At 49.7% G+C, this 57191-nt stretch overlaps 4 protein-coding genes across 6 annotated transcripts; 2 read left to right on the top strand and 2 right to left on the bottom strand.

Moving 5' to 3' along the window:
* Positions 1-5161: 5161 nt before the first annotated feature.
* LOC133230973 (myeloid cell surface antigen CD33-like) lies at positions 5162-11065 on the bottom strand. 3 transcript variants are annotated; one of them, XM_061389113.1, is made up of 7 exons: positions 10912-10997; positions 10467-10847; positions 9983-10261; positions 9704-9757; positions 7238-7304; positions 6811-6891; positions 5162-6556 (listed from the first exon to the last, which is right to left on the bottom strand). In XM_061389113.1, the coding sequence occupies exons 1-6, from the start codon at positions 10943-10945 to the stop codon at positions 6819-6821; spliced, it is 888 nt and encodes a 295-aa protein (XP_061245097.1). In that variant the 5' UTR covers positions 10946-10997; the 3' UTR covers positions 5162-6556; positions 6811-6818. The 3 variants fall into 3 exon arrangements, with proteins under 3 accessions (XP_061245097.1, XP_061245099.1, XP_061245098.1); XM_061389115.1 differs by having other exon boundaries at positions 5162-6891; positions 10912-11065; XM_061389114.1 differs by lacking the exon at positions 9704-9757 and having other exon boundaries at positions 5162-6891.
* A 17606-nt stretch (positions 11066-28671) lies between these two features.
* Positions 28672-37496, top strand: CEACAM18 (CEA cell adhesion molecule 18). Its single transcript, XM_061389111.1, has 6 exons — positions 28672-28853; positions 30059-30415; positions 31594-31863; positions 33506-33781; positions 35232-35367; positions 36488-37496. The coding sequence occupies exons 1-6, from the start codon at positions 28802-28804 to the stop codon at positions 36504-36506; spliced, it is 1110 nt and encodes a 369-aa protein (XP_061245095.1). The 5' UTR covers positions 28672-28801; the 3' UTR covers positions 36507-37496.
* Positions 37497-43394: 5898 nt separating this feature from the next.
* On the bottom strand, positions 43395-45062 carry LOC133229632 (small nuclear ribonucleoprotein Sm D1-like). Its single transcript, XM_061386218.1, has one exon. The coding sequence runs from the start codon at positions 44296-44298 to the stop codon at positions 43858-43860; it is 441 nt and encodes a 146-aa protein (XP_061242202.1). The 5' UTR covers positions 44299-45062; the 3' UTR covers positions 43395-43857.
* Positions 45063-46318: 1256 nt separating this feature from the next.
* Positions 46319-54948, top strand: CTU1 (cytosolic thiouridylase subunit 1). The gene is made up of 3 exons (XM_061386167.1): positions 46319-46663; positions 49894-50438; positions 52709-54948. Exons 2-3 carry the CDS (start codon positions 49931-49933, stop codon positions 53242-53244), a joined length of 1044 nt encoding a protein of 347 aa, XP_061242151.1. The 5' UTR covers positions 46319-46663; positions 49894-49930; the 3' UTR covers positions 53245-54948.
* The last annotated feature ends 2243 nt before the right edge of the window (positions 54949-57191 follow it).

The following is a 57191-nucleotide window of genomic DNA, read 5'->3' as shown; positions in this document are numbered from 1 at the left end:
GCAGATGACACCACCCTTATGGCAGAAAGTGAAGAGGAACTAAAATGCCTCTTGATGAAAGTGAAAGAGGAGAGTGAAAAAGTTGACTTAAAGCTCAACATTCAGAAAACGAAGATCATGGCATCTGGTCCCATCACTTCATGGCAAATAGATGGGGAAACAGTGGAAACAGTGTCAGACTTTATTTTGGGGGACTCCAAAATCACTGCAGATGGTGATTGCAGCCATGAAATTAAAAGACGCTTACTCCTTAGAAGGAAAGTTATGACCAACCTAGATAGCATATCCAAAAGCAGAGACATTACTTTGCCAACAAAAGTCCGTCTAGTCAAGGCTATGGTTTTTCCAGTGGTCATGTATGGATGTGAAAGTTGGACTGTGAAGAAGGCTGAGCGCAGAAGAATTGATGCTTTTGAACTGTGGTGTTGGAGAAGACTCTTGAGAGTCCCTTGGACTGCAAGGAGATCCAATCAGTCCATCCTAAAGGAGATCAGTCCTGGGTGTTATTTGGAAGGACTGATGTTGAAGCTGAAACTCCAATACTTTGGCCACCTCATGCAAAGAGTTGACTCATTGGAAAAGACTCTGATGCTGGGAGGGATTGGGGGCAAGAGGAGAAGGGGACGACAGGGGATGAGATGGCTGGATGGCATCACCGACTCAATGGACATGAGTTTGAGTGAACTCTGGGAGTTGGTGATGGACAGGGAGGCCTGGCGTGCTGCAATTCATGGGATCGCAAAGAGTTGGACACAACTGAGCGATTGAACTGAACTGAACTGAACTGATCTATTGATAGATGCTTAGGTTGCTTCCACATCTTGGCTATTGTGAATAGTGTTGCTATGAACATGGAGCTGTGTGAATCTTTTTGAATTAGAGCTTTCTCCAGATAAATGCCCAGGAGTGGGATTGCTAGATCATATGGTGACTCTATTTTTCTTTTTTTAAGGAACCTCCATTGTGTTCTCCACAGTGGCTGCACTGATTTACATTCCCATCAACATTGTAGAAAGGGTCCCTTTTCTCCACACCCTCTCCAGCATTTACCACTTGTAGACTTTTTGGTGAGTTTGACTGGTGGCCATTGATACCTCATTGTGGTTTTCATTTGCTTTTTCATGAAGATCCTTGTCAAATGAAAGTTCGATCATATGACTGCTCCCCTCAAAGACTTCTGGATACTGCCTTGGCCTGAAGCCCTCCCAAAGTCTGTACCACCTTGGGGTCTGTAGCATCCCCCCAGCTTCTCCCCACATCCCTTTGCTTCCCTGTGCTGTCACACACCAGCCTCTGGTTGCTTCCGCAGCACAACACAGAGGCATCAGAGCTTCAGTGCTCCGGGCCTCCCCTCCGCCACGCCCACCACTTGGGATAACTTTTAGGTGAACACAGAACCTGCTTTCTTACCATCATCAAGTCTTGGCTCAATCCTCACCTCTCGAATATACAAAATTGTCCCCCTAAATGTCACGTGGTCTTTCCCCGAGTAATGCTTCTCTAAACACATATTACCATCAAACACTCTCAATTTTTTTCCTTATTTCCTTTTGTTTGTATCTTTGTTTCCAGAAGATACATAAATATCGTTATACAGCTGTAAAAAATAAACTTTTTTATTGATGTGTACAACCCCTGAGTCGGGCAGATCCTCTGGAGGAGGCCATGGCAACCCACTCCAGTATTCTTGCTTGGGAAATCCCATGGACAGAGGAGCCTGGCGGGCTACAGTCCATGGGGTCACAAAAGAGTTGGAAACGATGGAGCATGCATGCCACGCCACACCATAGTTGATTTGCAATTTACAAAATGTTGTGTTAATTTCTGCTGTCCAGCAAAGTGATTCAGTTATGTCAGGGGAGTGTGTATTTTCCTCGGTTCTGTCTCGTCACCACAAAAATTTGAAGCGAAGGACGTTAAAGCCCTCAGACAGACCGTGTCTTAGCTCTCGGACAGATCAGTGTTACAGCTCCATGTTACAGCTCAGCTTTATTTAGAAAATAAAGGAAAATACATCCTCCAGGCATGAGGGCATTCCGACCCAAAAGACCCAAACAGAAGAGAGAGTGAGAGAGAGCGCGGGCACACATGCGCGTGTGCAGAAGAGAACCCTGCCCCCCAGGCCCTTTGGCTCCTCTTTTTATATGTTTTTTCCTCCCCCTGGACCTGCCTTATGTAAATTGGGCTAGCCAAGAGTGCTGTTTGTTCTACCCGAGATCCTCACTCCGGGCCTCAGACCTTCCTTTGTTCTATTTTCACGGGCTTTTCCCTTCCTTGTGTTTTAGTCACCACCATTCTGGTCTCCTTTTTCCTATTCTAACTACCAGCAGGGGCCCCCTGTCCTGATCCCATCTGGGGCCCATCCATCCAGCAGTGCAGTGGGTATGAGGAATGTGGCTTATGAACCTTCAGGCCTCTGGACCTTGGTGGAGGCACGTCCTGACCTGTCATGGGTGCACCAGGGGGGTCTGCAGTCCTCAGAGGCATGTGAGGTGGGGGATGTGGTAGATGTCTGATGGCTGGGTCCTGCTGCCCTGGCCAGGGAGGGTCACCTTGTTGTCCAGACTGGTGGTTCTTACCCCTGCTCCAACACGCCAAGGGATATTTGGATATTGGGTGAAACTGGCATCTGATGGGTGTGGGCTGAGGCCAGGGAAGCTTCTTAACATGCTATACTCCACCCCCAGCCCCTACTCCTGCAACAGAAATCATCCAGCCCCAAAGTCAACAGTGCTGGGACTGAGAACCCAGTGACTGGGACCTAGTCCAGACCCTAGAGATCCTCAGTTCTTCCAGGTGTGGAGCTGACATTGACCAAGACCTTAAGGGCCTTTCCCAGAGACAGACTGCCCCACGTCCCCTGTCTCTCATTTGTAAAAGAAAGCTTTAGCCTCCTAAAGTGAACATGAAACTCTTAGTCACTCAGTCGTGTCCGATTTTGCACCCCATGGACTGTAGCACACCAGGCTTCCCTGTCGTTCACCATCTCTTTGAGGTTGTTCAAACTCATGGCCATCAAGTCGGTGATGCCATCCAACCATCTCATCCTCTGTCGTCCCCTTCTCCTCCTGCCCTCAGTCTTTCCCAGCATCAGGGTCTTTTCCAAGGAGTCAATTCTTTTCATCAGGTGGGCACAGTAGAGGCAATGGGAAGGGCCAAGCTCTTTTCTGGGATTGTCTGATATCTAGGTTCCCTCTTTCAAGGAACTAATAGCCCTGTGAAGCAAGAGGAAGTCCTTACAGAAGTGTGTGTGTGTGTGTGTGTGTGTGTGTGTGTGTGTTCGCGTGCGTGAGTGCAGAAGAGGAACCTCAGACCTTCTCTTATGGCAGCTTGGCAGTCTTGGGAGATGGTGCTCATTTACCCATCTTTCAGAGAGATGCTGCAGTCCAGAGAGGGCAACGAACAACCCAAGGCACTTGGGAAGCCGGGACCTGCTGCCGCCTCTCCTGGCTCTGCATCCTGTCCTTTGGAACCTGCTCTGGTACCAGGGGCTTCCCTCATAGCTCAGTAGGTAAAGAATCTGCCTGCAATGCAGGAGATCTGGGTTTGACTCCTGGGTCAGGAAGATCCCCTGGAGAAGGAAATGGCAACCCACTCCAGTATCTTGCCTGGAGAATCCCATGGACAGGGAAGCCTGGAGGGCTATCATCCATAGGGTCACACAGAATCAGACACCAAACTCCTAAGTTAAACCCAAACCCCTAATTTATCCCTCTCCCCACCCCCTTTCCCCTTTGGTAACCATAAATTTGTTGTCTATGTCTGTGAGTCTGTGTCTGTCTTGTAAATACATTCATGTGTATTATTTTTTAGATTCCACATATAAGTGATTTATGTAATGTTTGTCTTTGACTTACTTTAATGTGATAATCTCTGGGCTCATCCATGTTGCTGCAAATGGCATTATTTCTTTACATTTTAGTAATATTTCTGAGTGATATTCCATTATATACATAGACTATTATCTTTTTTATCCCTTTACCTATTGATAGATGCTTCGGTTGCTTCCACATCTTGGTTATTGTGAATAGTGTTGCTATGAACATGGAGCTGCGTGTATCTTTTTGAATTAGAGCTTTCTCTGGATAAATGCCCAGGAGTGGGATTGCTGGATCATATGGTGACTCTATTTTTCTTTTTTTAAGGAACCTCCATTGTGTTCTCCATAGTGGCTGCACTGGTTTACATTCCCATCAACAGTGTAGGAAGGGTCCCTTTTCTCCACACCCTCTCCAGCATTTACCACTTGTAGACTTTTTGGTGAGTTTGACTGGTGGCCATTGATACCTCATTGTGGTTTTCATTTGCTTTTTCATGAAGATCCTTGTTGAATGAAAGTTCAATCATATGACTGCTCCCCTCAAAGACTTCTGGATACTGCCTTGGCCTGAAGCCCTCCCAAAGTCTGTACCGCCTCGGGGTGTGTAGCATCCCCCCAGCTTCTCCCCATGTCCCTTCTTCCCTGTGCTGTCACACACCAGCCTCTGGCTGCTTCCGCAGCACAACACAGCTGCATCAGAGCTTTAACGCTCTTTCTCCCCTCCCTCACACCCACCGTCTTGGAATAACTCTCTCAGGTGGACACAGAACCTGCTTTCTTACCATCATCAAGTCTTGGCTCAGTCTTCACCTCTCGAATGTACAAAACTGTCCCCCTAAATGTCATGTGGTCTTTCCCTGGGTCATGCTTCTCTAAACACATATTACCATCAAACACTCTCAATTTTTTTCCTTATTTCCTTTTGTTTGTATCTTTGTTTCCAGAAGGACAGCTTCTTCATGATAGAGCTGTAAAAAATAAACTTTTTTATTGACGTGTTTGACCCCTGTGTCAGGAAGATCGGCTGGAGGAGGCCCTGGCAACCCACTCCAGTATTCTTGCTTGGGAAATCCCATGGACAGAGGAGTCTGGCGGGCTACAGTCCATGGGGTCACAAAAGAGTTGGAAACGATGGAGCATGCATGCCAATCCACACCATAGTTGATTTGCAATTTACAAAATGTTGTGTTAATTTCTGCTGTCCAGCAAAGTGATTCAGTTATGTCAGGGGAGTGTGTAATTTCCTCGGTTCTGTCTCATCACCACAAAAATTTGAAGCGACGGACGTTAAAGCCCTCAGACAGACCGTGTCTTAGCTCTCGGACAGATCAGTGTTACAGCTCCGTGTTACAGCTCAGCTTTATTTAGAAAATAAAGGAAAATACATCCTTGAGGCGTGAGCACATGCCAACCCAAAAGATGCGAAGAGAAGAGGGAGTGAGAGAGAGAGAGAGAGAGAGAGAACGAACACATGCGCGTGTGCAGAAGAGAACCCCGCCCCCCAGGCCCTTTGGCTCCTTTTTTTATATGTTTTTTCCTCCCTCTGGGCCTGCCTTATGTAAATTGGGCTAGCCAAGAGTGCTGTTTGTTCTACCAGAGGTCCTCACCCCGGGCCTCAGACCTTCCTTTGTTCTATTTTCACGGGCTTTTCCCTTCCTTGTCTTTTAGTCACCGCCATTCTGGACTCCTTTTTCCTATTCTAACTACCTATCAGTTATATATACATATATATTCCTTTTCATATTCTTTTCCATAATAGTTTATCACAGTATGTTGAATACAATTCCCTGTGCTACGCAGTAGAATGAGGGTCTTGCTGTTTATCCATTCTATATATCACAGTTTGCATCTGCTAACCACAAAATCCCAGTCCATCCCTCCCACACCAGCCTTCCCCTAGGCAACCACAAATCTGTGCCCTATGCTTGATGACAGATTTAAAAATATATATATATATATTTATTTACTTTTTTTTATCTAGCTGTCTTAGTTGCCCCATGCAGGATCTCTGGTTGCAGCATGTGGACTCTTAGTTTCAGCATGTGGGATCTAGCTCCCTGACCCATGATCGAACCCAGCTGACCTGCATTGGGAGGGCAGTCTTAGCCACTGAACCACCAGGGAAGTCCCAATGACTCGGAATTTTGATGTTGTATTCACTGATGCCCGCTGGGCACCTACAACTAGATGGCTTAGAGTAGATATGCAGTAATACTTTATGAATAATCTATAATTAAATGTATGTCACTCTTCCAACCAAAACCAGACAATGAAGTGCACACATACACACACACACACACAGTGATGTTGAAGACTGAGCCTGAAGGTTGCTGAGGACTCAGAGAGGCAGGGATGGAGAGGAAAGGGTGTTTCAGGAGAAGGAACTGCACATACAGTCTCAGAGTCCCTGATTCTGACCAGGCTGGGTGTGGAGATGTTGGGAGATGCAGACAGAGGGGTAATCTGGGTGGAGAGTCAGCAGGGGAGAGCCCACCAGGGCTTTGAATCCAGCCTGCAGTGTGGGCCCCACCATCCCCTGCGTGGGGAGGAAACAAAGCTAAGCTGCTCTGACTGTGCGGGAAGTGGACGAGAACTCTCTGGTGAGTCCTCTGACCGGAGGGCTGTGTCTCCCAGGGAGAGGAAGCAGGAGATGCATCGGTTCAGTGACTCAATGAAGAGATGAGGCTGCTGGAAGGACCAGGGTCAGGACAGGGAGGAGACGGACTTCAAGATGAGCTGTGCTTAGGAGGAAGAATGGACAGCATTTAGTGAATTGTTGGATCCCAGAGGAGGGAAGGCTTGCCCCCTCCCCAACATCTGGCCTTAGAGGCTGCCTTGTCATCAGTGCGACAGGGAGCCAAGCAGAGAAGTGAGTTTGGAGAGGAAGATGGCAGCTCTTCTTTGGCCACGCTGAGCCGGGCAATCCTGAGGGCCATCCTGGGGGAGGTGTGCAGTGTGATCTTGGGCAGTGAGATGCCTGCATCGCTCACCTGAAGGGTTAACCTGGGATGGCGGTTGCATCTGAGGTGCCCCCTGCCGGCCTGGCTGTCTTCCTCCTGCAGGACTTCACGCTGAGAGAAGAAGAGACCAGGCTGTTTCACTCTGGCCAGAACAGGGTGCAACTGGGCGGCAGACTCACCCATCCCCCATTCCTTGTTCAGGGGCAGGAGGGGTGACAGGTGGAAGACGTCATTTGACCCCACAGACCTTCCACAGCACAGCAGGTATCTCCAACCTTGACGCCAGACAGAGGACAGCCCATACCCCAGGGGAACCCTAAGCACTGCCAACTCCACACCCCCCCCCTTCCCATCAGCCCCCTGCTGGCCCTGCCCCACCCCCGGTGGTGCTGGTTCAAGGTGCAGCCCCCTGTGCCCTGCCCTGCCCACCCCTCCTCTCTCCCGGGGCAGTGCTCACAGGAGGGCCAGAAGGCAGAGGAAGAGAAGTGGGATCTTGACAGCTGCTTCCCAGATGGCCACCAGGACTGGCAGGGACAGAGTAAATGAACAAAGTAGGTGATTAAATCGTTAAGCCCACTAGGGGATCGTAGGTAAAGAAAAAAGTATGAGAGACCCTGCAAGTTAATGGTCACTCAAGAGAGCAGTCTTGCTTAGCAACAAAACCATGCAGGTGAAGCATGAGACGTGGCCCCAAACGATACAATGACTGTGGCATGAGACCCCACACCCTGCCCGGTGAGCTCGGTGAGTTAATGAGCCCTAGGACGTGCTGTCTGCACACATAAAAAAATAATAATTTACGGAGAGAGGACCCTTAAAAGTGAAAGACCCTCAGTGTACTGAGACGTGAATTTTCCATGATGCCACGGCAGCCCCAGCTGGACCATGTGGGGACAAGCAGACTCCCCAGCATGATGTGGAAGGGGAGCTAGTGAGGAAATGTGACGTCTACTCAAGAATGAAGAAGGAGGTGATCTTTTCCCTGTTTCCACCTTTCCTTTCTTTATGAGACTGTAAACCACTGAGATCTTGGGCCATGGCACCCTCTGGAAAATTGGCCTGTAAGCCTCCTCAGCGTCCTATTCTAATAAATCACTTCTTATCTGTGACTTTGCCTCTTGATGAATCCTTTCTGTGCTGAGTCATAAAGAACCAGAGCTCACTGGAGCCCCCCCAAGAGGCCACTTAGTGATTTCAGCACCACCTTGCCACGTGCCCTGACTGCCCTGCAGGAAGGTGGGATGAGGACAAATTCACCAGCTGGACCTCATCTTGGGTCCTTCCTCTCCCACGAGGACTCCAGGCCTTCTTGACTCACTGGATGCCAGACCCCATGTGCCTGCGCCTCACCCCATCCCCATGCCCTTACCTTCCAGCAGTTGAATGGGGGGGGGTGTGGGGGGCGCAAAGCGTGGAAAATGCATGAGTTGGACTTCATGAAAACGAAAAATTCTGCTTATCAATTGACACTACTGAGAAAGTGAAAAGCCAACCCATTTAATGGGAGAAAATATTTGCACATCATAGATCCGATATGTATGTAGTATCCAGCCTATATTTTTAAAAACTTACAATTCAACCACAAAAAGACAAACATTGCAATTTAAAAAAATGGAACAATGGATAAAAAGATTTCTCCAAATGACCAATAATTTCCTTTTAAAAAAGGAATGACATCATTACTCACTCCATAAACATAATTGAAATCATGATGAGATATTTCTTCACACCCAAATTTCTGTTGCAGTTTTAAAGGAAAATAACAACATCAACAAGGATCTGGAGAAATTGGAAGCCACATATATTGACGGTGGGAACGTAAAATGGTCCTGTCAGTGTGGAAAACAGCTGACATTTCCTCAGAAATTCAAATGTAGAATCTACCATTTGACCCAGAAATCTCACTCCGAGGTAAATGGCTGAGAAAACTGCAGTCAGTGATCAAAACCCAAAAAACTATAGCAACATTCATAGCAGCGTTGTAATAGCCCCACAGTAGAAACACCGCAGAGGTCCAACCACTGCTAAACAGATAAACAGAAGCTGGTCCCTCCATGCAATGAAATATTATTCAGACAAAAAGAAATTGATACTGATACACAATGAATGAATGATCCTGGAAAGTGGTTTTTTATGCGAAAGGAGCCACATGGAAAAGGCCACAGTCTTGTAACACTCCACTTGTATGAAATGTCCCCCATAGGCAGATCCATAGACACGGACAGCAGGTCAGTGGTTGCCCAGGGCTGGGGAGGACAGTGTGGTGAGTGACTACTTCACGGGCACCAGGCTTCTCTCTGGGATGATGAAGATCTGAGATGGGTGGGTTTAGGGAGTAGTGAGACTTGTACAACATCGTGAATGTTCTCGAAGCCAACTATTGTCTATTTTAAACTGGCTAAAACGGTCGATTTTATTTTCTCTGATTTTTCCTCAATAAAAATAATGCGTTTAAATAAGCAATGTCATGTAGAGATGCCAGTTTTCATTTGGTACGGGCAAAGATCAAAAGGTTTCACCATATAGGGCCTTGGTGAAAACAAAACGCTTTCAAAATATATGATCCATCAAAACATGCATAAGTCACAAGCTATTGGGAGGAAAAAAAAACTGCAGAGCTGAAGGAGTCAGGTCGTGGGTGGTGAGGGGCTTGAGGGGTGGGCTCTGCCCTGTGGATGTCGCCCTGCTTTTGGGGAGCAGAGGAGGAAGTGGACAAGTCCCAGGGGAGTGAGGGGCTAGTGTGGACACCTGGGCACAGTGGCCATGGAGACAGAGGAGGGGCAGGGACCACTGGGTTCACCCACTAGGGGGCTCTGGTCACTGGGGTGGGTCCAGAGTGAGGCAGGGACCAGCAGAGACCAGCCCAGCCCTGAGCCAGAAGCAGCCTCGCTCCTGACAGCCCAGGAGGGGACCTTCTTCCTACCTGTGCTGTTTCCTTGGAAGTCTCTGGTCACTGGGCTCTGTGGAGCACCCGGGACTGGAAGAGAGGATCTCCTTCCTCAGTGGGAGGACCGGGATGACGGAAGTGTAGTCATCCCCTCCCCGCCCCACCCAGATCTGCAGAACCCAGGCGGGACAGGCCTTATGTCCCTCTAGCCCCCTCCCCAGCCGGGCCTCCAGGACAAGAGTACCACAAATCCGCAGCCTCGCCCCCCTGCCCGACACACCCTCAGGCCCCCCGGCATCCTCACCCCTCACTCACAGGTGACATTGAGCAGGATGGTCTGCTCCACGATCGCCCCGCTTGTGGGGAGCTTCACCTGACAGGTGAGCCTGGTGCCGTGGTCCTGGGGCCGTGGGGTGAGAGTGAGCACCGACGAGAAGGGGGTCCTGGGGCCCAGGGAGCTGGGGGCAGCTGACGTCCAGGAGAAGATGGGCGGCGTGGCCCGCTCACAGGCCCAGGGCACAGAGCAGGTCAGGTTTCCGGGGCGGCCGGGCTCAAGGGCCCCCGGGCTGCGGACGTGGGGCTGGTGGGTGAGGGCTGGTGAGAGGAGGGGGGAGACGGGGGATCCGGAGGAGGCTTTGAGGTGTGGCCCCCCAGGAGAAGCTTCAGGCTTCAGTGCAGCCCCTACCTCTGAGCTCCCACCTGCTTTACCCTCAGCGCCTCCCAGGAGGGGCCCCCACCCCAGCCCTGCCCTGGGGCCCCCATGACCCCCACTGTGGCCTCTCCTAGATCCACTGCTTACCTGTCACATTCAAGAAGAACAGTTCAGACAGGTAACTCCATTTCATACTTCCTTTTTCCACACGAAAAAAGTAGGAACCTCTGTCGCTCTTTCTGGCGTCTCTGATCTCCAGGGAGCAGTTGTTGTCCCTGGGGTCCCCGAGGAGGTGGAATCGGCCCTGGGTCTCCTTCTGAACTTCACGGTCTAATTTGTTTGTGGCCACGGGGGCATCCTTGAGTACTTCGGCCCCTTCCCGGAACCAGAAGCCATGAACAGGGGTAGAACCATTGTGGAAGTCGCTGGGATAGTAGACAAAGCAGGGCACGCGGACACACAAGCCCTCCTGCACCGACACGGACCGCGGTGCTTTCAGCCAGTAATTCGGACCCAGAGCCAAGGACCCTGCGGGAAATCAAGGATCAGCCGAGCCCGAGCCCCACCCACCCCTGCCCCACCGTCCACTCACCCGCCCACAGCAGCGGTAGCAGCAGCGGCAGCATGTCTGAGCCGGAGGGTGTCTGGGCGTCTTTGTGTGAAAAGAGAAGGGAAGGGAGAGGGAGGTAGGGCTGTGGGGAGACCCATGGGAAGCTGGGGAGGAGCAAGAGACTCTGTTCATAGAAGAGGAACTTCAGAGCCAGAGCTCCCCCCGCTCCACACACAGCAGACAGGACACCACTGGGCCCAGAGACCTGAGACCTGCCCAGAGAGGAGCAGACAAGCAGGGGACCCCTGTCCTGACCCCATCTGGGGCTCATCCATCCAGCAGTGCAGTGGAGACAAGGAATGTGGCTTATGAACCTCCAGACCTCTGGACCTTGGTGGAGGCGCCTCCTGACCTGTCATGAGTTTGCCAGGGGCGTCTGCAGACCTCAGAGCCATGTGGGGTGGGGGATGTGGTAGATGTCTGGATGGCTGGGTCCTGCTGCCCTGGCCAGGGAGGGTCACCTTGTTGTGCAGACTATTCTTACCCCTGCCCCAACACTCCAAGGGACATTTGGATATTGGGTGAAACTAGCATCTGAAGGGTGTGGGCAGAGGCCAGGGAAGCTTCTTAACATGCTATACTCCACCCCCAGCCCCTACTCCTGCAACAGAAATCATCCAGCCCCAAAGTCAACAGTGCTGGGACTAAGAATCCAGTGACTGGGACTTAGTCCAGACCCTAGAGGTCCTCAGTTCTTCCAGGTGTGGAGCTGACATTGACCAAGACCCTAAGGGCTTTTCCCAGAGACAGACCGCCCCACATCCCATGCCTCTTGTTTGTAAAAGAAAGCTTTAGCCTCCTAAAGTGAACGTGAAACTGTTAGTCACTCAGTCGTGTCTGATTTTGCACCCCATGGACTGTAGCAAGCCAGGCTTCCCTGTCCTTCACCATCTCTTTGAGGTTGCTCAAACTCATGACCATCGAGTCAGTGATGCCATCCAACCATCTCATCCTCTGTCGTCCCCTTCTCCTCCTGCCCTCAGTCTTTCCCAGCATCAGGGTCTTTTCCAAGGAGTCAGTTCTTTTCATCAGGTGGGCACAGTAGAGGCAATGGGAAGGGCCAAGCTCTTTTCTGGGATTGTCTGATATCTAGGTTCCCTCTTTCAAGGAACCAATAGCCCTGTGAAGCAAGAGGAAGTCCTTACAGAAGTGTGTGTGTGTGCGTGTGTGTGTGCGGGTGCGTGCGTGCGTGAGTGCAGAAGAGGAACCTCAGACCTTCTCTTATCGCAGCTTGGCAGTCTTGGGAGATGGTGCTCATTTACCCATCTTTCAGAGAGATGCTGCAGTCCAGAGAGGGCAACGAACAATCCAAGGCACTTGGGAAGCCGGGACCTGCTGCCGCCTCTCCTGGCTCTGCATCTTGTCCTTTGGAACCTGCTCTGGTACCAGGGGCTTCCCTCATAGCTCAGTAGGTAAAGAATCTACCTGCAATGCAGGAGATCTGGGTTTGATTCCTGGGTCGGGAAGATCCCCTGGAGAAGGAAATGGCAACCCACTTCAGTATCTTGCCTGGAGAATCCCATGGACAGAGGAGACTAGTGGGCTACAGTCCATGGGGTCGCAATGTTGTAGCCACGTGTTCGAGAAACAAACTCACTTAGAAGGACATCGCAGATAGTGGAGTGCAGTTTATTACACCGGCGGGTGCAAGGCAGAGTCTCCTCTTAGCCAAGGACCCCAACCAGTTTTTGTGAAAACCTTATATACTCTAAGTGTACATGCCTAAAGCCACCTCCCCAAATTCCCCAAAACTAGTCTGAACAAAGGAAAAGAAAGATACAATCAAAGTTAACTCTTGATTCATATGCCTTAAGCCTAGGTAGTTAACAGTGGACAATTATCAATAGTGGTCATACCCCAACAAGCATAATAGAATGTATGATTCTATTCGGTTATACAGATAATTAGGGTATTCTTTTAGGGGACCGGGAGCCCTGGGGCTCTTCCTTCCCGGGGCCTGGTTTTCTAGTTGGTATGTTGTTTCCATAGATAGGGGGCATATAGCTCAAAGTCCACAGTCCGGCCCAAGATGGAGTCCCGCTTTCAAGATAGGACCTGTTCTGTTTCCTCCTTCAACAAGAGTCGGACATGACTTAGCGACTAAACCACAACACCCTGCATACCAGGGAGCAAGGCACTCCAGGGCATGTATCAGAGTTACTACTCTTCATCGCTTGCCTGTGTGCTCAGTCACTTCAGTCGTGTTCGACTCTCTGCGACCCCATGGACTGTAACCCGTGAGGCTTCTCTGTCCATGGCATTTCCCAGGCAAGAATACTGGAGTGGGTTACCATGTTGACCAAGATCAGGGTGGCCGAGTTTCCCAACTCCACGGCTCCCCCTAATAGTCCGATGCACTTGGGGTGATGGGGCTTTGCCTAGCAGGTCTAGGAGGACAGCGGCTGGGAGTTATTAGGGCTCCGCCTGTTTGCAGTTGCACAAAGGGCCCAGGTTAATATTCCTGGTGCTCTCCAGGCCTAAAAAATAGGTGGAGATGAAAATTTATTAACATCTGTGGCTCAATCAATAAAGAATCTGTCCTCAATGCAGGAGACCTGGATTTGATCCCTGGATCGGGAGGATCCCCTGGAGAAGGGCATGGCAACCCACTCCAGTATCCTTGCCTGAAAAATCCCATGGACAGAAAAGCCTCGTGGGCTACAGTCCATGGGGTCGCAAAGAGTCGGACAAGATTGTAGTGACTTAGCACGCACACATGCTTATTGCACCTGGTAGAAATTTTCCCTGGGAGGGGCTGTGACATTTTGCTCTTCCGATAAGAAAGAACAAAGCTGAGCTCTAGAAAGAGATTAAGGACTCTATGAGACAGCTTCCCTGGCTGCCACCTGCCCCCAGGTGAGCTCTGGGACTGGCTAAGGGGAGCCATATCCAATATTGTCGCAGGGAAAAGCTAATTCTGATTCCAGGTTGGGACTGTCTCTTTGACTTGCTTTCGTTACTTTTGTTATTATGATCATACATAGTGGCCTGCCTCAGAGAACTTGCCCCTCTGCCTAACTGTTAAAACTGAAGAGCCCTTGTTCAGGACTCTGTCCACTTGTGGATGGCTACAGGAAGGAAGAAATTAACACATCCCCTGCCCGAGGCTTGCCATTCTAGGAGATATTTGGAAGATTAATGACCTTTTTACTTTGTCTCCTCACCTCCCCCTGCCCCAGTCTCTGATCTGTAAAAGATCCTGGCTTCCAGACTCCAATAAGAGGGTTATTTTTACACTTAAGTCTGCCATCCTCTTGGTCAGCGGGCTTTCTGAATAAAGCTGTATCCCTTGCCTCTGCAGGTTTGTCTCCAATTCACTGGCCTCTCATGTGGTGAGCAGAGCGAGCTTGGACTCAGTAGTAGTATTAATAGGTCTTTCTGGAGGGAATCATTTCCCCAGTATCATCAGATGTCTCTGATTCAGAGTCTGATGAGGTAGGAAACCTCAGGCTCCTGGCTAGGGTTCAAACAAGATGCTCCAAATTATAAGGAATCCAGGACAGAATGGATCAGTCCAGCTCCGGGTCTGCTTGAGGGCAAGAGAGTGAGTCTCTGGAGGCTGGAATGAATTCCAAACCTGTAGGCACCTCCCAAGTGGAAGGGGCCTTTTGAGGGTCTCATTGCTTTTAACTCTTAGGTTCTTGCATGCGTGCATGCTGTCCAACTTCAGTCATGTCTGACTCTTTGGGACCCCATGGACTGAAGCCCACCAGGCTCCTCTGTCCATAGGATTTTCTGTCAAGAGTACTGAAGTGGGTTGCCCTTTCCTCCTCCAGGGGATCTTCCAGACCTAGGGATCGAACTCGCATCTCTTATATCTCCTGCATCAGCAGGCAGGTTTTTTGCCATTAGCGCCACCTGGGAAGCCCCTTAGCTCCTGTAGTGAACTGGAATTGGGCTCTGAATGAAACCAGTTCTAGCTGAGCCACCAGGAAAGCCCACTAAAGATTATACTCATAAATCAATTACAGTAAAGAATTTACTTATGGTTGGAAGGGATGCCCACAACATATGAGCGTTAGGAATAACAGTGTCAAAGTTCAGCAGTTCTGTTTATCCCTTTAAGACGCGGGACAGACCTTCATCCTCAGTGCCAAAATGGCAGTGTTAACAGGGACTGTTACAAGGGCTTTGAGCTTTGTAATCTTCTATGATGGTCTTTAAGCCTTGAAGGACTTCTTGTGCGTGCGTGCCAAGGTTCTTGAGTTGTGTCCAACTCTCTGCAACTTTATGCGCCATAGCCCACCAGGCTCCTGTGTCCAAGGGATTCTCCAGGCAAGAATACTGGAGTGGGTTGCCGTGCCCTCCTCCTGGGGAATCTTCCCAACCTAGGGATCGAACGTGCCACCTGGGAAACACTGAAGATCTTCTTATAGGATATTAATTCTGAAAAGCGATTTTGAGAGATCTATTTGAGTTTTTAAAGTCTTTATATATTTTTTAACTTTATTTATTTGGCTGTGCTGGGTTTTCACTGCTGCATGGGCTTTTCTTCAGTTGTGGTAAGTGGGGGCTTCTCTAGCTGTGGGGCACTGGCTTCTCATTGAGCGGCCTTCTCTTGTTGCAGAACACAGGCTCAGTGCTTGTGACTCTTGTGCTTCATTGCTCCCCAGCATGTGGGATCTTCCCAGATCACAGATCGAATCAGTGTCTCCTACATTGGCAGGTGGATTCTTTACCCCTGAGCCACCAGGGAGGCCCTAAAAGTCTTTAATGAATTTGTTACAACATTGCTTCCGTTTCATGGTTTATTTTTTTGACTGTCGAGGTGTGTGGGATTCCAGCTCCCTGACTGGGGATTAAAGCTGCATGTCCTGCATTGGAAGGTGAAGTCTTAACCACTGGACTACCAGGGAAGTTCACTGGATTTTGGTGGGAGGTGTACTGTGACTTACCAGTTGGAGATTTTGCCCGTAAGGAGGGTAGCTGATTCCGTAGAGATAATTGATCAGTGTTTCCAGGTTCAGCTTTAGCTTTGTCAGGGATGGAACAAAGAAAAGATGTCAGAGGGTCATTTAATTCGCTTGGTTGGCTGCTGTCAAATTCTAGAATTATTTTCCCCTTTGGGAGAAAGATAAGACAGCATGATACTTCTTTAAGGAGTCTCAACCTGATAAATCCAGAAGGGTGAAGGATCAAAGGAGAAAGGATGAGCACCTCAGAGGTCTAAACAGAGGGAGCAGGTTCAGAGGCAAGAATCTCTTGGGGTTCACTGGAGATCCCCACTGTTTGGATGATTTTAGTGCTCAAGGCAGGGGAGGTTTTATGGTAGTGGGTCGAGCACCAGAAGTGTGTCTACTGCGTGAACTGGGACCAGAGAGATTTACTCCCAATCTAGAGAAATGTTTCTCAAACCGGTGAAGAAGGAGAAAGGGGAAAGAGGTCCTATAGCTCCTCAGAACTCCATCATTGAGAACTGGGAGGAAAAAAGCGCCTTAAGACCTTTACTTTATGATAGTCCTTTCCAATGTCCTGTCTTTGTTTTTGTTTTGCAATAAGAGCAGAAACAAAGAAGGTCTTGCATTCACTGAGGGATCTTCAATGACTGGAGTTAAAGATGAAGAATTTGGGGGGTCTTCCTTTTAGGGAGCTCCTCTAGAGAGTGAGAGAGCTGTTTTTCCAGGTTAGCTAAATCTTCGACAGCGCTTACCACCTGGTCCTTTTTATGAGAAAGAGAGGTCCCAGTTCAGCCCATTAGCAAACATAGAATTAAAAGCTACCTGGTTGGAATCAACATCTGAAGAAAGATCAGAATGTCCTTTAAAATACCCTGAAGCTGATTGTGATAGTCATAAATGTAAGGCAAGTGCAGAGAAAAAGAGACCAAGCCGGGCAGTCAGGCAAGAAAAGGGAAATTTATTAGAGGGAAAAGAGAGGGTGAGTGGCTCTTAAGGAGAACCAGCGTCCTCCCTTTCTGATGGAGTCCTTCTTATACCCTACTAATGAAAAATTCTCTGAAGGGATGGTCTGTAGCTGGAGGTCTGGAATCTGGTGGTCTTGCAGCTTTGAGAAGATGGGCACCAGCGAGATAACAGGATGCCATTTGGGCAATTTGGTCAGTCTCACAGATCGCTGTGATTTTATTCTTTGTTTGCGAGGTTGACATAACGAGCCATCTTATCAGTGAGACCCCATGTGGGCCCCATCAATAAACAGGTTTGTTAGATTTTTGCATGCAAGCCTGAATTTTGTCCAATCAACAGGCTTTGGAAAACCCCTAGGAATCACATGAAGTGGCCCAGTGATTGCCCAAGCCTGACCACATATTAAATTAGCAGGCTGGCCTCCCCATAGTAATCCTAGAGACCTTTCAGGCTTTCCCCAATTAGTGGCTTTCACTCAGTGGTGGAGTCACTGGCAAGCCTTCACTTATAAGCATATGAACTAACTGATGAGTTGGTGAAACCAGGGTGAAAAGTTAGGCTGACTGTATTGAAGGCTGTCCACTTAAAGCAAAACACAGAGTATCTAAGTTTTATTCAGGATCTTCCTGAGGACTGTAGCCTGGGAGACAGCTCTGAGGAATGGCTCCAAAGAGAAAGGGGAGGAGCCAGTGTGTATTTGCATTTGGTGGGTGGGGAAAATATATCATCAAGCACACATCTTAGTAACTGATCACTGCTCATTACAAAGAACAGATATACCAAGTTAATGCATTTAGAGCTTTTTTTGAGTATGACTGATGCTGAAGTCTGGGTCATTGAAATTCTTCCTGAGCTATGCCTCTTGGGGCCTGATTATCCAAAGCACAGAGTACCTCATCCTGAATTCCTCTCAGGGTGCACTGTTGGTGGGAGACTGCAGCACGTAGTGACTGAAAACCCTTGTAAAGTTAAGTGATGAGTGATGCTGTTTGTTCTCTTTTTGGTCACAGGTGGTCCAATTCTGTTTTAAGAAAAGTAGGTTGGGATATCAAAAATTCCACATAATGGTCATTGATATTGTAAATTGCCACATGTCCCAGGTCCTTCCTTGTGGGTATCAAGTCCTAAAGATAATCGGCCACTCAGAAGAGTGTCTCCTCCCCAGCCCCTCCCACCATGTGATTTAGAGTCCATCTCTGAGCAGGAAGGGGGTGGAGACCACACTTCAGGGCCTGAGAAGACACAGGTCTGTAAAAGGGCACAGGAAGCAGCTGGGACCCTGGAGAGATCCCTCCAGCAGGAGGACCAGAGTGACTCATGGACCTTTCTAGACCCGGGTGCAGACTCTGGAGAAAACTAGTCCCTGTGGGTAAGAGAGTCAGGCTAGTATGATATGGGGTGCAGGGGGAGAAGGGAGTGACCCAGGACCCTCAGTAGAACTTTCATGAACTCACACACTTGGGCACAGCTTGCCCAACACACACACACACACACACACACACACACACACAGATAGCATTCATCTCTACCCACCACAAAGCATGATGAAATTGAATCCCAGCAATCACTTCCTCTGGGTTGACTTCCTCTGCCCTGATCCCCTCCACCACCTCTCTGGCAGGACCCTTCCCAATCCTTTACTTTCCCCCGAAACACTCTGCTTCCTCCTGATACTGACCACTCTCATGTTTCCCTGGTGGCCATGTACACTGTCCTCCAAAACCTCTAAAGTTCACACCTGGAGCTCTAGGGGAGGGGGTCTTCACTATCTTGCCTCCTCCATGGAAGAGGTTCCCAAAGCATCAGATGCCTGCCCAGATAACAGATCCCCACCACCATTCATTTTCATGCCACTGAACCTATATGGTAAATCAAGACAGTGTAAATCCTCTTGGGGGAGTTTAATCCACCCAGATAACCATTCTGAGCCCTCCTGCTGGGTTCCACCCTGACCTCTGGGGAGCTGGGGACACAGAAGTGAGTCAACAAGGAAGATGGACATGGGGAGGAGAGAGCTAGGGTGCCAGGGTGCCGGGGTCCAGCCCCGGTGGATCCAGGGAATTCGAAGCGGGGATGGCGTCGGCGAGGATCAGGAAACAACTGCTTAATTAAACGTTAATTAAGGGTATAAAGAGTAATAGAATAAGGATAGCTCAGTGAGGAAATTCAGTGGAGAAAAGAGGCTGAATAATTCAGCCAGAAGGTAAGAGAAAGAACGACATGGTGAGACCAAGTTTCGGTGAACAAGGCCCGCACTTTATTTTCCAAAGTAGTTTTTATACCTTAAGTTATGCATAGAGGATAATGGGGGAAGGGGTAGAGTCTTGCAGCAAGCCAGGCTTTCTTCCTGCAAACTTATCATATGCAAAAGCTTAGGTGATTTGCATCATCTTCTGGCCCGGAGGCCTGTTAACATTTTAAGATCCTTTCTTCAGAAAACTTATTTTTCTCTAACGGTGATTGGTCAGGAGCCACCCTCCAAAAGCATTAGATAAAGTTGCATTCCTACAGAGCAAAGGTGTGGTGGGCTATAACAAGAAAAAGAATTAACAGGTTACAAACATTAAAGCTACTACTTACACCAATTATATTAATCAATACACTGCCAGGGACACAGCAGGTAAGGGATATGGAAACTTAGCAGCAAACATTGGCCCAACAAGTGAAAATCCCTTCACCAATACAATTTCTAATCAATCTTTTAACTGCTCAAAGGAATCTGTATTTAGACAGTTTAGAACATCTCCTGCCTCTCACAGTTGGGAGGCTCTGAACAGTCACACGTGGCCGGAAAAACCTATTCAGGCAGGCTAGAGGATTTCCAAAGGAGTTTGTAGGTTGAAACACTGTCACACCCAAGAATTATTAACTGGAGCTGTAAGCTAACTCTTTTTCAGAGAGGTAGTGGGGGACAGCCCCCCGTAAAGTCAGAGGTGTAGGTGAAAGCACAAAGCAGAAAGTAGGCAGACTCTGGTTTGGGGGGTAGATTGCTCGAGAATTTCCAGGGAGACTCCTGAGGCTTGATCCCGCGTTTGCGTATGCCAAGCCTCCTTCCTCACGACCTTTGCCAGGGGCAGAGCTCGCTCCCCGCACCAGGGATCTAGAAATGGGGAAGAGCATGTGCAAAAACCCAAGTCAGAAGAAAGTGAAGTTGGTCAAGAGAGATCTGTATGTCTGACTGGGACACACAGCCTGGATGCTGTGTCTTCTGATGAATGAATGAATACATGAGTGAATGAATAGAGGTGGTAAAGTAGGGTAGATGTGACTCAAAAAGAGCCTACATTGGGTCCTACAGACCAGTTCACTCTCTAAGAGTGTGAGAGCACTGGGGAGCCATGGAAGATACATAAGCAGAGGGAGAGCAGGATCACCTGTGGGGCTTCGTAAGGATTCACAAAACTGACTTGTGAGGATGGGCTGGAGGCTGAGTATCCCGAGAGGAGGCCAGCCTGGAAAAGGATGATGAAAGAATGGACCAGGGCAGGGGCTGAGGTGACGGGGAGAAGGAGAAGGGTCGGGGGTCCTTCGGAGCTAGAAACCCATTCACCAGTGTCTCTGTGGATCGTCACCTGTGGGTATAAACCTCTGTGTGTGTGTCTTTTTCTGTTTGTCTTCCTCAGCCAGTCTGCTGGCCTGTGAGACCACCCAGGCCTCCAGCCAAATGTACATCAGCCCAGACCCATTCACAGGTTTGAAGGGATACCGGAGCCTCCTGATTTTCAACAATGCCCATAAAAATGTTCAGGAGTCTAGTTGGCACCGGGGTACAAATGACACCGAGGAAAATCTTATTATCAGCTACAACACCACATCTCATTCCCAGCAGAATGGGCCTAGGTACAGTGGCCGGGAAAGAGTGTCCCCTACAGGTGCCCTGCTGATCAAGGAGTCTTGATTAAATGATATAGGGAGCTACACCGTGCAGGTGGACGCTATCAATGACACCCAGAGAGCAAATGTCTGGCTCAAGATTCGAGGTGAGTGGGCAGCTGCCCCACTGCCCGACTGCACTGAGTTGGATCTGGAGGTTTGGGGAGTGGTGTTCCTTGGAGCTCACAGTGTCTAGTCTCCACCTGCCCTCAGATGACATTCGGAGTCTTGGTAGATCATAGTCTAGCTTCTCCCCAGAGACAGGACCCTCACCATGTTCAAGGGCTCCAAGTTCCCTCTCAGTGTATTAGTTATCTCCTGCTGTGTGACAAATAGGACAAATAGCCTCAAGCTTAGTAGCTTAAAAGAACACTCATTTCTGTGAGTCAGAAGTCCAGGCATGGCTCAGCCATTTCCAGTGCTGAGACTCACAAAGTGTCAGCCAGGGGTATGTTCTTATGGGTGACTCTGTCCATAGGATTTCACATCATGGCTCTTCGTCTCTTCAAGGTCAAAAACAGTATCTCTCTCTAGAGTGGTGAGAAGGAACCTTATATAACAATGGGTAAAGAATACACCTGCAATCCAGGAAATTCAGGAGATGTGGGTTCAATCCCTGGGTCAGGAACATCCCCTGGATGAGGGTATGGCAACCTACACCAGTATTCTTGCCTGGGGAGTCTTACCTGGGAAGTCCTGTGGACAGAGGACCCTGGCAGGCTAGAGTTGGATTCAGTGACTGAGCACTCACAGGCACACAATGATGGGAGTGACAGCCCACCCCCTTCGCCATCTGCTATAGGCTACAAGAAAGTCACAAGTTCTACCAGCATTGAGGGGATGGGATTATACAGGGGTTATAGGAGGGAGTGGAGATCATGGAGTCATCTTGGAATTCTGTCTACTCCACCGACCTCCAGGGGGCTCCACAGGGCTAGGGCAGGACAGTGTGGATTTTGAAGACTGAAAGACTTTTGCTTACCTCTGACTCTGTATATAACAAATCGCCGTAGTCTTCCCTCTCTGATCCTCTTGTCAGTAGAATCTGAGATAGTGTGGTCTGTTGTAAGGTTAGAGGAAGTATTTGTAAAGGGAATGGGACTCAGAGAGTAGGAGGAATTGTTATGGAGAGCACAGACCATTTCTCAGTCCATACGACCCCGTGGTTCCATGGATGGAGGGTCCAAGTTTTATAGAAAGAACCACATGACAACAGGCCTATGGGAAGAACTCACCATTTTTGCAATGAACGGCTATAGGGATGGCTCCGCCCATAGGACCACAGGCTCAGGGGATCGCCTGCATCTCGACTACCTGTGCCCACTCCTTGCTTCCCTGTCTGTCTCAGCCCCGAGATCCTAGATCCCATCTTATAATTCTGGGCTTCTTCCCAGCCTGCTCTGAAAGCCCCTATGGAGAGGAACAGAGCTTGGAGAGGCAGAACCAACCCCTAATCTTCTCCTTCCTGCTTCACCCAGTGTTTGAAATCCCAGGCATCTCAGTCAACACCAGCTACGCAGGACTGAATGTAGACTCCGTGGCTGCCATCTGCCAGACCAACGACACGAATGTCTACTGGTTTGTAGGCTACACACAGGTGTCCAGCTCTGAACGCGTGACCATCTCTCCAGACACTAAGACCCTCATCATCACAAGGATCAGGAGCAACGACTCACTGCTGCAGTGCTCAGGGTCTCCCAGGGACATCATGACAAAACAGGCAGAGAGTGTGGCATGAGACACCGTGAAGACAGCTGTCCTGGCTTCAGATCCCAGTTCTGGCTGTTTGAAGCTTTGGACTTCAGAATTATCCTCACTGCTCACAACCCCGGTCCACTCAATTTAAACTGAGGGCCCTAATCCCTACTTCTCAGACAAGAAATACTATGAATGCACGCACATCTAGCTTTTGTGTAAAGAAGGGACTGAGTGCATGCTCAGTCTCGTCATACTCTTTGCGACCCCATGGAATCCATGGGATTCTCCAGGCAAGACTGGAGTGGTTTATCATTCCCTTCTCCAGGGGATCTTCCCAACCCAGGGATTGAACTTGGGTATCCTGCATTGCAGGTGGATTCTTTACATTCTGAACCACCAAAGAAGCCTGTCTGCTTCTACTCTACACCTATTTTATTGTGACATGAAGGGCAGCCAGATAGCTGGCCCGTAGTAAGTCTCCATAACAGAAGACACTGTGATGACTCTCATTATGTTGGCCCACCTGCCTTCATGGGGTGGGTCTGGGGATCCACTTGGGGCAGAGTGGGGACACCCTTGGTAAGAGGGAGACTTCCTGTGGATTGAGAGGAGACAGGACCCCCAGAGGTCAGAAGCATAGTCCGGGTGTCCTGCCCTGTCTCTGCAGATGGACCCTCCTATGCAATAATCTTCAGCATGCCTGTTAACTACCAGGGCATCCTGCCTGCTGAGATCAGCTCCCAAGTGAAGATGGAGTGTCTTTCTGATGGCAGACCGCAAATCAAGTACCACTGGATCCACAATATCTCTGTCCTGAGCTTCTCAGAGAAGAACATCACCCTCCTAAGTCTGACCTGGGACCAGATGGGCAGATACAGGTGCATCCCGGAGAACTCTGCCACCCACGAGATCTTGTACGATGAAGTCCAGGTCCAGGCTCACGTGCCCAGTGAGTGCAGCAGCTGCCCCTTGCTCTCTCCAAATCCTGCCATTCTCATGCCTCTGCCTAGGCAGTGCTTGTCATCAGAAATGCCCTCTTCATTGTGTGTTACCATCCTCACGATGGTCAGATGAAGCCCCCCCAACCTCCTAGATCCAAGTCCAGATTGCTTCCTTTATGAGGCCCCCGGAGTCCTCAGGTCAGAGTTGGAGTGAATTCCAGGGATGCAGGATCAGCCAACACTGACTGAGCATTTACACTAGCAGCACCATTCTAACCTGGGTGACCCTCCAGTCTCCCTACAGTGTAAGTGGCCATTATTACCATCACCTCCACTGTACAAGTGAGCAAATGGAGCTTCAAAAACTTTGGATGCTTTGTTCAAGGCTCCAGTTCTAATAGGTAGAGGACTCAAGATTCAAACCCTGGCCGTCTGACCTCACAGCCTCTGCCCTCCACAGATCCGCAGGGCTGCTCTGAGATGAGGAAGTGGGAACACGCCAGGGGAGGTGGTGCAGGGGACGTTGGGAGCTGTCCATGGTGTGGCCTCTGGAGCAGGTTAGGAAGGAGTCTGCACGTGGGGGAGGCACCTATTCAGGGACCTCACGTCCGATCCTCTACACCACGGAGAAGGATGGACAGGCTTGGGAGAGAGCAGGCATGCAGGGCCATGAAGAGCAGGAGCTCTGGAGCCCAGTGACCTAAGATCAAATCCCAGCTCTGCTGCTGCCCCTCTGCGTGAACAGGGGCCGCAGTGTCACCTCTGTGAGCCCCAGTTTCCCCCTTTGCAGTTTGGTAGTGAGGGTTCTAGTCGATGGGGTTGCAGGCACGAGGAGCTGTCAGCCTGGCTCAGAATGACATGAGTGGACGCTGAATGGGGGCTGGAGACATTTATTTCAGTCACTCTGCACTATTTACTAAGCATCGAATGATACAATTTTTGTGTATGTATGATGCCTCATTTCATGACATTTGACACATGCTGCACTGTTAAACTTCAGGAGGACAGAGGCTGGGCAAGTTCTTTGATCACCAATGTGTTTTTAACATAGCACCTGGCACACAGTTGGAGCTCAGTGAATGAATCCCCCTGGAAAGAGTTCATGACCCTGTGTATGCAGCCCACCCTACCCTGGCACTTTCTCTCCCCTGACGGGGGTTGAAGCTTTGCCAGAGCAGTTATTGCTGCCTGTTGTGAATCTGGATGTCTCTATGTTTAATTCTCAACTGTCCACCAGTTAGAATTCCCAGTTAACTCACAGCTAGAATGCCAGTCCCATTAGGGCAGGAAGTTTGCTTTGTTCACTGCTGAGCCCCTAGTACCCGAAACAGTGCTCGCACGTGGTAGGGGCTCGTGAGTCTCCGAGGAACCGATGTGTGGGTGAATGAAGGGATGAGCAAATGGCCGGTCATGACCTCCATGCCTCTTCTTCTAGAGATTAGCCAAGATGTCACCATGTCAACACTGCTCCTGAACTTCCTCATGACGTGATCAATCTTGGGCTATGTCCTCCTCTTTACACTCATCCTTCTGGGCCTCATCAGATGTTACTCCACCAGGTACCCATCACTCTGGGCCCAGGGTGGGACACCAACTGGGGACTGGGACTCTAAGACCAGCACACCCTTGAGAAGGGGAGGCAGAACCAGAAGGGGAAGTGATCAGCCAGGAACAGGGCTGTCAGGGGTCATCTGGGCAAACAAATAGTTCTCAAGGAGCAGAGGCTTGTAGGGGAGAATAAGGGTCTGGGGTCAGCCATGCCTCTAAACAGCAGTGAGGTTTCGTCCAGTGACATCTTTTCAGCCCAGTTTGTTTGTGTTTACAGTGTAGATATTGAAGGTCAACCTAGAAGGGCAGGTGTGAGAATAACAGGGGTGCATGCCAAGTATCCTGCATGTATCTGGTCATGGTAGTCACTAGTTACCAAGAGAAGTTGGGGAAACGGGTGGCAGAGGTCAGTGGTGCAGGGGAAGAGATTGGGTGGAGAGATGATTAAAATCTAGGTTTGAAACTCAGCTTTGCTGCCAGCTGGATGGGTGACCTTGAGCAGAGCATTCCTCCTCTCACGTCCTCCCGGCCCCTACTGGAGGATATGAAGAGTCACACTGCCCTGGAGGGTAATGTGGGGATTAGACACACATTGTGGAGGATGAAGGGACTGGCATTAGTTATACAAACAGAGTGGAGCAAAGATTTCCATTCTCATCGCTATAAACATTTGGGGTCAATCATTTCAGTGGGGCTTCCCTGGTGGCTCAGCAGTAAAGAAGCTGCCTGGCAATGCAGGAAACTCAGGTTCGATCCTTGGGTTGGGAAGATCCCCTGGAGAAGGAACTGGCAGCCCACTCCAGTGCTCTTGCCTGGGAAGTCCCAAGGATGGAGGAGCCTGGTGGGCTACAGTCCATAGTGTCGCAAAGAGTCAGACATGACTGAAGCAGCTTAGCATGGGTTCTGTGGCAGGCGTAGGCAGGTCAGTGATGTGAGTCGGCTGTAGGTGAAGCGGGCACTGATCAGGCAGGGGATGGACTGAGAGCAAGAGAACAGCCATTCTGAGTGGCCTGACCATACAGTCCACCATCCCATGACCCATGACGTCTTCCTCCAAGAACTTAAGACCTCAGATATATTAAAAGTATGGGGGGAAAGCTATCTAATCACAAAGGCAAAAAAATCAATAAAAGTGTGGGGACTTTTGGTGTAGAAGTCAAGCCTCTAGATTCATCACCTCCTACTCCTGGGGTTCCTTCAGGATGTGCGGGCTTGGAAAGAAGCAGTGACCTCTCATCTACCCACGACTCTCCTATATTCTTACAGTTTCCTGTGGATCCCAGATTTGACTTCTTCCCTAATTCCTCTCCATAGGGCAAATCGGTCTGTACGACTGTCCACCTCAGACATGGAGGAGACGACCTGATGGGCAAGGAGGTGAGAGACCCCATAGAGACGAGCTGGGCTGGAAGTGGCCCAGGGACTGGCTGGAACCGACAGTAAAGCAAAGGACTCAGGCCAGTCACTCTGGCATTGGAGGTGGAGGCTCCTATAGAAAGTCTACAGTCTGCTCCTAGGACCGGGCGGTGGTGGGGGGGTGCGGTGAGAGGGTGGGGAAGCCCAGGAGCACATGGCTACTGACCACTCCATCTGCCAATCAGAACCAGCCAATGGGATGTAGACTGGGGCGGGCTCTAGTTCCCACGCCTCCTCCCCACAGTAAATAGGATTCCAACTTCTCCACTTCCTTAACCTGACCCTGTGGGACCACCAGAGAGGCTGCAAATATGCCCCATCTCAGCATCGCCAGTAACAGAGAGACGGAACCATCTGCACATGTCCAACAGTCGAGAATTGCTTAAACGGGGCACAGCGCATGTCACGTGAATCTGTCATGGTTAGAAACTTCGCTGGGCAACGAGACTCACTGGTGTGCAAAATGTTCAGACTTGATGCCGAGTTAGAAACGCACAATACAGACCATGTATTAGCTGGTGGATATGGATAAAATTTTACAGTTTGTATGACTGTCTCCACATTTTACATACGTATGTATGCATGATGTACATATAGTAAATATGCAGATCTGTGCAAAAATTGAGTAAAATGATAATTATCAGCAGTTCTGTCTCAGTTTCCTTCTTTGCACTTTACTGTATATTCTGAGTGCAGTTTTTTTCATCACAAAGTGTATAATTTGTTCTCATAGTTAGAAAAGACAACCCAATACTTTGGCAGAAACCAACACAATTCTGCAAAGCAATTATCCTTCAGTTAAAAAAAATATTTAAAAAAAATCTGAAAAAAAGAGAAAATATAACCCAATAAATTTAAAACATCATGAAGTTAGTTCAGACCCCATAATGCCATTTCTGAAACTTTTTTCTGAACTTTCTTCATGGGTGTGTCCAAAAATATATAAGCAAATTTGTTCATCACCATGGCAGTTAGAATGAAAGGAAGGAAAGGGGAACAAGGAGGGAGGGAGGAAGAAAGAGATTAGCTAAATCTCCAACAGAGTTTCCCAGCCCATCCTGGTCCTTCTTATGAGACAGAGAGGTTCCAGTTCAGCCTTTAACAACCATGGAGTTACAAGCTACCTGGCTGGAAGCAACATTTGAAGGAAGATCAGAATCTTCTTTCAAATCTGAGGCTGATTGTGATAGTCCTGAATAGGTTCATCAGGTTTTTCTGTGCAAGCCTGAATTTTGTCCAATGAACAGGCTTTGGAAAAACCCTAGAAAGCACATGATAAAGTCATCTAGTGATTGCCCAATCCTGATTGTACAATAAATCAGTTGGCTGGTCTCTGGGTTCCTAGAGACCTCTCAGGCGTTTCCCAGTTAGTGGCTTTCACTCTGGTGCTGGAGTCACTGGCAAGTCTTCACTGATAAGCATATGAACTAACTGATAAGTTGGAGAAACCAGGGTGATAAGTTAGTCTGACTCTATTAAAGGGTGTCCACTTAAAGCAAAACACAGAGCATCTAAGTTTTATTCAGGGTCTTCCTGAGGACTGTAGCCTGGGAGACAGCTCTGAGGAATGGCTCCAAAAAGGAAGGGGAGAAGCCAGTGTGTATTTGAATTTGGGGGCTGAGAAAAATGTGTCATCAAGCATACATCTTGGTAACTGATCACAGCTCATCACAAAGAACAGATATACCAAGTTAATGATTTTAGTGGTTTTTTTTTTTTTTTTTTTGCATATGACTGATGCAGAATTCCTCTTGCCTGGAGAATCCCATGGATGGAGGAGCCTGGAAGGCTTCAGTCCATGGTGTCACTGAGGGTCGGACACGGCTGAGCAACTTCACTTTCACTTTTCCCTTTCATGCATCGGAGAAGGAAATGGCAACCCACTCCAGTGTTCTTTTCTGGAGAGTCCCAGGGACAGGGGAGCCTGGCGGGCTGCCATCTTATGGGGTAGCACAGGGTGGGACACGACTGAAGCAACTTAGCAGCAGCAGATGCAGAAGTCATCAGTCAGAATTTATGAAATTCATCACCAGAAGAATTCATGAAATTCTTCCTGAGTCATGCATATGGGGGCCCGATTATCCAAATCACAGAGTGCTTCATCCTGTTTTTTCATCCCGAAATCCTCTCAGGGTTCACTGTTGCTGGGAGATTGAAGCAGGTAGTGACTGAACCCTTGTACAACCAGGTGATGAGTGAGCTGTTTGTTCTCTTTTTGTTCTCAGGTGGTCCAATTCAGTTTTAAGAAAAGTCATTTGGGGATATCAAAAATTCCTCATAATGATTATTGACATTCTAAATTGCCATGGGTCCAAGGTCCTTCCTTGTGGGTATCAAGTCCTAAAGATAATCACCCACCCAGCAGAGTGTCTTTTCCCCAGCTCCTCCCACCTTGCAGTTCAGAGTCCATCCCTGAGCAGGAAGTGGGTGGAGACCACATCTGGGGCCTAAGAGGACACAGGTCTGTAAAAGGGTAGAGGAGGTGGCTGGGTCCCTGGAAAGATCCCTCCAGCAGGAGGACCGGAGCAGCTCATGGACCTTTCCAGACCCACGTGCAGACTCTGGAGGGAACTGGTCCTTGTGGGTAAGACAGTGGGGCTAGCAGGATACAGGTGGGGTAGAAGGGAGTGACCCAGGACCCTCAGCAGAACTCTCATGAACTCACACACCTGGGCACGGCTTGCCCAAGACACACACACACACACGCACACACAGAGGTAGCATTCCTCTCTACCCACCACAAGGCATGATGAAATTGAACCCCAACACACAATTCCCAGCAAGCACTTCCTCTGGGTTCACCTCCTCTGCCCTGATCCCCTCACTGCCTCTCTGGCAGGACCCCTCCCAATCCTTCACTTTCCCCCAAAACACTGTGCTTCCTCCTGATACTGACCACTCTCATGTTGCCCTGGTGGCCACATATACTGTCCTTCAAAACCTCTAGGGCCCACACCTGGAGCCCTGGAGCAGGGGGTCTCAGCTGTCTTTGCCTCCTCCGTGGAGGCAAGGCTTAGGGTTCCTATAGCAGCAGACACCTGCCCCCCACTTAGGAGATAACAGATACACACCCCCATTGGTGTTTGCACCACTAATCCTAAGTGGTAAATTAAAGACAGTGTAGATCCTCTTGGGGGAGTTTAATCCCCCCAGATAACCATTCTGAGCCCTCCTGCTGGGCTCCACCCTGATCTCTGGGGAGCTGGGGACACAGAAGTGAGTCAACAAGGAAGATGGACATGGGGAGGAGAAAGCAGAGATCAGGGTGCTAGAAGTGAGGAAGAGTATGTGTGGTGGGTCAAGAAGAGCTATGTGTGTGACTGGGGCACACAGTCTGGATGCTGTGTCTTCTGATGAATGAACAAAGGTGGTAAAGTAGGGTAGCTGTGACTCAAAAAGAGCCTACCTTGGGTCCTAGAGACCAGTTCTCTCTACATGTTTCACAAGCTATGCTAAGGGTTGAACCTATAGTGAGAGCACTGGGGAGCCATGGAAGATACATGAACAGAGGGAGAGCAGGGTCACCTATGAGGCTTCACAAGGATCCACAAAACTGACCTGTGAGGATGGGCTGGAGTTCAGGGAGGAGGCCAGCCTGGAACAGGACGATAAAAGAATGGACCAGGGCAGGGGCTGAGGTGATGGAGAGCGGGGGAACAGACTGCCAAGTCCTTCAGGAGCTAGAAACCCTTGACCCATTTTCCAAGGTCTCTGTGGATCATGATCTGCAGTGTAAACCTGTGTGCATGTATGTGTGTGTGTGTGCCTTTTTCTGTTTGTCTTCCTCAGCCAGTCTGCTGGCCTGTGGGATCCGCCAGGCCTCCAGCCAAATCTACATCACCCCGGATTCACTCATCGGAGTGGAAAGATATTCGAGCTCACTGGCCATCGAGAACGCCCCTGAAGATGTTCAGGAATACAGCTGGCACCGAGGTGCAAATGACACTGAGGAAAATCTGATTATCAGCTACAACGCCACATCTCATTCCAGGCGGGATGGGCCCATGTACAGCGGCCGGGAAAGTGTGTCCATTAGAGGTACCCTGAGGATCTGGAGGTCACAGTTAAATGACACGGGGAACTACACAGTGAGGGTGGACACCATCAATGACACCCAGAGAGCAACTGGCTGGCTCGAGATTCTAGGTGAGTTAGCAGCGGCCCCACCACCCAACTGCAGCTGAGTTTAGGGAACGGTGTCCCTTGAAGCTCACACTGTCCTGTCTCCACCCACCTCCAGATGACACTGGGAACCTTGGTGGATGGTAGCCCAGCTTCTCCCCAGAAATGGGACCCTCACTACCTTCAAGGGCTCCAGGTTCCCTCTCAGTGTATTAGTTATCTCCTGCTGTGTGACAAATAGCCTCAAACTTAGTAGCTTAAAAGAACACTGCTTCTGTGAGTCAGAAGTTCTGATGTGGCTCAGCCATTTCCAGCGCTGAGACTCACAGGGTGTTGGCTGGGGCTGTGTTCTCACATGTGACTCTGTCTACAGGATTTCACATCCTGGCTCTTTGCCTCTTCAAGGCCAACAAAAATTTCTCTGTCTAGAGAGGAGTCTAATACAACAAAGCTTATGCTGGAAGTAACAGACAGCCCATCACCTTAGCCATATTCAATAGGCTACAACAAAGTCAGGAGCTCCACTCACATTGAGGGGATGGGATTATAGAGGCGTTATACCATGGAGTGGAGATCATGGGGCCATCTTGGAATTCTGTCTACTCCAGTGAGATCCTGGTACTCCACAGGGCTAGGGCAGGACAGTGTGGATTTTGAAGGCTGGGAGAACTTAGTTCCCCTCTGACTCTTTATATACCATGTCACTTTTTGAGCTTCGGTTTTCTCATGTGTAAAATGGCAGTATTATCCATCGCTGTGGTCTGTCTTAAGGTTAGAGGCAGAAATTTGTAAAAAGAATGGGAAAAGTTAATGGGAGGAATCGTTATGGAGAACAAACACTGTCAGTTACTTTGAGTTCTATCTGCACTTCCTTTGATGGGGGTGTCCTGGTTTGGGGGTTCAGAAGCAACCATCAGGCCACTGGACAATAGTAAGAATTCACGGTTATTGTAATGGAGCCATAGAGATGGCTCAGAGCATTGGAAGACAGGTCAGTAGAGAACCCTCATTTCGACTGCCTCGTGCCCACTCCTGCTTCTATGTCCCTCTCAGCCCCAGGGATGCTCTCTTGCCAGGATCCTAGATCCTATCTTAGAATTCTGGGCTTCTCCCCTCAACATAGCCTGAAACCCCCGTTGAAGAGGAGCAGAGTGTGGGGAGACAGATCCAACCCCTAACCTTCTCCTCCCTGCTTCACCCAGAGTTGGAAATCCCGCAAATCTCAGTCAACACCACCTCCGTCGTAGATGGCGAGGATGCGGTGGCTGCCACTTGCTACACCAATGACAGCCACGTCCAGTGGTATGTGAATCATGCACCGGTGTCCAGCAATTACCGGATGACCATCTCCCTGGACAACAAGACCCTCGTTATCCGAATGTTCAGCCGCTTCGACTCACCACTTCAGTGCGGGATAGAAATTCTCCCAGAGTTCATTCAGAAAAGTGACCTCGTCTATGTGACAGTGGCCTGTGAGTGTTCTGGGGTCGTGAGAGTGAAGCTGTGGTGGGGCTCTGGGTTTTCCCACAGCATAGCAATAAAACTGGCAGAACTGGAGAGAGCAACATGAGCCGCCTTGCAGACAGCTGCTCTGGGTTCAAATCCCAGGTTTGACTATTTAACCCTTAGGCTTCAGAACCCTACTGGCTGCTCAGAACCCTGGTCTCCACTCAGTTTAAAATGGGGGCCCTAATCCCTACCTCTCAGATTAGAAATAGTGTCAATTTGTGACACCTGTCCCTTGTGTCATGAGGGGACTGCTTACAACCAATTGTTTGAAACATCATTTTATTGATTTGTTTTTGGCTGTGCTGGGTCTTCACTGCTTCGTGCAGGCTCTTCTGTAGTTGCATCGAGCGGGCGCTGCTCTTTGCTGTGGTAGCTTCTCCTGTTGCTGAACACGAGCTCTAGGGTGGGTGGGCGTCAGTAGTTGCTGCTCCCGGGCTCTAGAGTGCAGGCTCAAGAGTTATGGGCTCGGGCTTAATTGCTCTGAGGCTTGTGGGATCCTCCCTGATCGGGGATGGACCCCACGTCTCCTGCATTGGCAGGTGGATTCTTTACCACCGAGCCACCAGGGAAGCCCCTACAACCATTTCTTAAAACGACATTTCATTTCTTAATTTTTCAAAACCCAACTGTTCACGAGTCTTCAAATTCAGCTCACTGATCATTTTATTCAGTTCTTCTAAATTTAATAAAATCATGTTCACTTTTGCTGTTACTGGGATGGGACTGATCATACTCCTTTAAAGAGTTTGGTTTTCAAGCTAAATTATGCATTTTATAGACACTCTGTTAAAGTCCTCTGCTGCCCATCAACGCAAGTTGGTATCCCACTAAGACCTGCTCAAATTCTCAAACAAGTCTTGTAAATCCAAGACACTGAACTTAGAAAGGCAGTGAAACTCAGATTCTTTGAAACCTTCCAGGACTGTTCACACTGATTCAACTCTTTCATCTCTAAGTCTAGCGTCATCATCACATTTAAATCTGGAACCACTCTTGCAGTGTCTCAGATTCCCTAAACCGAGAGCTGTGGACAAAGGGGTCATCATTTCTGACCTTCCCACACTGCTCACTGGCCAGAGGTTCGGAACCAAAGCCAAAGACACGGGGGCTGCAAGTGTTCAGGGAAATTCCTCCCAGGTCATAAGGGTACTTGCCTGGTCCTTTTGTAGGTCAACAGGGGACTCGTGAATCCCTAAACCTCTCCTCTGAGCCTCGTTATCCTCAGGCATGAAATGGATCAAGAGTGGCTGTGGTCACATGGGTTGGGTGGGAATTAAGTGAGTGTGTGAATGTGTGACATGTTTAAAACAGTGCCGGGAGTGCAGTAGGTGTGATGCCTGCTTCTACTTTTACTTTTCTATTTTATTACGAAGTGAAGGGCAGCCAGGGAGCTGGGCTGTAGTACCTCTTGGCAACAGAAGATGCTACGGTTACTGTCATTGTCGTTGGCTCAGCTGCTGTGGCTTGGATGGGTCTGGGAGTCTGCTTGGGGTACAGAGTGGGGGCATCTGGGGGCTGGGGAGGACTTCGTGTGGACTGAGAGAAGGAGTCGGGACCCTCAGGTGTCAGAAGCATGGTTCCAGGGGTCCTGCTCTGTCTCTGCAGATGGGCCCTACAGTCTGCAGCTCAGGAGCAGTCCCACTGACTTCAGTGGCATCCTGTCTGCTGAGATTGGCTCCCAGGTGGAGATGGAGTGCATCTCCTATTCCAGACCAGAATCCAAGTACCGCTGGATCCACAATGGCTCCCTCCTGAGCTTCTCAGAGAAGAACATCACCCTCCCAAGTCTGACCTGGGACCAGATGGGCAGATACAGGTGCATCGCAGAGAACTCCGCCACCCAGCTGACCTTGTACGATGAAGTCCACATCCAGGCACCCTGTGAGTGCAGGAGAGGCCTGTCGCTCTCTCCAAATCTCCCCACTTCTATGCCTCTGCCTGGGGGATGCCTGTCATCAGAAATGTCCTCTTCACCGTGTGTTGCCATGCTCACAATAGTCAGATGAAGTCCCCTCAACCTCCCAAGTCCAAGTCCAAACTGCCTCCTTTATGAAGCCCCCAGAGTCCTCAGGTTAGAGTTGGAGTGAATTCCAGGGATGCGGGATCAGCCAACACTGACTAAGCATTTACTCTAGCAGCTACCTTTCTAACCTGGGTGATTCTAAGCTGGGTGACCCTCCAGTCTCCTTACAGAGAAAGTGACCATTATTAGCATCACCTTCACTCTACCAGTGAGCAAATCGAGCCACAGAGAGTTTGGGCGCTTTGTTCAAGGCTCCAGTTCTCATGGGCAGAGGATGCAGGATTCAAACCCTACAGCCTCTGCCCTCCACAGATCCATGGGGCTGCTCTGAGATGAGGAAGTGGGAACACGCCAGGGGAGGTGGTACGGGGGACGTGGGGAGCTGTCCATGGTGTGGCCTCTGGAGCAGGTTAGGAAGGAGTCTGCACGTAGGGGAGGCACCTATTCAGGAACCCCATGTCCAACCCTCTACACTATGGAGAGAGATGGACAGGCTTGGGGAGAGAGTAGGCATGCAGGGCCGTGAAGAGCAGGAGCTCTGGAGCCTAGTGACCTGAGATCAAATCCCAGCTCTGCCACTGCCCCTCTGTGTGAACAGGGGCAGCAGCGTCACCTCTCTGAGCCCCAGTTTTCCCCTTTGAAGTTTGGTAGTGAGGGTTCTAGTCGATGGGGTTGCTGCATGAGAGAAATCAGTCGGCACGAGAAGCTGTCAGCCTGGCTCAGAATGATGTGAGTGGACATCAAGTGGGGGCTGGAGACATTTATTTCAGTTACCTCTCACTATTTACTAAGGATCGAACAGATACAACTTTTGTGTATGAATGATGCTTCAATTCATGCCATTTGACATCCATTGGACTATTAAACTTCAGAAGGTCAGAGAGAGGCTGGACAAGCACTTTGATAATCATTTGTCCCCAGTTTTTAACACGGTACCTGGCATACAGTTGGAGCTCAGTGAATGAATCCCTGTGGAATGAGTTTATGACCCTTTGTATCCAGCACACCCTGCCCTGCTGCCCTCCGTCCCCTTACTTGGGCTCATGCTTTTCCAGAGCACTTCTCACTACCTGTGATGAAGTGGGATGTTTCTTTGCTTAATTGCTGACTGCTCCACTTCCCAGCTAGAATGTCAGCCCCATCAAATCAAGAAGTTTCTTTTGTTCACTGCTGGGCCCCTAAACACCCGGAACAGTGCTTCGCACATAGAAGAAGGTGCTGAGAAATCGTCAAAGAGCAGATGTGTGAGCATACAAAGGGATGAGCGAATGGTGCTCTTGACAACCTCTATGCATCTTCTCCTCCTAGGGCACCGGCCTGTTGTCAGCAGAAGTTTCACCATCTCAGGCTCCTTGTTGGTGTTTCTCATCATATTCACAGTTCTGGGCTTCACCCACTTCCTTATGGTCCTGATCCGTGCCCTGTTCAGACATTACTCTACCAGGTAGGTACCTATTGCATTGGACCCAGGGTGGGACACTGGCCGGGGGCTCAAACTCAAGGGACAGCACATCCTTGAGAGGGAAGGCAGAGCCAGAATGGGGAAGGGACCAACCAGGAACTGCGTATTCAGGGATCATCTGGGCAAACAAATAGATAACAAGGACATGAGGCTCCATCTGCTCACCGGTAAAGTAGAGATGATGAAAGGACTGATGCTGAAGCTGAAGCTCCAATACTTTGGTCTCCTGAGGCAAAGAGCCGACTCATTGGAAAAGACCCTGATGCTGGGGAAGATTGAGGGCAGGAGGAGAAGGGGGAGACAGAGGATGAGGTGGTTGCATAGCATCACCAACTAGGTGGACATGAGTTTGAGTAAACTCCAGGATATAGTGAAGGACGGGGGGCCTGGCGTTCTGCAGTCCATGGGATCGCAAAGAGTCAGACACAACGTAGCGACTAAACAGCAACAATAACAACAAAGTGGAGGTGATGCTGATAACAATCACTTACTCTGTGCGGAGACTGGTAGTGTCACCCAGGTTACAGTGCTGGGCGCTGGCATGGAGGAAGTGCTCAGAAAATGTGAGCTCTCCTTATTGCCCCGGAATTTACCCCAACTCTGATCTTAGGACTCTAGGGGCTTCATAAAAAGAGGCAGTTTAGACTTGAACCTAGGAAGTTGTGTGACTTTGGGCAAGTGACTGCCCAGGAACCTCTGCAAACACCTGTTCTTTCAGCCACAAAATATATCTTATGTATCTGTTTGGTGAGTTCAGGACAATTTCTATACATGATCTACCATAGTGCCTGGCATAAAACAGGTGTGAAATTCATCATCATGAATAATCAAGCCAGGTAGTACCTATATCTTTTCCAGGAACACCCTGTCTGTTTTCCCTCTCCCCTGCCCCACAGCATTGCTCTCTAGCGACCTTAAGACCTCAGAAATATTAAACTGTGTAAATGTTGGAGACACTCATTGTAAGGGGTAAGCCCCCAGATTCCTTATCTCTCTTAGGAGTACGGGGCCTTGGAAAGAAGAAGCTGACCCCTCATCTACCCAGGACTCTCAGTTTCCTATGGATCCCAGATCTGACTTCTTCCCTAATTTCTCTCCATAGGGCAAATTGGTCTATATGACTGTCTGCCTCAGACCTGGAGAATAAAACCGGACAAGCAAGGAGGTGAGGCGGAAGTGAGAGTCCCCATAGGGACGGGCTAGGCTGGAAGGGGCCCAGGGACTTCCTGGAGGGGACAGCCAAGCAAGGGACTCAGGCCAGTCCCACTGGGACTGGAGGTGGAGGCTCCCAGAGAACGTCTACAGTCTGCTCCTAGGACTGGGTGGTGGGATGCTGGGGAACCCCAGGAGCACATGGACACTGACCACTCCATCTGCCAATCAGAACCAGCCAATGGGATGCAGACTGGGGCGGGGCATGCGCGGAGCTCGGAGTTCTAATTCCCACGCCTCTTCCCCACCAGTAAATTGGATTTCAACTTCTCTACTCCCTTAACCAGACCCGGTGGGACCATTAGAGAGGCTGCAAAGATGCCCCATCTCAGCATCGCCAGTGACAGAGAGTTGGAGCCACAGCGCATGTCGGATGAATGTCATGGTTAGAAACTGCTGGGCAACGAGACTCACTGGTGTGCGAAATGTTCACAACTTGATGCCGAGTTAGAAACGCACAATACAGACCTGCATCTGATAAGACCATGTTGTGAAAAGTATAGATTAGTTAACTGATATAGGTACAATATTACAGTATGTGTACACACACACATACACACATATGCTATATATATCCAGTGAGATGGTTGGATGGCATCGTCGACTCAATGGACATGAGTTTGCACAAACTCCGAGAGATAGTGAAAGACGGGACCCTGGTGTGCTGCAGTCCATGGCGCAAAGAGTGGGACATGACTTAGCAAGTGAACAACGATGACAATATCCACATATAGATATACCATATGTATCTCCATATATATAAAAATATCTGTGCACAAATTGTAGAAACTGTTAACTCTTAATGGTGCTATCTAAATTTCCCTTTTTGCACTTTACCGTATGCTCTGAAGTGGTTTTTTTTTTTTTTCCTTCTCAAAGTGTATACGTTGTTTTCATATTTAGCATAAGAACCAATAAAATTAAAACAACATACGGTTTATTGAGACCTCATAATGCCATTTCTGGAACTTCTTCTTGAGCTCTCTTCATGCACGTGTCCAAAAATATCGAAGCAAATTTGCTCATCCCCATAACAGAATAGAAAGAAGGGAGGGAGGGGAAAGAAAAAGATCTCCTGGCCATATCTATGGGAGTGTGGAGGCCCAGCCAAGCCTTTGTGGTTGTCGCTGCTCTCAGGAAATACCTGACTGTTTGAAGGTATTTCAAACAGTGAAATATGAAGCAGTTAGGGCCATTTCTGGACACAAGGCAGTCTCCTGGGCCCATTGCTTAAGACCTCTTGTTCCGTCTTGGGTCCTCTAGCCTTCGTCTCCTCATCTGCATCTGCCTGTCCCCAAGTCACTAGGTCATTCACTGCTGTTTCTTCAGTAAAAATCAAAAGTCCTCATGGGAGATTATTTTGTGCAAACACATGGCCAAGGGGTCTGCTGGTTGCCTGACCCAACAACAGCCCATGAGGAAGAGACCCTCAGAACCCTGGAGGGGCGTGAGTCCCAGTGCTGCCCTGAGTAGCTGGGTGACCCCGAGGCAGCTGCCTAACCTCTCTGAGCCTGGTTCCTCGTCTCCATAACCTGAGTGACACTTTGCATTCCTTAGGATCCTTCAGCACACCTGGCACAGAGCCTCACACCAGCCAGGTGCTTGGCAAAGGTCCCAGGAAGCCATATGTGTATCTGATCGTTTTTTAGAAGAAAGCTACTGTCAGACTCCACCACCCAGCTGGGACCCAGCAAAGGCACAGACGACCTTCCACACCCCAGTTCATTCCCCAGCTTGATTCAGAAGTGACAATGCTTCTGGGAACTTTGAATTAATGCCTGGTCTCAACTGGGGAGTGGGAGGTAGTTATAAATTCTGCTGTTCAAACCCAGAAGGCATCCTGGATGGGGCTGGACAGTGGCCAAGCCACGTCAGGTAAACAGGGACCTTCCTCTGGGAGGAACGATGAGGTTTTTTTTTTTTTTTCATCATGAGTGCAGGAAGGGAGAAGGAAAAGAGTGAGTGGGGCTTTCTGTCTGTCACTGCCTGGATCCACCCACCGGGCACAGGTCATTCCAGGATTGCAGCTGAGTGGCTCAGAAAAAGCTGGGAGGGTTGTTATGAAGAGTGATTCAGGAGAAGGAGGCAACAGGGATCCCAGTCCTTGTTAGGAGAGAATCGGGACTGTGAGCTGCCATGAGAAATTCTTCCGGATATAAATTGTCAAGATTTGAGATGGAAACCTCTTCCCCTGTGCCAGGCTCCCAGCTCCCTCCCCTGTGGAGTCCTATTGGAAAGAAGTGCCTGCTATTGCATCTTGGTGCTATGTCTGTATGCTCTCCCTACACATCCCAAACCCTTTTTTGTGGCCTCTGTGCTCGATTATTTAACCACCATTGTTGTTGTTTAGTCACTAAGTCGTGTCCAGCACTTTTGCACCCCCATGGACCACAGCCTGTCATATCTATGCATTAAGATGCATTAGATTCACAAGTATTTCCAAAAATTGCTTGATGTGAATAATAAAAAACTAAACACATCCCTCATAGGCTTCCCTCATAGCTCAGTCGGTAAAGAATCTGCCTGTGTGCGATGCATGAGACCCTGGTTCGATTTTTGGGTTGGGAAGATCCGCTGGAGAAGGAAAAGGCTACCCACTTCAGTATTCTGGCCTGGAGAATTCCATGGACTATACAGTCCATGGGGTCGCAAAGAGTCGGGCACGACTGAGCGACTTTCACTTTCACGATACAGACTTCCCTGTAGCTCAAACAGTAAAGAATCTGCCTGCAATGCAGAAGACCGGGATTTGTTCCCTGGGTTGGGAAATTCCTCTGGAGAAGGGAATGGTAATCCATTCCAGTATTCTTGCTTGGAGAGTTCCATGGACAGAGAAGCCTGGTGAGCTACAGAGTCTGTGAGGTCACAAAGAGTTGGACACAACTGAGCGACTAACACAAAGACATCCCAAGTTAACCATTGCGTATTCCCATTGACAGAGATGGGCACGTGTTCTACGTCTGTATCTAAACATATATCTCCATAAAAAAAGTCAAATCACTCTATTGTACACTTGAAACTGATATAATATTGGAAGTCAATTGTGTGTGCTCAGTTGTGTCCGACTCTTTGTAGCCCCGAGGACAGTAGTCCACCAGGCTCCTCTGTCCACGGAATTTTCCAGGCAAGAATACTGGAGGGGGTTGGCATTTCCTTCTCCAGTGGATCCCGTTTTTTTAGAACTCTTCACTATGACTCATCCGTCTTGGGTGGCCCTGAACTATGGCTCAAAGCTTCATTGAGTTATGCAAGCCCCTTCACCAGGACAAGGCTGTGATCCATGAAGGAGGAATTTCTGATACTGCACATTAATTTTACCTATTCCTGAGCTTCATATCAATGGAATTATAAGGTATGTATTCTTTTGCATCTGGTTTCTTTCATTCAACATGTATTCAAAATTCATTCTCGTTACATGTGTTGTTGTTGTTGTTTTTGAGGACTAGTATTCCATTGTATGGATATACCATACTTTGGTTATCCATTCTCTTCTAGTATTTGGGTTATTTCCACATTTAGGCCATTATAAATAATGCTGCTATACACAGTCACATATAAGTGTTTGTGTGGATATTTGCTTTTATTCTTCCAGAGTAAATTTCTAGGAGTAGAATTGCTGGGTCATAGGATGGATGCATTATGCGTAACTGTACACAAAACTGCCACATCATCTTCCAAAGCAGTTGCACTATTTACATTCCACCCCAGAAATGTGTGGCTTCCAGGTGGTGCAGTTGTCAAGAACCCTCCTGCCAAGGCAGGAAACGCGGGTTCAATCCCTGGTTTGGGAAGATCTCGGGAGTAGGAAATGGCAACCTACTCCAATGTTCTTGCTTGGAAAATTCCACAGCCAGAGGAACCTTGTGGGCTACAGTCCATGGGGTCACAGAGAGTCTGACACGACTGAGAGTCTGAGCACACTCAGAAATGTACAAGAGTTCCAGCTCCTCCACATCCCCTCTAATATTTGGTATGCTTAGGTTTTAAAACTTTAGCCACTATAACAGTTGTGATAGAACATCTATTGTGATTACAATTTTCATTTCTCTGGCATCTTTTCAGCACTTTTTCATGTGTCATTTGGATCTCTTCTCTTACAAAAATATATATATATATTTTCCCAATTTAAAAATTAGGTTGTCATCAGTGTAAAAAGTAAAATTCAACTGAGCAGATTTAAATATCTAATTAGATATTTGCTTATTCATGAATCAGGCAACATCTCACTGAACAAGTAGAAAGATGTACAAAATGGAAGTCTTTTATATCGGAAGGGTGCAGGGACCAGGGAAGAATGAATTACTTCATCTTTCTTTGGGAGATAGAGATCTATATGGAACATCATCTCACTAGTGCTGACCAGAAAATTACAAACGGACTGGTTAAAGGTCACATCCTTGGGAGGCTGAAATCGCAATTAGGTTAGGTAATAAGTGTTGTTTGCTGATATGGGGCTTAGCAAGTATGACTCCATTTGGGGCCCAACTTCTTTTTTGAAAACATCGGTTTATCAACTAGTAAGAATTCTTTATATATAAGTTCAACCTGTCTTTCAGGGATCTCTTGATAGATAGAAGATATAGATAGATAGATATGATTTTCTCCTACCTTATAGCTTCCCTTTTATATTATTAATTCTGTCTTTGATGAACAGAAGTGTTTAATGAAGTCTAATTTAGGTATTTTTATGCTTAGTATTTTGGATGTCCTTTAAGAATTCTTTGCACATCCATAGATATTTTTCTAAGTTTTCTTCTAGAGTAATGCTGTCCAAAAGAAATAGAATGCAAGCCATGTATGTAATTTTAAAAGTCTTAATAGCCACCATAGAAAAACAACTTGGTGAAATTACTTTTAGATTTTATTTATTTATTATTTTTGGCTACACTGAGTCTTCGTTGCTGCATGCAGGCTTTTTCTAGTTGCCCTGATCGAGGGCTACTCTTCTCTGCTCTGCGTAGGATTCTCATTGTGGTGGCTTCTCTTGTTGCAAAGCATGGGTTCTAGGGTGTGGGAGCTTCCGTAGTGGTGGCTCGAGGGCTCTAGAGACTCAGGAGTTACGGTGCATGGGTTTAGTTGTCCCACGGCATGTAGGATCTTAGTTTCCCGAGTGGAAATCTTAGTTTCCCGAGGGATCAAACCCATGTCCCCAGCATTGGCAGGAGGACTCTTAACCACTGGACCACCAAGGAAATCCGAAATTACTTTAAATTGTATTATATTTAACCCACCATATCAAAAATATTTAAACATGGCATTGCCAACTGAAAAAAATTCACAATGTGAGAGTTGTGAGTTAAGCTTTATTCAGGGCAAAATGAGGACTATAGCTCTGGAGACAGCCTTTCTAGGTCTAAGAAACTGCTCCAAAGAGATAGGGCAAAAGGTCAGTATATATGTAACTTAGGAACATGCAAGCAAGCTTTTTTTTTTTTTTTTGCCACTTCATTTATTTTTTTAATTAATCACATATTTTTTTGAAGAAGGTTTCTGCTTGTCTTGTGAAGGTTACTGCTAGTCACGAGGAGCAGACATCACCAGGAAGGAATTGAGTGCTTTTCTAGACATAAGGAGATGCATGAATTGGGCTCATAAAATCATCTCCTGAAAATATCTAACTGTCTGAAGACCTGTCCTGCCAGTTTTTCCCACAACACAGATACCTCATTCCTGACCTCCACCCTGAACTCTCTTCAGGGGGTAACAAAGGTCAGCAGCTACAGCAGCTCAGGATTTGATCTTTGTTGAGGTAGATGGCAAGTGCCAATTTGTAGGGGACAAAATCAATATTATAAAGTATGAATGAGACTCTCCTTCAGAAATGGGGGTTGGGGTAAAGCAGGAGGGGGGCCCAAGGGAGGTGATGGACCAAAGCCTGAGGTTGTCTGGGGGTCACACCTCGAACCCCGCTTTTAATTCCTCCATCTCCTCATCTCCTCACCAGCCCTAAACCACACACCCCACATCCTTATTTCTGAGACGCTGGAGCCCGGCCACCCCAGGAACCTGACCTGCCCTGTGCCCTGGGTCTGTGAGGTGGGCACACCCCCCATCGTCTCCTGGACATCAGTTGCTGCCACCTCCCTGGGCCCCAGGACCCCCCCTCTCATTGGTGTTCACCCCATGGCACCAAGCTCCCCTGTCAGGTGACCTCACCTGGAGCCGAAGTGAGCACAGCGAGGATCGTCCACTTCAATGTGTCCTGTGAGAGCTGGGCCAGGACGCCCGGGTCCCTGACAGGGTCCAGAGGGCAGCCATTACCCATAACCGGGGGTCACAGGCCTTGAACACAGGTCCCAGAATTTGGCCTGGGAGGGGGTCAGGAGGATCCCTGCCCCATCCTTTCCCCATTTATGCAGCTCCTGAGGACACAGGGCCCACGTCCACTGAGGCCTCACTACTGACACGGGTCCCCCATGTCTCTCTGTCACAGACTTTCCACTGAACTTGACTGTGACCATTGTCCAGGAAAATGGCACAGGTAGGAAAGAGACCTCTCCCAGGCTGTGGGAAAGGGCTGCTTCCAGCCCAGGGCCCCACCTCAGTGATCCGAGACCCTCTTGTGGATGAACCCAGTAGTCCCTCCCCCTTCTCTGCCCCCATGACCACTGTGCCATCCAAGAAACAGAATGCTGACGGCCCCTCGGAATCTCCTTCTTGTTTCTCCTCCCCACTGCACACCCACTTCCCTCAATAAGCCCCAAGTGGAAAAAAAAGGGAAAGTGTTAGCTCAGCCATGTCCAACTCTTTCCCACCCCATGGACTGTAGCCCACCAGGCTCTTCTGTCCATGGGATTCTCCAGGCGAGAATACTGGAGTGGGTTGCCATGCCCTTTTCCAGGGGTTCTTCCCAACCCAGGGATTGAACGAACATCTCCTGCACTGCAGGCAGATTCTTTACCTGATTTCTGAGCCACTAGGAAAGCCCCAATAAGCCCCTAGCCTCACTTTAATGCCAGCTGGTTCCTTGCTTTTCTCTGTAGTTTTATAATCTGAGCATGCTGCCTTTGGTACTAAGCTTTGCACTTGTTTGTCTTTGTGTGTGTGTGTGTGTTACATTTATTTTTATTAAAAACTGCTACAAACAAACAAAGCCTGTACAAAAAACTTGAACATCCACCCCTGTGAAACAGCAAGCTCCAGCAACATTATCGCTTAGGACTTCACATTCCTCATTCCTCTGCCTTGGCCTCATAGTCTTCCTCTGTCATGTATCTGTCTTCCTGCCCCACTACTTTGAAATAGTAGTCTTGAGAGACATTATCGCCTAGGACCCCCTCTTCCTCTGCCTCGGCCTCGGCCGCATCCTCTTCCTCGGCCTCGGCCTCGGCCGCATCCTCTTCCTCGGCCTCGGCCTCTTCCTGCAACAGCTTCCCTTTTCTTAGACTTCACCTTTCGTTCCTCATCCACGAGTAGTGTATCCAGAGGTAAGCTGTCTGGCAGAATAAAATACCGAATGCTATTTCCTCGAATACTCAGTGGTTCCAGCTGTACAGGTTCTCTGTTCTTCAGGGTCATTTTCACTGCTCTAAGATGTGTATTCATACTGACATCTACACCTGTGATTATTCCATGGACCTGTGTTCCATTCTTTAATTCGATGGTTACAGTTTCGTGACTCAATTTTATAAAAAACCTCACGCGCTTCATCCTAGCGGTGCCGTCACCCTTTTGGCCCAATAGTACACGAAATCCGACCATCGAGAGCTGAGGTTGGGCGTATGAATGACCGGAAACACTTACTCTCTGGGCCTGCACTTGTTTTTCTTAAGACTTGGTATAAAGAGAAAAAAAAATGCATCTGTTTTCTTCCATTCAGCTTCATGCATCTGCCCATCTTATACCCCTCACCCCTCTCGTGGAACCATTACCCATAACCTGGGGTAGGGTCGGTGCTGTGATCACTGAGAAGGGAAGGTGCAGGGTATATGCATACATGGGCATGCCCACACCATCATCAACTCTTGCCTTTTCAGCTGATATCTCATCTTGCAGCCCCATCCCCTTCTTGGACCCCCTCTATCCTGACCGACTCACTGTCTCCTAGCAGGGGCAGTTATAGTATCTCAGTGCTCAGAAGGGCTGTTTCCCGTGGTCCCTAATTTGCAAACAAAAACAGAAGAATCGGAGAAGAGACAGAGGGAAGTCACCGAGAATCCAATGGTGGGTGAAAGAGGAACTTTTGACCACAAGCCATCAGAGTTTAGGAGGACTTTTAACCCCACTTATTCAATTTGCTGAAGAAGACACTGAGGTCCAGAGCGGGCAAGTGAATTGCACAGGAAGTCAGTTCATCAGTTGACAGCTTAGGGTTCATTGGGCTGGGTGATAGGAAGTGTATGTTAATATGAGAGGGAAGAATTGTCAACTCTTACCATGAGGTGAGGGAAGAAATTTCATTCACTCACCAACCAACTACACTGTACCTTTAGGTTTTTAGTAAAGATTCAACCCTTGCTCTTGAGAAAATCAACATCTGGTTGGGAGACAGATCATCCGACAATTCCAGTGAGACAGGGAAAGTGCCTGTGGCGGGGAAACAAAGACATGTGATGGGTGGGGCTCTTGCTTCTCTGGACTAAAGGGTGAGTTCTCAGAGAGGAATAGGCCAAACAGACATAGTGGGGACTTTCAGGGTCTCACAAGTGATGTGAGTTCTGCAGATGACCCTGGACGCTCAGGTACCATGTTCCCAATCCCATTCACTCTCCCACTGTGCTGGGGATCCTCCACCAGCTACCAAGCTCTGGGCTCTGTCTGTGACCAACCCCACCTCTGCACCCCTTGGGTTCTCTCTGGTTTCTGGGGATCCCTAGGAAACGGCGATGCCGCTATCCGTGGTGCTGATTCGGAGTTGATTGGTGACTCGGAATGTCTGCAGCCTTGGGGAAGGGGAGGGGAGGTTGACCACAAAGAACAAGGACCCTCGGTCTGGATTCAGGAGGGTCAACAATATGTCAGACGTGCCGGGAAGGGCCAGGTCTACCTGGGAGGAGGGACTCCAGGGAAAAGAAGATCTCTGTTCGTCTTCCTTGACCTTCTGGCCACCCTCAGGAATGTTTTTTGGAAAACGCTAGGCTGTTGACACACTGGTCCAAGCACTGGGTAAGGTGAAAGCTTTGTTCTATCCCTTAACATATATGATCCCATTTCATTTTCTGAACATGCCTGACAGAAAGGGCTAATCCCCCTCATCAAATAGAGGGAGCAGTTGACAGACAGATAAGTAGCTGTAGGTACTAGTTTCCAAAGAGCTCCAAACAATCCCACCACTTCCTTAAGGCAAAATAGTAATAAACTTCGTTTATTACACAACGAAATTTATTACGTCTTCCTCTTGAATCTGGACTGAGCTCATTACTGCTTTTACCAATAAAATGTGGAGGACAAGATTCACATGGCTGCGACCCAAACTCAAAGGGCAAAAATAATGTGCTCTATGAAACAAAGTGAAAGTGAAGTCGCTCAGTCGTGTCCGACTCTTTGCGACCCCATGGACAGTAGCCTACCAGGCTCCTCCGTCCATGGGATTTTCCAGGCAAGAGTTCTGGAGTGGGTTGCCATTTCCTTCTCCAGGGCATCTTCCCCACCCAGGGATTGAAACCGGGTCTCCCGCATTGTAGGCAGACGCTTTACTGTCTGAGCCACCAAGGAAGTCCAATGTGCTCTACAGTCTTTCTAAAAGCCTATCGTAATCCCACAAAAGCAGATAATCGAATGCAGCCACTTCGCCTTTTAAGCGTCCGGCACGGTAACAACTCACTACCCTAGTTAACAGTACGCGCTCCGCGTCCCTTGCCCATGCGCAGGCGCAGAAGGAAACAGCGCAGTGGATTTTGGGAGTAGTAGGCAGATTGAAATAAGGGGCCGCAGGGACTGCTGGGAGTTGTAGGCCGAGGGCCTCAATAACCACCGCTGCTTCAGGTGGAGCCGTCGCGTGGGGCTATGGGAGCCGTAGGCAATACAGCGCCCAAACCCTTGTGGGAGTCGTAGTCTCGGAGCCACTTCCGTACAGGAGTTCCGCGTGTTAGGCAGTTTGGACGATCCAGCACCGCGTTCTACTCAGGTGAGTTATTTCCTCCCGGACCTGGTCGGCCCCTGAGCGCCCGCTCTTTGTTGCGGTGCCGTGCGAAGGTTGAGGAACTCTCCGGGGGTGATAACATTCGCCTCTGACGTCCCAATGCTTGTATCCCAGAGGCCTACTGACCGGAATCCTCACTGTGGGCTCTGCGGTCCAGCTTGTCTCTGGCCCGCCCACCCCTCTCCCCCGCGTGGGCTCGGGGAAATTCGACCATTTCCCTGCCCTCACCCCCAACTGGATACGTCCAGGAGGTCCCTACACTGTCCTGAAATCCGTCTTGATAGAATGATGTTACACACTACCCATCATTCTGACAAAGCTGCGATCTGAAGGCATCTCACTTGGGGTCTGGGCCCCGCCTTCTGGGAGCGCTTATTCCCTCAGCATACAGATCTTTACTGAGCCCCGATCCTTTGCCAAATCCCTTGCAAGGCAGGGGGTCAGTGGTGGCTGAGCCAGACCCTGTCCCTCCCTGCTTGTAGTGAGCTCACAGGACAGGGGAAGGGTGACAGGCCTGTCACCATGAAGGGTAGCGTCGTGATCCGGTTGGGATGGAGGCATACAAGGGGCTCTGCGACCCCAGAGGGGGCGCCTGAGCCAGCCTGGGGTCTATAAAATTTTCGAGGGGAAGATGCTTAATACACGTTTCAAATCTGACGTGTCCAAATGGAATTCTAGTCAGCCTCCTCCACAACTAAATGTTCCCATCATCCTCCCAGGTGCTCAGGCCCAAGCCTCCAAATCATTCTTCATTCCTCTCTTTTCTCATGATCCCACCCCAATCCAAGTCTTGTGCAAGTCCTACGGACCCTACCTTCAAAATAGATCCAAAACCCCACCTTTTCTTGTCATCGCCACTGCCAGCACCCCAGTCCAGGCCAACATCATCTCACTGACGATCACCATAGCCTCCTCTCTGGCCTCCCTGCCTGCCACAGTCTGTTCCCCATACAGCAGCCAAAGGGAAACTTTTAAAACCTAAGTCAGATCATTTGCCTCCTTTGCACAGAACCCTCCCATGACTCCCATCTCTCTCAGAATTAAAATTAAAGCTGTTTCATGGCCTATGAGCCACTGAAAATCTGCAGACTCCTTTCCTGGTGGGGTCTTCCTCATTCAGGAGGCAGGTTCCTGGGCCCTAGTGACTGTAGATTTAGGGGGAGAAGAGAGATGAGTCCAGAGTAACTTTATGTCCTGTCCTACGGAGGAGCTGGGTGGAGATGTGGTACTCTCAGCAAGCAGGGAACAGCTGGGCAAGAACAGGTTTCTCCGTGGGGAGCAGGGGACTGGTCAGTTTGGGTACCTAGGATTCTGGAGAACCGGTGGGTATCTTCAATGGGACATTTGAAGGACGAGCCTGATGGACATCGTGATTCAGTCACCCACAAGGAAAACGAGTTGGGCAGGACCTGGGAACCACGAAGGTGCCTCTCCAAAAGAGGCTGAGCAGGAGGCAAATGAGGAGAGCGAGGGAGAATCAAGCCAGAGGCAGGGGTGAGGTGAGATGCATGGGAGGATGTAGAGAAGACCCTGGGCAGTTTTGTGGACAATTTTGCGTGTAGAGGAGGGGAGGGGAGGGAGACCAAGGAGGAGCCTCCTGCAGTATCCAGCAGAGAGACATGGTTCAGACCAGGGTCGCAGCTGTGGAGATGCTAAGGAGTGCTGGGCTTCTGGGTCTGTTTTGAAGCTACAAACAGGATTTGCTCCATTCTAGTTCGATGTATGGGGTTTGAGATTTGAGGACATGCCCCAGGTACATTCTCAGTGGGGCATTTGGAGGAAAGGTTGAGACCTTACATTGCAATTTGGAATCACCTACAGGGAGAGTTAAGAGGGATGGAGAAAGCAGCCCAGTGTCCTGGGACACAAAGCTCCTGCCCTGAGTAGCTGGAGGGACAGAGCTGAGAGAAGCAGGTTTGGGAAGGGGGATCAGGAATCTGGGTTCTGCGATGCCTGTCAGACAGCTGAGTTGCATTGGCACCTAACTGGTGTTATAGACAGTAAGCATGCGAGTCACATAAAATGATTCCACACTCTATGGGAAATCCTGGAAACAGGATGAACTGCTCAGAAGCTACTGCACTATGATAGTCCAGCCCGGAGATGATGGTGCCCTGGAGGGGAGGGACTCAGTCTGGTGGGTTCTTATGGGTTCCCCTGGCAGGTGGGTCCAAGAAGGGAGGGAATTGTGGCTGGGTGGGGAGGAATGAGGTGGGGGGAACAGAAGGAGTCAAAGATGGGCTGATCCATCTCTTGATAAGGCCACAGAAGCTTGCAGGAGATTCTGAGATGACTGCCCTGCCTTTCAGAGGATACAGTCGGGACCCATTCCTAGAGACAGCATCCCACCCCCACCAAAGTGAAATTCAGTTGGTCTTTCCTGTTTATCCCCATTCCCCTAACAGAACTGCTGGCAGTCCCCTTGCCTCCTTCTGTTCTTAGATCACTGACCCTTCCCAAGCTCTCTGAGCAGCCCTGGAAGCCCAGGTCAGTGACCTGTCCTTCTGATCAGGGTTGTAAGAGGGGTGGCTTCCCCGGAGACTGTGAAACGGGTCCTTAATATGCACCTCCATCCCTCCAAACAGAATCCAACCTAACTTGCCTATCTCTCCCTCTCCCCTCCACCCTTCACCCCCAACCAGCTACTTCTCTCTCCTTGGTGTGTAATGGGTGTAATCCAAGAAGCCTTCCTGGAGGCACTAGCCTCCTTAAACCTTCAAGAGTCAAACAGTTGACCCTTGAACAACATGAGTTTGAACTGCTCCACTGAGACTCAGACTTTTTTTTTTTTTCCAATAAATACATACAATACTACACCATCCGCAGTTTAGTTGAATCCTTGGACTTGGAACAGGGAAGATATGGAAGGCCGACTGCAAAGTTATGTGGAATTTGGTTGTACTCCCAATCCTCGTGTTGTTAAGGGGTCAACTGTATACATATAACCCTCCCTTACTCTGGAAGATGGAGAAGGAAATGGCAACCCACTCCAGTATTCTTGCCTGGAGAATCCCATGGACAGGAGCCTGGCAGCTCCTGTCCAAGGGGTCGCAAGAGTCGGACACGACTTATCGACTAAACTACTAACTACTACAACTACTCTGGAAGAAGCCTACCTGGTCCCCACTATTCTCGGCAGGGACACTACCCTCTGTAAGCAACGACCCGTAATCCGGAATCCACGTGTAACCCGCCTCCCCTCTCCACCCATCCAGGAGAAGCCGACCCCTCCCGCCTCTCCAGGACCCCACGATGCCTGCCCCGCAGTGCGCCTCTTGCCACAAGGCGCGCGCCGCCCTCCGCCGTCCGCGCTCGGGCCAGGCGCTGTGCGGCGCCTGCTTCTGCACCACCTTCGAGGCCGAGGTGCTGCACACGGTCGTCGCGGGCCGCCTGCTGCCGCCTGGCGCCGTGGTGGCCGTGGGCGCCTCAGGCGGCAAGGACTCCACGGTGCTGGCGCACGTGTTGCGCGAGCTGGCCCCGCGCCTGGGCATCTCGCTGCACCTCGTGGCGGTAGACGAGGGCATCGGCGGCTACCGGGACGCGGCGCTGGCGGCTGTCCGGCGGCAGGCGGCGCGCTGGGAGCTCCCGCTCACCGTCATGGCCTACGCTGACCTCTTCGGGGGCTGGACGATGGACGCTGTGGCCCGCAGCACGGCCGGCTCTGGCCGCAGCCGCGCCTGTTGCACCTTCTGCGGGGTGCTGCGGCGCCGCGCGCTGGAGGAAGGGGCACGCCTCGTGGGAGCCACGCACGTCGTGACCGGTGAGCGCAGGCGCGACCCAGAGGGGGCATGGTGGGAGGGGCGCATGCGCGGGATAGGGCACCGTAAGGGCGCTGCAGTGCGTGCCCAAGTGGTAATGGAGACTATGAATGGCCTAGAGGAAAGCACCGAACACGGAGAAGGGGATGTGCGCATGCTCCAGCATGGGGCCTGAAAGTACAGGTTACTGCCAGGGTGGTGCGGGCGGGAGGAAACAGGATGGGCTGGGCATCACAAAGACTTTGAGTCTTGGCCGCTCTCTTGGTCTGCACAGCTTGACAAGGAGGGTGGGAGGTGGGAGAAGCGAGTGGCAGAAGTTAGTCTCTGGGTATTAGGTCTTTGAGTCTTTACTTATCTGTAATCGTCTCTAAAACTCTTGGTCTCATGGCCCCCAGCTCTCTCTGTTCAGAATCCATCTCTATCGCTGGAAAGTATCTCTCTGCCTCGTAACTTCTTTTTCTTGTTGGCACCTCTTCTTTTCCATAACTCTCTTTTCTTCTCTCGCTCTCATCCATTCCTTCAACAGACAACCACCGGGTTTCTACTAAATGCCAGCTCCAAGCTGTTATTAATATATAGAGTAGGCACTACACACATTTATATTAAATACGCTCACATCCTCATCGGGCTGTGGCTGAGAATACAGCAATGCCCGGGACAGACCTAAGCCCGCACCTTTGCACAGTCCAAATATAAAATGATAAACGGTCATAAATGCTACTGGGAAAAATTACATGGAGCAAAAAGAGGACCTTATGGTGTGGAGAGAGGGGATGAGGGAGGGCTTTTGAGATCCGGGGGCTCTGGGTGAGGAGGTGAAGAGGAGTGATGTTTGAGGGGGGTGGAGGTTGTTCCAGGCAGAGGGAACCATCTGTGCCCGGGCCAGTCTGAGGGGCCCCAGGAAGACCAGAGCAGTGGGTGGAGTTCAGATCCACTTTCCCCTTTTGATGGTGAGGCGTTAACATCTGATCCTTTGAGCAATGGGGAAATGGCTGACAAAGGCTCTGAAAAGCACAGTAGAGCAGGGGTGAGGCGCCTGGGTTGGAGAGGCAAGGGCGGAGCAAAGGACATGAGCTTGGAGGGTGGCAGCTGTGGGTGGTCCAGGTGAGCAACCATGGTTGTCAGAACCAGTGCTTTTTTTTTTAATGCTGTGTAAATATTCCCTTGCTTTCTCCCTGGTCCCTCTAAACAAAGACAACACAAAAACATTGCAGTCTGTGCCATCAAAGGCACTTCTGTCAACTACTATGAGTTTTCTATGGCTGCTGTAACAAATCACCACAAATTGAGTGGCTTAAAACAACACACACACACACAAAAAAAAACACACACACAAATGCATTAGGTTAGATCTGGAGATTAAAGTTCAGGCAGAGGTCTCACTGGTTGGCATTCCTCTGAAGAATCTACTGGAAAGTCCATTTTCTTGCCTCTTCCAGTTTTTAGAGGCTACCTCTTGGAGGCCTCCTTCTTCCAGCTTCAAAGCCAGCAGCTGAGTCCTCATCTTGCATGGTCTGACCTTGCTTGTGTTCCCACATCTTCCATCCTGACTCTTTAACTTTAAGGACCCCTGTCATTACCCTGGGGCCCACTTGGCTCAGCTAGGCTGATTAGTAACCCTCATTCTATATGCAATCTTTATCTCTTTCACCATGGGACCCAATATATTTTCAGGTTGGGGGGGTGGGGGATTCTGCTTACTACAACAGTCCTCTTTCCCACCTCCATTAAATGACTTCCGTGTAGTCTGAAGTACATTTTTTTGTTGGTGGTGGTGGCGGCGGGGGGCGGGGGGGGGGGCGGGGGAGGGGGTATTTTGGCCTTATGGGATTTTGGTTCTCCAACTAACGATTGAACCTGGTCTCTCAGCATCCAAAGCACAGGGTCCTAACTACTGGACCACCAGGGAATTAATTCCCTTTAGTACACTTTTAATTGAGACTGAAATGACAGTCTTCCCGACCCAGGGATCAAACCCAGGTCTCCCGCACTGCATGCAGATTCTTTACCTTCTGTGCCACCAGGGAAGCTCTGAAATGATAGTTGTAGCCTAAAGGACTTTCACTGCTAGCAGAGGGCTTGGTCTGCGATAAGTGGGGGATAAGTAAGTTACCCCGCGTTGCTCCACAGGAGCCTGGGTGCGTCGCCCTCTTGTTTCTCGCCGGGTCCCCCCGCAGCCTCCCGCAGGCCGCCCCGCGATGCCCCGGGGTCTCCTCCCGCGGCCCCACCGGCCCCAGCCCCCTCCTCACGGCTCCCGTCTCCCCTCCCTCAGGACACAACGCGGACGACATGGCGGAGACGGTGCTCATGAACTTCCTGCGGGGCGACGCGGGCCGGCTGGCGCGGGGCGGGGGCCTGGGCTCCCCGGGCGAGGGGGGCGCCCTGCCGCGCTGCCGCCCGCTGCAGCTGGCGTCGCAGAAGGAGGTGGTGCTGTACGCGCACTTCCGCCGCCTGGACTACTTCTCCGAGGAGTGCGTGTACGCGCCCGAGGCCTTCCGCGGCCACGCGCGCGACCTGCTCAAGATGCTGGAGGCGGCGCGGCCGTCGGCGGTGCTGGACCTGGTGCACTCGGCCGAGCGCCTGGCGCTGGCCCCGACCGCGCGGCCCCCGCCGCCCGGCGCCTGCTCCCGCTGCGGGGCGCTGGCCAGCCGCGCGCTCTGCCAGGCCTGCGCGCTCCTGGACGGCCTGAACCGCGGCCGGCCCCGCCTGGCCATCGGCAAGGGCCGCCGGGGGCTGGACGAGGAGGGGCCGCCACGGGAGCCGCAGCCGTCCCGACCGCCGACTTCCGAGCCGGTCCCCGACTTCTAGAGACTCCAGTTCCCCGCGGGGATCCAGCGCCGTGGGGGCACGGGGCTGCCTATAAATGACACGGAATGAACCCGAGTTACCTGAGCCCGGGCTTCGTGTGCAGCTGGGAGAGAGACGGAACCTGTTGCCTGCGATCCTGCAGACGCTGGGGCTCTGGGCTCCTGGGGCTGGGGGCTGGGGACTCCTAGGTCTCAGAGAGGGGAGCACTAAACGACCTCCATTCCTGAGTGAGTGGGAATTAGGGGGCTGCTGTACAGGCTTGCCTGTACCTCTTTGGGGTTCTGGACGTGCTCAGATAGCCCTAACCCCTCTCGATCGCCTACTGCCCGCCTGATGATCGTGTTTGCCTGTAGTGGGCTAAGCACAACCACACCGGTGGATGGACATGTCAGTTACAGCACTCATGGTGTTTCTGTGTGAGCGCTGGGTGTACTGCAGGCGCTGGGCCATCTCATTTCACCCGCACCACGATCTCATTGGCTGTAGCCCGAGGCCCATAACTGGCCTGGGGTCACCTCTCTGGAGCCCCACCTGAGGCTCTTCAAGACGGTGGAATTAGTCCTTATTCCCACTACCTCCTGAATCTCTGATGGATGAAGAGCAACTGGGGCGGCTCTCCAGACTTCAGATTCTAGAGGCAGAGCTGGGTGAGCTTGGGTCAGTGACTTAACCTCTCAAATCTTCCGTTTGCTCCGCTGAAAATGGAATCAAGGCCTCCCACCAAAGCATTGTTGTGAATGTTTGATAAAGCGCTCAATAAATGTCTGACTTGGCTGTTCACACTAAGATTTGGCCACCAGGGGGCGCTCGATTTGGGGGTTTCTGCCCTGCCAATCCAGATAGGTGTGAGGCTCAGAAACTGCCTGCCTGACTCCTGAGGAGGCTTGATGTCCTCAGTCCCACCTCCAAGCTTTGCTGGGCTGCTCCTTTGTTAGAAATGCCCTCCTTTCCCATCTTCCTGCTCACATCCTCCAGGGGCCTCCTGGAAGCGTTCCTGAATCTCTCCTCCTGCCCTGCCCAGCCCAGGACATTGGGAGTCTCCCAAACCCCAGCTGCTGGGTCCTGGCCTCTGGCCATCCACACTCTTTGGGTCTCTCTTTTCCTATTTAGATTGGGCTGGAGGGCCGGGAACAGATGCTTGGAGTCCCCTGTGAATTAATCGACCATTAGGTTAATTATTCGTTCAACAAACACGTATTGAGCACTTCATCTGTGGCCCATGTGCCAAGGGCTAGGAATACTGCAGTGAGCAAAAGACAAAACCCCCGGCTGCCATGAGGTTCACAGTCTGGGAGAAACAGACAATAAGTCAATGAATATATAATGTCAGATAGTGATTAACACAACAAATAAAAATAAAGCAGGATTAGAGAGAGAGATAGTGAGTGCCAGTGTCCATAGGGGTCAGGGCATGGCCTCTTTGAGGAGGTCACATTTGAGCAGAGACCTGAGTGAAGCAAAGGAGTGAATCATAAAGCTATCGGGACTGTCCTGGTGGTCCAGTGGTTAAGAATCTGCCTTGCGATGCAGGAGACACAGGTTTGATCCCTCTTGTGGGAACTAAGATCTCACATGTCAGGGGGCAGCTAAACCACCCCCCCACACACCCACACCACAGCACCACAACTACTGAGCCCACCCACCACAACTAGAGAGTCTTTGGGCTGCAACAAAAGATCCTGAGTTAACTAAGACTGAAGGCAGATCATAAAGCCATCTTGGGAAAGAACTTTCCAGGCAGAAGGAACTGCTGATACAAGAGCCCAAGGGTGGGAATAAAGTTGATAAGTCCAGGAAACAACAGCCAGGTGGTGTGACCAGAGCAGAGCGGGCAGGGAGGAGAATAGCAAGAGTTGAAATGCGGTGGTAGCCAGGGTGGGTCCTGCAAGGTCTCGCTCAGGCAGGAGCCCATTTCCCAGTTCTAGTTTGCCAGGCCCTTGCGGAGCACTCCTTCCTTGCGTTAAGCTCAGTGATACGATAGATTGTTTTGATCCCTAATTTTACAAATGGTGAATTTTGGGCTCAGAGATGTGAAGTGACTTCCCAAGGTCACAAAGCCGTAAATCAGTGAAGAAGCTGGGGCTATTCACCCTTTTTGCTGTGCCGCCTGCTGGAAGTCAGGGGACTTGGGCCCTTGCTGCAGATCAGCCACTGATTCACCTTGTGGTTTTGGGCAAGGGACTTTTCTTTAATCGAGTTACCCCCTTCACATCAGGAGGTGGGTGGTTGATTAGACTTCTGTTGTAGTTTAGAACAACACTAACCAACAGAAATATATTAATAATATGAGCCATATATGTAATTTAAAGATTTTCTGTAGCCATATTTTTAAGGAGGGGAGGAAACAGGTGAAATGTTAATAATATATTTTATTACGGTGTATTAAAAAGTAGAGACATCACTTTGTTGACATAGGTCCATAGAGTCAAAACTATGGTTTTTCCAGTGGTCATGTATGGATGTGAGAGTTGGACCATAAAGAAGGCTGAGCACTGAAGAACTGATATTTTTGAACTGTGGTGTTGGAGACTCTTGAGAGTCCCTTGGACTGCAAGATCAAACCAGCCCATCCTAAAGGAAATCAGTCCTGAATATTCATTGGATGGTCTGGTGCTGAAGCTGAAGCTCCAATACTATGCCCACATGATGTAAAGAGCTGACTCACTGGAAAAGACCCTGAGGCTGGAAAAGATTGAGGGCAGGAGGAGAAGGGGGGTGACAGAGGATGAGATGGTTGGATGGCATCACCAACTCAATGGACATGAGTTTGAGCAAAGTCTGGGAGATGGTGATGGACAGGGAGGCCTGGTGTGATGCAGTCCATGCGGTCACAAAGAGTCAGACACGACTTAGCAACTGAACAACAACAACAGATATCCAAAATATTACTATTTTAATGTGTCAGTTCAGTCACTCAATCATGTCCGACTCTTTTCGACCCCATGGACTGCAATAGGCCAGACGTCCCTGTCCATCACCAGCTCCCGGAGTCTGTGATGCCATCCAACCATCTCATCCTCTGTCGTCCCCTTCTCCTCCCATCATTAGGGTCTTTTCAGATGAGTCAGTTTTTCACATTAGGTGGCCAAAGTATTGAAGTTTAACCTTCAGCATCAGTCCTTCCAATGAAGGGAAGGACTGTCCAAGGGACTCTCAAGATTCTTCTCCAACACCACAGTTCCAAAGCATTAATTCTTCGGTGCTCAGCTTTCTTTATGGTCCAACTCTCACATCCATTCATGACTACTAGAAAAACCATAGCCTTGACTAAACGGACCTTTGTTGGCAAAGGAGTGTCTCTGCTTTTTAATATGCTGTCTAGGTGAGTCATAACTTTTCTTCCAAGGAGCAAGCATCTTTCAATTTCATGGCTGCAGTTACCATCTGCAGTGATTTTGGAGCCCCTAAAAATAAAGTCTGCCACTGTTTCCCCATCTATTTGCCATAAAGTGATGGGACCATGTTGAGGTCTTATAATGGACTGGAACCTGGTGGTCTGGAGTCAACCGATAAGAAAGTAAAGGAGAAAGAAAAAGGCTGATATTCCTTGGTTTACGCAGAAAGCCAATAAAGCCCCTGCACGGGGCTTTATTGTTCATGGAGGCCTCAGGCGCCCTCTCGATGGGGTGAAGGCACAGAGCGCCTTCTCGAGAGGGTCTCAGAAGCCCGGGCAGGAAAGTGAACTCAGAGAGCCTCTGTGCTCCAGGGGATCAGCCTGAGAGAGAGAGAGAGAGAGAGAGTGAGAGAAAGAAAGAAAGACACGGGGACTAGAGTTCTGATGGAGCAAATGTGTTTTAATCAACATGGTGTGGGCATATGTACTGTAGTTATTCTCAGCAAAGATAAAGATTAAAATTCCAGACTTACAAAACATAGGCGATCCTTATTAAGGAGAGAGAGAGTTGTAAATAATCACTTTTACCATATGGTTCATAAAAAGGAAGAGT

This window comes from Bos javanicus, chromosome 18 (genome assembly GCF_032452875.1).
Source record: "Bos javanicus breed banteng chromosome 18, ARS-OSU_banteng_1.0, whole genome shotgun sequence".
NCBI lineage: Eukaryota > Metazoa > Chordata > Mammalia > Artiodactyla > Bovidae > Bos > Bos javanicus.
The sequence above is the reverse complement of the archived record's forward strand: the minus strand, read 5'-3'. Positions and strand labels throughout refer to the sequence as shown.

Excerpts from the sequence above, each read along its gene's own strand:
- CTU1 (XM_061386167.1), top strand. The coding sequence starts at position 49,931 with ATGCCTGCCCCGCAGTGCGCCTCTTGCCACAAGGCGCGCGCCGCCCTC. Across the intron at positions 50,439-52,708 it reads AGCCACGCACGTCGTGACCG|GACACAACGCGGACGACATG; the intron begins GTGAGCGCAGGC and ends CCCCTCCCTCAG.
- LOC133229632 (XM_061386218.1), bottom strand. The coding sequence starts at position 44,298 with ATGGTCGGATTTCGTGTACTATTGGGCCAAAAGGGTGACGGCACCGCT.
- CEACAM18 (XM_061389111.1), top strand. The coding sequence starts at position 28,802 with ATGGACCTTTCCAGACCCACGTGCAGACTCTGGAGGGAACTGGTCCTT. Across the intron at positions 28,854-30,058 it reads GAGGGAACTGGTCCTTGTGG|CCAGTCTGCTGGCCTGTGGG; the intron begins GTAAGACAGTGG and ends TGTCTTCCTCAG. Across the intron at positions 31,864-33,505 it reads CGTCTATGTGACAGTGGCCT|ATGGGCCCTACAGTCTGCAG; the intron begins GTGAGTGTTCTG and ends CTGTCTCTGCAG.
- LOC133230973 (XM_061389115.1), bottom strand. The coding sequence starts at position 10,945 with ATGCTGCCGCTGCTGCTACCGCTGCTGTGGGCGG. Across the intron at positions 10,262-10,466 it reads GTTCTTCTTGAATGTGACAG|CCCTCACCCACCAGCCCCAC; the intron begins GTAAGCAGTGGA and ends TCCTCTCACCAG. Across the intron at positions 9,758-9,982 it reads CATCCTGCTCAATGTCACCT|TCCCGGGTGCTCCACAGAGC; the intron begins GTGAGTGAGGGG and ends CCTCTCTTCCAG.